Source organism: Emys orbicularis, chromosome 12 (genome assembly GCF_028017835.1).
Source record: "Emys orbicularis isolate rEmyOrb1 chromosome 12, rEmyOrb1.hap1, whole genome shotgun sequence".
Taxonomy (NCBI): Eukaryota; Metazoa; Chordata; order Testudines; family Emydidae; genus Emys; species Emys orbicularis.
Window position 1 is genome coordinate 3,544,684 of NC_088694.1, and position 71,873 is coordinate 3,616,556.

The window sequence follows — 71,873 nt, forward strand, 5'->3', positions numbered from 1 at the left end:
AGAACCCAGGAGTCCCTATCCCCAGCCTCCTACTCAAACCACTAAGTCACTCTCCCTCCTTGTTAACCTCTCGTGATGTGTCATTAGAAACAGGACTATGAGATACCCTGTTACTTTATTAGCCTCTCTGCTAGTCATGCAAATAGAACTGGTCAGAGAAAACTCAGCTAATGCCAATATCGGTGCAAAACTGTAATACAGGGGTCGGCAACCTTTCAGAAGTGCTGTGCCGAGTCTTCATTTATTCACTCTAATGTAAGGTTTCGCGTGCCAGTCATACATTTTAACATTTTTAGAAGGTCTCTTTCTAGAAGTCTATAATATAGAACTAAACTATTGTTGTATGTAAAGTAAATAAGGTTTTCAAAATGTTTAAGGAGCTTCATTTAGAATTAAATTAAAATGCAGAGCCCCCCGGACCGGTGGCCAGGACCCGGGCAATGTGAGTGCCACTGAAAATCAGCTCGCGTGCTGCCTTTGGCATGCGTGCCATAGGTTGTCTACCCCTGCTGTAATACAACAGGAAGAGAAAGCTCAATACAGCATGAAAACAAAACCGATTTTTAACTTAAAGTGCTCTCGGTCTGGAAGACTGAAATGCTGAAGGTCTCGGCGCTGCATGGAAAGCAAAGAAGGAAAAGGGAAGGGAAGCACCAAAGAGGAGGGGCTGGTATGGAAACGGTTAAAAGGAAGGATGGAGAAAAGACAAATATGCCACTTGTCAATAACCGCAACATGTTCAGCTCCTCACCCCAGGCCCGTTAATAACACCAGGCTTCCCAGTGCCCCACTTCTATCCAGGTGCCCAGTGGGACCGGACGCTTGGCATCACGCAAAAGCCTGAGGAAGGTTTCCAGCAGCACATGGGAAGAAGACAGCAACGTGCCCTATTTTCTAGCCATGAAAATCCCCATGCCCAAGGCAAGGCCTGGGGACGAGGGGAGGGAGACACATACTTGGGGGCTTGTGAAAGTGGTGCTTGGCAGAGCGGGGCCTGAAGCAGGATGACTGGCTTTTTTCTTGCCTAGAAGCCCAGCATTCTGCAAGCAGTGTTGGGCCTTCCATCAGGTTTGCATTCGACGGGGCTGTGGCACAGCCTCTCACTGGGGCATGAGGTCGAGCCTCTGATCTGAACACCCCCCGGTCTCAGACTGGCCCCACACATACAGCCATTCCAGTGAGGAGTTGCCCTGCTTTATCCAAATCTCGATTTAGTCAAACCAGCCCGACGTCCTTCATTCTGCTTGGATTAATGGGGCTGAACCCTGCCTCCTCCCTTTACCAGGTTAAGTCAAGTCAGAAGGGCCAAATTCACAGCTGGTGTTTCCAGATACCTCTTGACTTCACTGGCGCTTCACCTGCTTAAACCAGGTGTAGATATAGCCTGGAGACTCGTCTTTTCCCTGTTCACTATCGATCCAGAGTTTTCCGCATTAATAGCTTTTCTCTGTCTGATCCAGCACTGAAAACATCATTGATCTCTAAACCGAAACAAATGTCTGGCACCAGGGAACTGGCACTGATTTGTTCCTACCTTAGCTACGGCATTCCGTGGCATCAGCTCCTATATATTGATCTCTGCCAAGATGATTTAAAATGCCTTGTAAAATGCAAGAGCGGTGAATTAAAGCCCTGGCTATCTGGTATTGGATTTCAGAGAGGAGATCAGAAAAGGAGCCCTCTGTGCCATCTGGAGAAGCCGGGCACCACCTTACACATCTGATAATATTTATCACACAGGCATTTCAAACCTGATGTGACAAATTCCAGAAGCAATTAACAGACTATGAAATCAGAGCATTTGCCTGATAGTTAAGCTATTGGATCTGGCACAATGCGCCGAGCATAATCCTCACACCCTCCACAGCCAGAGGACAGGGGATTTCATGACATCCCATACAGCTGTAACTCCTCTGGGCAAACTGCAGGCTACAGTCACCAGTCATCAGGCAGCCAAAGACCTCCCCCATGAACATAACTCACCCAGCACTGTAAGAAGTACTCCACACAGAGCTTAGCTGCGCTCTGCTCAGAAACGGAGAAGTGACCGATAAAAATAGAACAGAAGAAAAGGAGGGAGAGAAACAATGAAGGATAAAAGCAAAGGAGGAAACACAAGGAAGGGAAGAGGTAAAGAAAGGAGGAGGAAAAGCAGAGTTATAGATATATACCATATTTTATATACGTACTATAATGTGTGTGTATATACTCACACACACACCAATACACACCATGTTACACACACATCCTGGAGAGATAGATCCTTGCATTAATGGAATTTTAATAATAGATGTAATACAATTTAACATCCTGCTTGCAGCCACCTATAATTAAGTTAAATATGCACCTTTGGGGCTGAATTCTTCCCTGCTTGGTCTCTGATCAAAAGTGGATTTTTTTTTCAAGTTCATGCAAAATCCCTTCAGCCATTTCTGAGGACATCGTGTGCCAGATTATAAATAAAGCAACAAATGTACAGAGTATTTAACTAACGAACAGAATGAAAAATGGGAAGTGAAGACTGTTCCTGTAAGTGGTCATTTCAGAATCAGATTTTCTATATATTCACCTACTGGATTGATAAGCGGTGTGATGCAACATAATTAGTGTTTAAGAAGGGCTGCAAGGTCCTCAGATGAAAGGTGTGCAAGATACGAAGATAATTATTTTTATTAATAATTATTATTGGCAATATAATGTTAACATACCTGGCACTTTATACAACACAGACAGAGTACACTTACCTCAGCCCGGTTACACCAGTTTTCCCTCTCTAAAAGATCTATCATTCTGGATGCTTTTTAGGACCTTATAAACATTTCTAACATCATTTCCCCTCCCCTCTCATTTGCATCCATTTTGTCTTTAAAAAAAGACCTGAAAAATGTCTTTTGTGCATGTTTTGTTTTACCAAATAAAACAAAAACAAAACACCAACCCTTAAAACAAAAATGCTGCAAAATTCTACAGCAATGGTCCATTACTTTGCAACTTCCACTACTGCTACTTCAGCGTTTGGTGCTACTGCTGTAGAATACTAGTCTTATTTTAAGGGAATTTATAAAAAAGGGAAATAGGTGTTGTCCTTAACCTCCATGCGCACTTTCTAGTTTATTTTGAAATTTGATTTGTTTCAGCATAAGTAATTCTGTCCCTTCTTGAAAGATAGAAAGATGTGCTATCTGAACTGAAATGAAGTATGGGAAAGACATTTACACAGATAGACTGGGTAGGCGACAGACAGCTATAGGGATGAAAAAAATATCTGGGTACAAAGAGCCTCATCTGCATGTCGTTAAATAATTTAGCAATTGATAAGAGGTACTTGGCACTAGAAACCAACCAGCGGCTTTAAACAAATCAAGTCCCTTTTTAATGCCAGAATCGCTATCCAAGCTGCAGCCTGTGCATCATTATTAGAAGTTGAAATGCAAGGAAAGGAAAAGCAAACCTGAAAGCAAAGAATTAAACTCCAAAAAGTGTTGGATTCAGGGAAGTGCATCACACACACACACCCGTACAGACCGACGGACACACAGACACACACACACACACAGCTGGTGTCTTACCTGTGTGTTCCTCCCAGTCCCTGGAGAGCTCCCCGCCCCGGGCAGAGTTTGGGTGGAAAGTTGATTCTGGGAGCTGCAGGCTCCCTTGGAAAGTTGAGAGTCTCAGCAGATTCTGTCCACCTCCTTTCCTCAGCTTTAGGATAATCTGGTCATCAGTGAAGGGCGGGGAGGGGGGAGGAAACTGCTCCCTTTTTGCAGCTGTAGCTTTTGGCTTTGTAGCCCCCAGACGGCACCGAGGACGGCCGAGCTCTGCTTGTTCCCCTTTGGAATTACAGCCCTACTCTTTCGATCCCCTCTTTTTATTGACACGGAGCCTCCTCCTGTCACTGAGCCCCAGCTCAGCATAGGCTTTCCAGAGCCAATAGGGGGAGACGGAAGCTGTGAATAATCAGTCACAGACTCCTCTCCACCGCCCTGAGACGGGCCCCGAATGGTCCCCAGGCCCTTTAAACAGTAACTCCTGGGAACATGCACGAGGCATCTTATCAAAGCAAGAGTGGTGCAAAAGAGAGTATGAAGGAGGAGGGTAAACACACATACACACGCGCACACACACAGGCTACTGAATGTCGTTTACATTTGCAAATCTCCAAGTCTAACCCACTCCAGCCTGCTGAGCGCCTGCCCTGCCAAGTGGCTCTCCTAGCGACATTGCTGGGCTGTGGGACTGCTGGCCGTGTCGCGATAAGCCAGAGGATGCGCCAGACCCAGAGACAAGCCCTTCCCAAGCGGCCTGGAACTTAGGGTGAATGTCTCCAGCTGCAACACAAACAGACAGACTACGCTCGTAGGCTGGCAATGGAGCGAGGCGCTTCTCACCTCTGGTAGCTGATTCAAATGCAGCCCAGACTGGTAGTCACCTTAAAGTCACCCACCTGCTGGCCAACTGGCAGCCTGTGTGAGATGAGATTGGTGGGTCTCAGTCCAGCTCCCAGGGAATAGATGAAACTCACTATGAACACATAGTAGCTGGCAAAGAGGCCCAGGACTGAATACACCCTGGGAACTAAACTGCCATCCCTACCCACCCCCGGACATGGCCCCTTGGGAGCAGAGGGGAGGCCACCCCGGCAGGAGGCAGCACACGGAGATGGCACTGCCCTGCTTGGTCCTGTTCTGTGGCTCGATAAAGGAATTCAGCCTCCAGGCCTGTTGATCTCCCACCAGCACTAAAGTCAAACATCACCCGGAAAGAGTCAAAACCAGTGCAGCTGCCACCTGCCCTCACCTGTTTTCCAACTGTCAAAAAGCCTTCGTCGGCTCGGTAACGTCTTTGAGATGGAGTCAAGCTCCCAGAGCTATGGACAAGACAAAGAGAGAATGCACAGTCACATGGACACCGGGGAAAGGCCTGGCCCAACTAACTGGATGTGGATGTGTATTTCCAAATATTAAACCCTGGGCCTTTAGCATTCAGATGCCTGCCCACCCCCCTGTCCCCACCCTCACTCCCCCCTCTACCACCACCCAGGCACCCTCATGCTGCTGAGACATCTGTCACAAGGCCAGGAGGCCTCACAGGCCCTCCCCAGAATTTACCTCTACTGGCGACTATGCCGAGACACCAATGTTCTCCAGCTGCTTCTTCTCAAAAAAGAGCCAGCCGGAGAGGAGCCAGCCAGGGACTAGTGTGTCTGAAGGCAAAGGGATTCAGCAGCCACAGGGGCTCTCCTCGGTTGCTTCAGTTCTCTCCTCCCTCCCTGTTTTGTATATGCAGTGGTCCCTTACCTTGACCTTCCGACGCTGTATACGGAACAATCCTCTTCACTTGTTCTAAAGCTTCCACCTGCGCTTGCTATTGAAATGCAGGTTTTTATTCACAGCCAGGGGTTAGTTGTACTTTCCCCCTGCCACACACTCCACCTCCTCTTTCCCTGCACATCGAGCTATTGATAATTACCTTGGGAAAGAGACAAAGAGATGGGAATACTATTAACATAGAGGAGGGGAGTGGGAGGCAGCCGGACAAGGGAGAGACAGAAATGTGTCCAGATTCTATCCCCCGCCCTGATTCTGATTCACTAGGGCCCAGACTGGCATCAGGGCATTTTTAAACATCTGCCAACCCTCGATGCAGGTGCACAAGCTAAGATTTGAGTGTACAAGCCTTGAATTGCACACGTGCATCGGAGGTTAAGCTTGAGAAAACTGGGCCTGGACTAAAGTACATTGTGGAAAATCTGGGCCTGCAGGCAAGTCACCCAAACCCTCTGTGCCTCAGTTTTCCCATCTGTAAAATGGGGGTTCAATTTATCTGAGAGGGGTCATTCATCATGTAAGAGCATTAGGTGAAAGAAGCTACACAAGGGGCATTTCTTATCGGTAGATCTCCTTATTGCCATGTTTCATCCCAAGCAGCAAATGTAGCCACAAAAACAGACTGAGCAGAGGTTATAGCGCTTATCAATGTGCCTGGGGGTCGCCCTTTACCTCATCCTCTTTCAGACAAGTGTGAAAAAACTCCCAGAAATTTACTCACCAACTTTCCCTCTCTTTCTTCCCAGTAAGTCTCAAATGAAAGAAACCAGCAGGGACCAGAGAGCAGGAGACGCCTGACTGGGGTGATGCTCAAGAGGTTATGATTCTGCATCTTCTTTGTAACAGCATGGACGCCTGGGCACAAACAGAAAAAGCTCTCCCCCCCCCCCCCGTAACGTTTATGCCTTAAAAACGAGAGAGGCTCTGACATGGTTACTGCACATGATGCCTTTCAAATATTAGTGATAATCCGGGATCTGAAGAACGTACTATTTTTACCCTCTCTCTCTCCAGAGGGATGTTTCCCAGCAACCCTCCCTTCCCCTTAGCTTGTAAATTGGCTTGCTGGATACTTGAAGTTCCTTCCTGTGAATAAAGAGCTGGATTGAATTAGCAGGTAAATCTTAGTTCTCTACAAAAGCCTCAGGAGGCCACTTGGTAGGGATGGAAAGGTGCCCATGAGATACGAGAAACATTCAGCTTTTAATAAAAGGACTTTAAATCCCAATCCTTTCAGAGAGCTTCTTACTGGGACGTGCACAAAACTAAGGTGTTTTTGCACCTAACTGGCCAAGCCTATTGCATATGCAAACTCCACATTTGCACATAAAGACGGGAATTTGTGCACAGATGTCAGCTTGTTAGGTGCACAATAACCCAACTGTTGTTTACATGTGACCTTTGCTCATGCTAATTGTGCAGATGCATAGCTTGCAGGCCCTCTGAAAATCCAGCCCCAATTCAGGGCAGGTTACATGGAGCTCCTGGGTAATCACACGGGGTGAAAATCACTCCTGTCCAGAGGATCGACACAAAGCCCACGTACCACCTAAGTTCTGCTGGAGTTGGAGCATGGGATCTTCTGCTGACCCTTTGCACAGGGGTAAATTTCACCTATGTTACTAGCGTGTGACTATTGTTATTCCAAAGGTGGCATGAGGAAGGGGAAGGCCATGGGACACTGCACTTTGAGACAGGACTTGTGTGTTCAGGACCTTTGCTCACCAGACCAAGAGTGGAAATGGAGGGGCAGCAGCAATTTCTACCTTTCCATAAGATGCTTCCAGTCACAGAAGGCTGGTGCCCTCACATCAATACTCTGTAAAGAGTTCTTACGAAGCATTGTGCATTTCCAAAAACGGTCCTCAGGGACAGATGACGGGGTTTCATTTATCCACTGGAAAGACAACCACCACTCTCCCTTTGACAGCTCTGGCCATGGAGTTTGAAAGAGAAGTTCCCCAACCTACCCGAAGTCACATCTGACTGACTAACGTGTGCCGGCGTTAATAGAGAAGAGACTTGTCATGGGAGGGCATGCTACCAAGGGGCTGGAGTCACCATCTTAACTCAGCCCATTCTTCTGCTTGGCTTTGCACACATGGACTCAGGCACCGGTGTAGTAAAAAGCAGCTGCAAACCACAAACACCCCTGGTCTAGCTGGTTAAGATCATAGTTATCCTCAGAGAGGTTTAACCCTTTCCGGTATGATTCAAAGGCCACTGAGGGCAAGCCAAAGTCTCCCATTAACTTCAGTGGGTTTTGGATAAGGCTCTATGTGGGCATAATGCTTAATACTGGAAAACATTCTCCATATACAGAAAACTGTCATTTCTAGCAACTTATTCTCCCAAGTTAAGACCCTAGATGTTTAAAACCTGGCTTCCCTTTTTTTAACCTGTAATTATATGGACCCATTAGATGTCATGTTAGTGTCTGATCACCTGTAAATGCCATCAGCTGCGATCCCATAACAGTGCCGCTGCAGCCGGGGACGTGAAATGCAGAGCTGTAAAGCCTGATTGGAAACGGAACCTACCTCAGCCTTCCACGCTCCAACTATTGTGAGAGCTGAAATGGCTGTCAGAGACATCGTTACCTGACTGTAACGCACCACTTAATCAAACAGTGATCTGACATCTGTTGTGCCCACACAACCGCAAGTGCAAAGCTAGAAGCCAGGGTTGTTTTTTAAAAAAAAAATCTGTCCCCGAACGTATGACATATTGAATGTACGCATGCTGTGTGGAATTCACAAACAAGGACGAGAGGGAGAAAAGAGCTGCCTGCTCCCCATTAACCCCGCTTATCTTCAGAGACTCCAGTGCCATGACTGATGGTGTAGACACAGAGAATCCTGGACGTCAGATGGAATTCAGACCCCAAAGGGCACCTGAAAGTCCATGCAGCTGCTTTGCTTTAATCCAGTTCAGTTGCACCATAGAAAAACCTGCTTTGGGAGACCAAGCACCAGGCTTGGGTTATTCACCCAAAGATTAAAGTACTTGGTAATAAGATTTCTTAATAAGAGTATGTTTCCTTTGGCTAGAGGGGAAAGTTAAATTGCTTCTGTTCCTACAGCAGATGGAGTTTATTATTACTCTCAATTTATGTTGCAGATTCTCTCTCTCTCTCATCTTCAGCCTCTGCTGTAGCTAGTGTTGAGTCTCCTCTCGTCTCGCACTGCTGGGTTCCCTTCCATCTCCCACAAACACTGTCCGTTCACTGACCATCTGGTGCCAGCTCAGCTGCTCAGGCCAGGGAACATGTAGCTACAGGGTCCTCAGCGGTGTCAGGGAAATGACAAAAAAGAAAACCCACTCACCAGTAAGTGTAATTAATATTCATCTGTCTCTTCCTAATGGGAGACTGTCTCTGACTCATGCTGACATTTCGCTGGGACAATGGTAATTAAGCACCTGGGTAAAGGAGACAAATGTGCAGTAATAGAAAAGTTAAGTTTTCTTAACTAGAGCAGTTAAAAGCTGATTAGGAGGGAGGGGGGATTAGCATGAGTCGCAGGCTAGTGGAAAAACAAGTGGGAGTTAATTTCAGCTAATGTCACACAGCTCCTCTCTTTACAATTCTAGCCCCTCTTCACCAGGGCCAACCGGCAGCTGCTTGAAAACCCCTGCATTTTTGTAGCAGCTTGCAGAGTTCCCTGGAACTTTCCAAATTTCCTTGAATGAAATCAGCTTCTTCCTGAGTCCCCCCTTTTGAGGGCCAGGATGATCCTTCTGGAATAGGAAGCATCACCTTTGGTAAATCTCCAGGGAATACCACGTAACCATTCAGACAACATGCTCCAACCAGCACCAACTCCGCCATACAAGCCAGAGGAGGTGGACACCGAGGACTACAAAATACTAGGCGCAGCAGAACATTATATTGGAAGAAGCGTGTTGTATCTGTGGCAGCACCAGTCTAGCAGAGGAGTGAGCAGATGCAATACCTACTGGGAAACAGTAAAGGGAGCAAGTCTGGGAAGAACAGGGTGGAGCTGTTACATTGTAATGAGTTCATTTAAAATCCAGCAAAGTCTGACTACCTGCTTCTCAGGTCTACCAAGCTAGATCACAGAGCATTGGTATTTATGGGGCTGTCCCTAAATAAAGGATGAATGGCATCTAGATAGAAAACTATTACATTCAGCAAGGTGCTTCTAGCCCCCTCTGGCCCTCTCCCACTACTGCATCTTATGGGTTCATTGTGTGCATGACTACAGGCTGTTGGGAATGGACATTTCCCCAGGCAGATGAAAACCCCAGAACCAGCACTGACTCCCAGACAGGAGCAGGTAACTCACTGCCCAGGGGCCACTCCTAGCTGCAAGTCCCCATGCAATAGCCACCACCATGCCCAACTGGGAAGCAATTCTTGGAAGTGTGGCCATCAAAATGGCGGTACTGCTGCAATTTGCAGGCAAGCAAAGCAGCGCTGCTGCTCGCTAGATCTGATTATAGAATGTGGTGTCTTGGAGAGACCAGCTATTTCCCAAAGGTTGTTGAACAGTCCTGATGGAACCACAATAGGTACATAAAACTGCAGCCCTTGGAGACTGGATGGCTCAAAGGCTTGGTCATGGGGATATGGCATCCCTGGAGTGCCAGTTTTCTTCCAGTCCACCCTGAACGTGACCGAGAGTTACCGCCATCTGACCACACGTGGGTGCTGAATGGGAAATGAGTTTTACTGGTCTCGGTCTTGTTCCTAAATCCTAAAAATGACAACTGGCCCTAAATTGCTGCTTTATTGGCAGTCTCAGCAGATAGATGGAAGGGGAAAGTTGGTTATGACCAGTGAGCTCCTCTCAACATGCATGAGACCCAGGGGTCATGGAAATAAACAGCCCTTCAGAAGATCTTTAAATATCAGCTCAGGAAGGCTATGCACCAAGCTCCTTCCTCTTTCACTTCACCAAAGCCCTTGGCCTTTGTACCCAGCTTCCCAACTTAGACCTGCAGTGCGGCAGGTCAAGGATTCACTCCCTACTTCCGCTCAATCTTTAAGCACCATGGACAGCAAAATGATCCTGACGAGGGCAGAGAGCCTGGAGCTGGGAAGGAACAGAACAGGGCAGAAAGGAGGGAAGGGGAGGTTAAAGGAATCACCCAGGAGTCAGTAGGAGAAGCCCACATCCAGGTTTGGAAGGAGGCTGAGGATTTTCTCCAGGGGACAGGCAGAGACCAGGCACACTGTGGAGAGGTGTAGGAAAGGAAAGTGACAGCCACCCAGCATGTGGGTACCCGTTGACTGGCATCAGTCTCATGCCCGGCTACCTCCCATCCTACACCAGCGGTGGCCAATCATACGACAGAGGAGAAATACGGCCTGTACCATGGGGAACACATGAAGACCACCTCTGGGTCAATATTCAAGTGGGGGCAATGCCATTCTCACATACCAGAGAAGAGCCAGAGCTTCTTGCAGTGGGGATCGGATGGGGATAATGTCCTGGGTCAGACAATGGCAGAGAGGCCTGCTAGCAACCAAGTGGCTCAGTCCCAAACGTGAGAAAAGAATTCATACAGCTCCTACAATGCTGCCTGCCATTGGAGAGCAGAGCAGCCACGCCTCGGCCTGCTGGGAAGGGGCTCGAGCAACGGAGAACTCTCAGGACCAAGGCGTATCCCGCCCTCCAGGTACGATCAGCCAATGAGAGTTCACGCCGGTGAGTGATGTTTGGAGAGCTCTGGTGGTGGCAGAGTTTTGGTGGGATGGCAACTGGGATTTCTTTTTTAAGCAAAGCTACTCCGGCGAGTCAGAACAAAACATTGGCCAGAGTTTGGTGTCCATCATTCCTGCTGTTCACCTCCCACCAGCCAGCCCCAGATTCCAGCAGCTACTGTCCAAATAGCTCATTTCTCAGCAGGCCGGCTGCCCTGATTCTTGAGGCTCCTTTCAGGAGAAACTAGGCACCACTCTTCTATTGGAAGAAGGAAACTCCTCCGTCTGGCAGTAAGGCGGTGGGTACGGGGGAGCAGTGAGGGTCTGGAGCTATTGGGCTGTTTTGTCACCCGAGATCCCATCAGCCAAAGATGCCTTTTTACAATTAAATCCAGTGACTAACTGGACTAGAACAGCAGCAGGAAAAATGAAACACGCTAGCACAGTGAGAGGCTCTTGCTTTATACACCACTGAAGGGTTAAAATCCATGTGCATTTTATATAACAACCTGGTATATGGATTGTGCCAGCTCTTTCTCAGACCCAAAGTCCAAAGTTTCGTCTGGAGACCAGAGGCCTAGCTAATAGTGATCAGCTAAGAGAAAGCTGGGGTAAACAAGATAGCATTGCCTTTGCTAAGATATGCTTGGTCAGTAGAAATGCCAGATGTTGAAGCAATAACTGAATAATTATGTTTCATCCAATGTTTCAAATTGAACAAAGGTTCCCTGTTCCTATTGTGTTTCTCCTGAAGGGAAAACAGTCTTCCCACAGATCCAACCTTGAGTTTATGAAAATTGGCACGTCAGTATAATGATATGGCATCCTTCCACCTCCCTTCCCAGGGACCAATGCCCTGCCTTAAGGCATAAAGGAGACAATCTGTATTACCATATCCTTTCACTGTTTCTTTGCTTTATCCCCTAGACATGTACCTGTCGGACAATCAAAGGAGTTGCTCCGTTCCTATGGACCCCAAATCAGAATTCAACATATATATTTTATACTAATAACATTTTATCAAAGTATTAATTAAATGTTAACTTGCTAATTTGAGACCATGGGCGGAGACATTATGTAACCTTTTAACCATTGGCTAATGTGCTATCTTGTCTTGCTGCAAAACCTATCCTGGGGTGTGGAACTGCCTACCCCGTCACTTTCCCCCGCCCAAGGAAAATCTATATATTTCATTGTAATCAATTGATTGACAGTGTCTCCGAGCCTAATAAGCCAGGTGACACTCCGCCAGCGCTGTGTGTAATAAACCCCTATGCTTTGACCTCTACACGGTGTGGATTTATGTCCTTCAACCACCTCAAAGCCTCCACTCCAGCACTAGTCGTAGCTTTTTGGACTCTGCTGGTTCAGAATATTCCAGGCCTATAAATGTGCAGTAACTACACGGTCAGGGCAGTTCTTAGTATTCTGTGAACCCCTCGGCCAACCCGGGTGCAAGGGTTAATTGGCCCACAGTAAAAACTAAATACAGATTCAAAAGAAAAAATCATTGCATTGTAGAATGGGGATGGAGCCAGCAGGGGGAGCTGCACGCTGAGGTTTTTCTAATGTCCCTGGGAGAATGGAGACATCACGCAGCTGGCTCTTTAGTGGTACCTCCACCTTCCCCACTGCAGTGACCATCAGCGTCCCTTGGGTCATGCTGAGCTTGGGCTGTGAGCCTCCCAGCCATAATGTTCCCGAAGTCACAAAAAGTTACCCAACTTGAACAGACGCTTTAGACAAAGAAATCACTGGTTACTCACTACTGCTCCCACTGTTAATTAAAGTCTGCTTAACTGATCATTGTAGGAGCCACAAGTTAACAGCAGGCAACCACAACTCTTCAGAAGTCCTATTGGCCTGGGCTTATGGGATTGGATAGAAAAGGAGAACTTTCCTACTGAGGTTTGAGGTCACTCGATAGCAGGGATATACATTCTCTATTGATCGCTATATGGCTGCAATAAAATCCTATTGCATTGTTGAGCAGAAAGGAGATAGCGCCCTGGTTTTAAAAGCAATTTCTAAAGAACTCTGTTGGTTTCGATCTTATTACATTCTACAATTTTCCCAGAAAAGGCCTGTGCTAAGTAGCCTGTTCACCCCTCATTCTCCCATAGCAGATGCAACCTGCTGCCCTATTAGGACTACACCAGGTGTGAAGCAGGATTTCGTCAGTGAGTGGAAGAAGGGGGACAGAGGTAAAGGATAGGATAGGGTACAAAGGGAAGTCTCTGGCAGTCTTCTTAGCACAGGGACCTGGACCAAATAGCCATTTGCAGCAGCATCCCTTGTTGCTATGAACGGAAGGTTTCAGGGTTCCACCCAGCCCAACCCAGCAGCCTCACTGCACTGGCCATTTGGAAATGATTGTTTGTTGTTTACAAACCAGAATAAAATCCAATGGTGTGAAACATCTGGGTGTGAGGCCAACTCACTTCACAGAGAATCTTACTCCCTGGGATTCAGCTGCCAGCGATTCCCAATGCTCTACAGGTAGGCACCCCTTAATTCACCACATCAGCGATGGCAGTGAGTCAGGGGTGCACAAATCTTACCTTCACGACCACCAGTTTGGGGCAGTGGGTGGGAAAGGACCAAACTACTACCTCACAGGCCTGGTGTCGGCTGCACTGACCTTTGCAAAGTGCTTTGAGATCCTCAGATGAATTACTGTCCCACCTGTTTTTATTGCGGTCGTATCTAATGGCCACTACCAGGGTTCAGCACTCATTGTACCAGGCAGAATAAAGACAGTCCCTGCCCCCAAAGAGCTTGCAATTTCAGCATGTGACGAGAGGCAACAGGTGGAGAAAACCCACGAGAGGGAATGGAGGGCAAGGTCACAGTGAAATGAATGCATTTGGTACCAGGGCCAGCTCCAGCTTTTTTGCCGCCCCAAGCGGTGAAGCAAAAAAAAAAAAAAGAAATGAAAAAAAAATAAAGCAGATCGGCAGCACTTCGGCGGCAGCTCAATGGTGCCGCTTCATTCTTCTGCAGTAATTTGGCGGCGGGTCCTTTGCTCCCCCTCTTCCTCTTCGGCGGCACTTCGGTGGCAGCTCAAAGAGGAAGAGAGGGACTGAGGGACCCGCCGCCGAATTGCTGCCGAAGACCCGGACGTGCCGCCCCTTCCCATTGGGCGCCCCAAGCACCTGCTTCCTTAGCTGGTGCCTGGAGCCGGCCCTGTTTGGTACTACCGAACACCGACTGCCTACCCACTGGCATTTGTGGGCATTGCAGCCCAGGTGTGACGTAAGGCTATGCACACAGAGTATTATTTTCCCAAGAGGGTGAGGAGATGGAGCTCGATTATTAGAGGGCTGCAATGACCATGTGTTGGGGTCCCTTCTCAACATACTGCCCAAGGCCATTGCTCATCTCTGGACAGGGCTCATCCGGTGACAAGATAGATAACTCCCACCTGGCGAGTACCGAGCTAAGCATCAGCAGAACACACGTTTAGTTCCTGGGAGAACAGGTAGCTCAGGGGATTGATAGAAGGACATGGAGCCTTTCTAGATCATTGGCAGTGACTGGAATTTGTCATCATTTGACAGCTGTTTGGTGGCCCACATGCAGTGAGATTGGGGGTCTCAATCCAGTGCTGATGGACAGGCACCTGCCTCACAAAGACAGCTAAAAACTGGCACCAGCATCACCATGTCCTGCAGAGAGGCCCGAGACTGAATAAACCAATGGAGACAACCAGCATCCCTCCTCTCCAGGTCATGGCTAACGTATGTTTATGGGTTGGTATCCACTTGCCTTCTTGCTGCCCACGTGGTTGTTGTCCTGTAGCCAAATCAATCCAGCCCCCAGGCCCAGATCCTCAAAGGTATTTAGGTACATATTTCTCATTGAAATCAATGGGAGCTAGGCACCTAAATATGTTTGAGGATCCGGGCCCAAGGTCTTTCTGACATATACAGCCATCTCTTCTTTTGGTAGCTAACCCACTGAAGGAATGGGCTGCATCTCTCTTGCCCCCGAGAACCTAATCCAGAGCCCACTGAAGTCAGCAGAAAGACTCCCGTTTACTTTGATGGGAATTGGTTCAGACCCGAGTGAGGAATCCAGCCAGAAAACTGGGCAGCTTTCATAGGTGGAGCTGTAAGATTTAGAAGCAACTGCTAAAATAGCCTGTCTCCGATTACGTGGTTTATTCCTCTCCATGCGCAAGACGAAGGATTCCTAAAGAAACAATGGCACAAACAAAGGGGTTAGACCCCTGGGATGAGTCAAGCTGTCAGCCTTCTGCCCTGACAACACCATGAAGCTATTATATATGCTGCTGTATCTGCATCTATCTATGAATATATTCTGATTCATTTCAGCCTTGGGAATTGAGGCTCTTCGTGACACCTTGCTTGGTGCCGTCATTAAGAACACCATTCAGTGGAACTCGGATGCCGCTGACTGAGATGAAGTGACGTGGGAGCGAATGAGCGGCTGTCGCTAATGAAGGAAGTGAATGCCTCACAAGAGGCTCAAAAGTGACCAGTTCCTTAGTTACCATAACTGCACGGAACTGCAAGGATGCACCCAGCTAAAAGAAGCCACTGTGCTTTTAATGTTCTTGGTGAGAATAGCAGCCTTGATCTCCTTTCCACTTGAAGTCAGCGCTGGGGAAAGGTGCCAGACTGATGGCCCTAGAGAAGGGCCAAATTAAACCCTGGTGCAAGTCCACCGTCTTCATGGAACAGGATGAATTTGGCACATAGCCCTCTGCTTATCCACAGAGCACATGCAGTGGAAGGCAAGCTTCCCCACACCACCCCATCCGCACGCCTTTACCCTGATTTGCAGAGACCACTGGGATAGTTTGCCCTCCAGGCCAAACCACTTTCAGCCCCACACAGGCACAGCCAGCAAAGTCACCCATTACTGCCAGTTGCAACGCTATCCATAGAATCATAGAACTGTAGGGCTGGAAGGGTCCTCAAGAGGTCATCTAGGCCAGCGCCCTGCGTGGAGATGGGACCAAGTAAACCTAGAGCAGCCCTGACAAGTGTTTGCTCAAAATGTCTTGAATAATTTATTGGCAAACCAAAGCAAATGCTGGAAGAGCCATGAAAGGCTGGCAGAAATGTGTTAAATTTCTCCTAAGTTCTCCTTGTCACAGGCACCTGATCCTTACTTCTTCTTAATGGGTACTTCCCCAAGAGAAACACCCTTTATGTTTCAAGGGCCACGGGGAGATGTGACGTGTGTATCTCCAGTACTACCAGCTCATCATTGTGTAAGAGTATCATCTCCTTTTACAGATACTGAATAAGGGCCTAATCTTGCAATATATCAAATGCCCTCCACACAGCATAGACAATAAGAGCTGAGGGTGTTCAGCATCTCAGCAGTAGTAGAGGCAATTCCCTGCTTTGTAGTCCCATAGGCTATCCACAGAGCCTCACAGAGGTAGGGAAATGGCAGTGTTCCTTAAGGAGAGGGAAGAGGGGATGGTGCAGGGTGGTGACACTGTGAACATCACAAGAAAACAGGCCAGTCAGCTGTCAATTCAAAGTGCATCTTCAACTGGTTCCCGCGTCTGGGTTAAAAAAAACAAAAAAACAAAAACAAAAAAACCCACAACCCAGTTCTTCAGAAAACCCACCATAAATGTTCAAAGACAATGAGCGTGTCTATTTGTACTAATTAGTCATTTGCATCCATATTCTTGTGTACACAAAAGTGCATAATTTGCATGTGCAATCAAACATTAGCAGCTACGTGAGGCCGTTATGAAACGATGAGCCCAAATAAACAAAAGAATCACACAACTTCCATTATGCCTGACATGTCACTGAGAATATTGTGAGCCTGTTAAACGCAAACATGCTGGCCTCTGCTGCCCTGAACTCAGAACTCTACCCTTGCTAACAAGGCATTACCGCAAGAGCTGGGCTGTTAGTTGTGTTAATGGCCCCTCTCATTCAGAAGCAGGAGACGAAGTGACTCGTTAGAAATGAATTGAGTTTAAAAAAGATGATCTCGGCAGCCACCTACTCTCACTTTGTAACTTCAGCCGAATCTGCGCTTAATCAGATCTTCCATCACAGCATGTGCCAAGTGATCTGACACCAAACTGCAATCTCCATCCATCAGCCCACTCCTTCATACAAAATTAACTAGTGAAAAAGCTGCCGACTGCACCAACAAGCCCTTCCAACCTTGTAATGAGCATCCCCTGCCCTGATAAACTGCCCTCCCGTTGGCAGGAGGGGTAGGCATCCGTGTCATTTGTTACAAGGCTGCACTGGCGCCAACACACACAACTAGCTCTGCAAAGCCCCATCCTCGCCAACAGCCAAGGCAGGCAAGTATCAAGAGATTTACGGTAGCATGTTTCCCCTATTAACACCTCCACTTAAAAAGGAATTAAAGGTCTCTTTGTTTCACCTCCACCTTCCCATATCTGGAGATTTGAGTGAAGTGGGTTATAATGAAACACAAAAAGCTTTAAGTGTGGCCCACAGGTTCTCTGCAGGCCCATCAGCTCCCCTTTGCGGTTCCTTCCCAAGCCCCTCTAGAAAAGCTACCGTAGTCTGCCAGAATGGTCACAGCCACTGAACCATACTCTAGTGTCACGGCAGCATTTGGAGCCTGTCCTGGTATTTTCTGGAGGGGGGGCTGGGGAACGAGCATGCGGGCCTTCAAAACAGAACATCCTTTCTGCTCAGCCACACTGAGTGACAAGCAAGATGTTTGACAGTGCAGAATTCAACCCCCAGCATCTCAGCCATGTGAAAGATACAGCAACTCCTTGTGTGGCTGGCCGTTGGAAGGAAGGCAAGGTGACAGTGACATTGTAACAGAGGATCTCCTAGCATGGTAAACTTCTCTAACATAGACCAGGCGTCACTGAAGCCAGCAGGAGTTTTGCAGACACAAGGATTCACCATGAGGCATGATTAGGCCCATAATATGATAATGGAATATTTTTTGCTTTTAAGGCTTCACTGCTTAGAGGTGGGATTTCTTAGTGAGTTAGGTACCAGATTCCCTGAACCCTCAGGTTCAAATCTTGGCTGGATCTACACACATCTTTGTCCTTCCAAGGTGTAGTAGCTAAATTGAGAATGATACAGTTTACGGCGTAGGTGTCTTCGGGATGACACTGTAAAAACAGAGCTCCTACCTGCTCTGTATGGACATTACTGGCTAGATCGTATAAAGAAAAAAAGAGCTAGGCATGCAAAATATGCATGGAAACGTATGCTTAATTTAAACTGACTGTGCACACAAGTGAAATAACTGTGCATGCAAGTGGCTAATGAGATGCAGTTGTATGAATTGTGCAGGCAAATTAAACTCAGTCCAGCAGCAAGAGAAGGACTGAAGATTCTAAGGCAGCGACTTTTCAACCTGGAGCAGCGTATGAAGATCAAATGCATCTTCCCACTTCTTCCCAAGTTCACGTCAGAAAGGCTAAGAAACAAATCTCCCATCCTGGCCCCCGCTATCACCGGCCATTCTGTACTTCGCCTGCACAAACTGAAATCCATCGGTTAACACAACACTCACAAAGGTACCGTCTTCCAAGGGGACCTGGTTTTCCCAATGTATTGATCACCAGTGTTGTTTTGCACCAGGCGGCGAGGTCCTCACACCATTTGTAGGGGAGCTCTCTAATGCTGCTGCAGACAGAGCATCCTTGTCCCAGATCCTATTCAGGAGGGGATCATTTCAACAACTAAAAAAAGAGGAGTGCCAACATAATAATAATGCTAAAACTCGCTTTTAAGGTCATCGCCTCCAGCTTTATGTGCCCACTTTTAAAGGCCTTCAGTGTCACCAGGGGAGAAAAAAGAAAGAGGAATGAAAAAAGCAGGGAAAGAAGCTTTTCTCTTTCCTTATTTAATAAGAAACGTTTTTGTGGTAGGATCTGCAAACTTGCAGGAAGGAATCTAAGGGACAATGTGCTAGCAGGCTTCATGGAAAGCAAGGCAAGGACAGAAAATAAGAGAGGACAATGTACCAGCGATAATTATGAGCAGTTATTACCAAAGTATCCTAGGTTAAGTGGCTGACTGAGGGAGGGCTTGGCATAAAAGCACTGGCCTGCCAGTTGCACACATCAGAAAGGGAGCTCTGACAAAACAAGCACAAGAAAACGCCTCCCTTTTTGGCAATCTGCCGAGCCTATAAATGTATATTTCTATGGTCCACGTGTGTACCTGGAGGGAGGAGGATTGTGTTCCATGCTGCCTGAATCAGCTGCATACGGAGCACGGGTATAAATCCCTCTGGGTCACCTAGGACATGCTGCTGACGTGCAAAAGGAAATGCCACTCTTCGGAGACTTCCTCCACTAGGAGTTTGGTCTGCAGCCTCTCACTTCTGCCTTTCCCCTTGCCAAACATCACTACTTCTCCTCGACCCCCATGACTGGAACCCTCGGGCTCTGCTCCACTTTTGTTTCTCTCTTGAAATGTGCTGCCATCTCTGCCCTTCTTTAAAGGCTAAACTGACACCTACTGGAAGAACTGCTCCACTTGGAATGGCCCCTGCCCCAGCGCCCATCTACACTGTCCTCTTTCAGCCTCTCCCTCCCCGTCAGAGCAGTCGTGCATTTTTAGCCATCTTTACGCCAACAAATGGACATCTATAAAAGCAGCTGGAAACTAGGGGAGGCAGCACCATGGGACCCTGTAGGACCTCCCATGCCTCCACCAACCACCTACGGCCCATAGAGCAGCTTGGGAATGAACCAAGGGTTAATTTTATTCACCCATCTGAACACAAAACCACCTCTTCCCAACAGCTGGTTGGCATGCTGGCTGCCCTGAGTGATGTGCTCTGGGTTTGGCAGGGCCGCCGGCATCCCAGAAACTGAATGGGTGGAGTGGACCTTGCACTGACTTTTGATATTAAGTGCTTTGCTTAAGAGAGGGGAGGTGTGCCATGAGCCGCAAATCTCCCACCTTCCCCAGAGGGGAATTGGCATAAGCTTTTCTGGAAGACATGGCCTGGATCTCCCAGGGAGAGACTGCACAGCAGGTGACAGCTTTCAGTCCGCTAGAGATACACTTCACAGTGATAGCTACTGTGGGTGCTGGGATACTCACAATGGACTTTGGACTCTTAGAAATGGGCTTGGCCCACTGAAGTCCATTGAAGTCAGTGGAAAGACACACTGACTTTGACTGATGAGCTTTGGATCAGTCCCAATATATTTCACATTTTTTCCAGCCTCACAGTGTCGATCCAGTTTTGCAAAAGCTGTCTATGGAATATGTTTTCCCACTCAATTATGATCACTTAGGAGCTAAAAATCAGCCTAGTCGTCACTTTAAATGCTTTGAATTTGGGGGGCAAACCCCACAATTTTTAAATTAATAAATTTCAGTCCCAAAGAATCATATCAAAAGTTATGCCAGGCTGTATGTTTTGGTTGCAAAACTGCCAATCTTGCACATATAAAAAGTCCTGGAAAGGGTTATATTTGAGGTTATGTAATGGTCCAAAAAGAAATTGCAAATATCTGCTTGCAACACTTTATGAAAAAATAATTGTTTGATTTCCCCCCCAACGACCTCGTTATACTTAGGTTGGTCTGGAGTGAGGAAGCAACACTGAGAGCAACAAAGAGAGCCAAGTTAGAGCCTCATCCTGCTAACTGCCTTTCACCTCCTGCAATGGAAACAGAGGGCCCGCAGCACCTCGAATGGGCCCTGAGGGGGGCATTCTGCACACCTACAAATAAGTCTTGCCCTTCATTTTTCTAGTTACCCAAATCCTGAAGCCCTTATTCACATGAGCAGCTGTACTGACTCCAATGAGATTATTCATAGTAGGAAGTACTATGCGAAGTGAAGTGGTTACAGGATTGGGCCCTTGATACTTACCCGCACCCCTGTGATGTAGACAAGTTGTATGGCTGCTTGTCAAGCACTTGGAGACCCTCACAAAAGAGGCATTAAGGAAATGCAGTTTATTGATTACTTCAGTCCCAGTTAAGTTCAGTCCCACTAGTAACAACGGTGCCAGGACAGATTCCAGGTTTGTCACCACCGCCCCAAGCTAAAAGTGACTCGGAGGGATTGAAATTAGGGAAGTTTGCCATAATCACATGGCCAGTAACTGGGAGCAGAGGGTTAACAAGTACAGCAGACCCAACCCCTCATGCACTGAGTCACCCTGAGAGCCTCAATTTTCTTTATATCAAGGAGAGCTTTGCAAGGCAGAATACAGACTTGGAAGTAATTACAGATGGAGACTCACAGATGTTTCTTTGACTCTTTAGTAATTATCTTTGGGTTTGTTTTTTTAATATAACCCAAATAGCTGTCAGAGCTCTTGAGCCTCCGCTGTGCCTCCAAGTGTATTAAATACTGGATTTATTTACTGCCAAGCTATCACCCAACAGAGGTGTCAAACCAATTAACTCTTGGGTTTCACTGCTTAATCTTAATATTATGAACTCGACTGATTCAGGCAGATCACTGACCCCATGCCATGCCCTGTGATGCAAGGTGTAATAGGGATGGGTGCTGCTTTAAATCCTGTATTGCTGGCAAGGAGCAGCCATCTCAAACAGTTTATTTTGCTTTAAGAAGCCCTAGCAACGAATCTCTCTTTATCGCAAGCCTGGAAACCCAAAGCACCAGAATGAGCTGTTCCAAAGTTGAGCGAAATAACACTGGACAGAATTAAAGCTTCAGGTTCACGATCAGTGACGTTGGCAAGGAATTTTCTGTTTGAAAAAAAAGGGTTATTAAATCCCGACAAGCTGGCCACGGGGAGCAGACATTCGTTTAACTTTGTCAGATGAAACTATGGCATTTGAACCTAGCAAATGGTTGGATAAAGTTAGTTATGGGACAGACTTTGCAGCAGCACACATTCAAATGGCTGATCAGGTGTCACTAAACTACAATCAGGATTCACTAGGACAATGCAGGCCTTTGCAAACTGCATTTGTTGGGTGTTGGGAACTGCTGTAGCAATGCATCGCGTAGCAAACATATTCAGAAGTTTATCTGATGGCCCAGAAATTTTCTCTCTCAGCCTCTAGAAACAGACTACAGTATATAGTAGTAAAAATTAGTGGTTCCAATGAGTCAGTCTAGTGCTACAATATCTATGCTCCAGAATACATCTAAGAGCCAAAACTGCTGCAGATTTTAAAGTTCCCCATATATTTCAGTGAAGCTACAGCAGGATTTGGCCCAATGTCTGTAGGCTTTATGAAATGTTTGATGATACCAGTCTCAGAGGCTAATTCCTGGTGTGGATGAAAAACACTTGTCAAGAAACGAACCACCATGTAAACCTTAAAATCCACACATCACTCATCTGCACTGCTATCATCCTTGTCTTCCCCAGCTTCTGGGTCTGTCCTCTCCTCCTGTTCTTACCTTTAAACCACAAGCATTTCAAGGCATGGACCCAAGCTGAGATTTTCAAAGCCATCTAGGGGTTTAGACACAGTTCCCATTGGAATGAGTGCGAGTTATGCCTCCAAATCCTATGTGTCCTTAAAGAGTTCAGCCTCAGTCTTTCACTGTTTGATAAAGAACCACATGCATTTACGGCATTGCATAAATACAAATAATAGAGATGGACTAAAACTGATTTTTTTCAGCCAGACTCTACCATCCTCTTTAAAAAAAACTGTGATGATTTAGATAAAATTGGACTTGATCTGAATCACCTCTGGCTTTGGGGATTACAAAATCAAAACCAAAACGTGACCTCCACAGTTCATAATTTAACCAACAGCTTCCCCTCAGTGTAGACTGAGACGCTCTCAGTGGGATATCCCTGGAAGTGGTGTTGTGTCCACAACTATTTACTAATGGCTTCGAGAAAGCAGTAACTAGCAAGCTGTTGATGAGACAAAGCTATGTACACTAGTGCACACTAAGGAGGATTTTGAGAAGGTGCAGCTAAACAAATTCAAATATTGCGTATTTTATACTATACATAACAACAATGGGACTCCCTCCCTTTCCGTACTGTTTGGTTTTTGTCATTTCACCCTAAGGAAGTCCCAGCAGAGATTAAAAGCCACAGAAAACTCCCCATGGTATCTGTAAATATGGATACGGCCTCCCAATTAATATAAATCAAGCTCTTTCCTCTCCTCTCTCAAAGAGCCTGGCGCGGTGTGTGTGTTTCTTCTTGTACCATACTGTACCAGACACATGGAGCTCTTCAACACTGAGCTATTCAGGGCAGAGAAACTATCTTTTGCTACACTTCACCTAACAACACAGAGCTTACAGCCGGGCATACAGCCCTGTCCCAACTAACCCTTCCCCCATGCTACCGTACAAAGCCCCCAAGATCCTATCCCCACACTGCTTCATCACAGCACCTGCCTACTTCAAATCCTGCAGCCTGATGCACAGCCCCCACCCTTTGGTTTATTACCCCCACCATTCAGCTGCAGCCTAACCACCCCCAAGACAAAACACTCCTTCCTGCTGCAGCTCCCTGCTTCCCCATGCTGCCACTGCACACTCCTCCCCCATTCACTGCCCAGCCTCAATTTCCCCCTTCACATCCCCATCACGCTGCTGCCCACCCCTCCCCCATTTACCACCCCCACTACCCAGCCCTCCCTTAAACACCCCTCCCCCCATCCCAGCACTGCCCACCTGTACCCCATTCACACCCCCATGCTGCCACTGCACACCCCTCCCCCATTCACTGCCCAGCCTCAATTTCCCCTTCACATCCCCATCACGCTGCTGCCCACCCCTCCCCCATTTACCACCCCCACTACCCAGCCCTCCCTTTAACACCCCTCCCCTTCACCCCCATCCCAGCACTGCCCACCTGTACCCCATTCACACCCCCATCCCGACACTGCACACTCCTCCCCATTCACCCCATCCCTCCATTGCACACCCCTCCCACCACTACCCAGCCCTCCCCATTCACCCCATCCCTCCCCATTCACCCCATCCCTCCACTGCACACCCCTCCCCCATTTACAGCCCCCACTACCCAGCTCTCCCTTTAACACCCCTCCCCTTCACCCCCATCCCAACACTGCCCACCCGTACTCCATTCACACACCCATCCCTCCACTGCACACCCCTCCCCCATTCACACCCCCATCCTGGCGCCGCACCCCCCACTACCCATCCCTCCCCAGAACACCCCTCCCACCACTACCCACCCCTCCCCTTCATCCCCATCCCGGCACTGCCCCCATGCACCCCCCCCATCCCGGCACTGCCCCCCCTCCCCCATGCACCCCCCATCCCGACACTGCCCACCCCTCCCCCATGCACCCCCCATGCAGCCACTGCCAGCCGCGCCCCCGCGCGCCGGAGGGAGGATTAAGGGCTCCCCTCCCCCAGCCCGGAGCCGGCCGCTGTTACATAAGGGTTACGTAAGGGGCTGTCGCGAGCCGGCTCTTATCCCAGCCGCCGCCGCCGCTCAGCCACATTGTCCGCGCGCAGCGCCCAGACCCCAGCACCGCGGCCGGGAGGGGGGGAGCGCGGCAGCAGCCGCCGCCTCTCAGCGCCCCCGCCCCGCCCGGTGTGACCCCCGCAGCAGCAGCTCCGCCCCGTGCCCGGCAGCGGCTCCAGGCCCAGCCGCGTGGGCTTTACACGGGCAGGGAAGGAGGAAGACAGGTAAATGAGCGATTCCTCTCTCCCCCTCCCCTTGGTGCATAATGGACTCTCCCAACTCCCGGCAGCCAGCTATGGAGTGTTTACACTTCGGGGGACAAACCATTCTAAACGGGGGGGGAACCCAGGCAATGGATTGGGAGCTGAGCCAATGGTAACGCTTGGCAAGGCTAGTAATGCCCCACTAGGATTTTTAATTGGCGTTTGTCGAGCTGCCCTTGGAACCAACGGCTCCTGTTTGTCTTGGAGGCGTTTGGGGTGGGCGACCCCTTTCTTTCCTCCCTTTCCCCCCAGAATGGTTCGGCCTCACCCGCCTCGGCAGCCGCTATTGGCTCAACCCTTAAAGGGGCAGGCAGGGCGCGCTTTTCTGTCCTCCGACTTAAGTCCCACGCCCCCTGTCTCAATCCCTGCCTGTCGGGCTTGTGTCGTTCGCAGGCTCCGGTTCCCGGAGGCGGCCTATGCTCCCCGCGCCCCGGGCGGAGGGATGAGGAGGGGGGGTCCCGGGCGGCAGCAGCCAGGGCCCCACGCGGCGGAGCAGCCATGGAAACGGCCGCGGCGGACGGCGGCCGCAGAGGGACACAAAGGCCCGCGGCCGAGCGGAGGCGGCGGCCGGAGCGGGAGCGGGGCCCGGCGCTGAGGGGCCCCATGGAGCCGGCGGCGGGCGGCGGGGCCGGGGCGCCGCGCTACAGCCTGGTGGCGGAGATCGGGCGCGGCTCCTACGGGGTGGTGTACGAGGCCGTGTCGGGCCGCAGCGGCGCCCGCCTGGCCGTCAAGCGGATCCGCTGCGACGCGCCCGAGAACGTGGAGCTGGCGCTGGCCGAGTTCTGGGCCCTGACCAGCCTGCGGCGCCGCCACCCCAACGTGGTGCGCTTCGAGGAGTGCGTGCTGCAGCGCGACGGGCTGGGCCAGCGCATGAGCCACGGCAACAAGCAGAGCCAGCTGTACCTGCGCCTGGTGGAGACCTCCCTGAAAGGTACCGACCCCCCCCCCAGCCCTGGGACCCCCCCCTCAGGGACCCCCTCTGTATAACCCCCCCCAGCTGTACCTGCGCCTGGTGGAGACCTCCCTGAAAGGTACCGACCCCCCGGGACCCCCAAACCCCCCTCAGTGACCCCCCTGTATAACCCCCCGCCCCCAGCTGTACCTGCGCCTGGTGGAGACCTCCCTGAAAGGTACCGGACCCCCCCCCAGCCCTGGGACACCCCCTCAGGGACCCCCCCGTATCCCCCCCCAGCTGTACCTGCGCCTGGTGGAGACCTCCCTGAAAGGTACCGCCCCCCCGGGACCCCCAAACCCCCCTCAGCGACCCCCCGTATAACCCCCCCCCCCAGCTGTACCTGCGCCTGGTGGAGACCTCCCTGAAAGGTACCGCCCCCCGAACCCCAAAACCCCCCTCAGTGACCCCCCTGTATAACCCCCCGCCCCCAGCTGTACCTGCGCCTGGTGGAGACCTCCCTGAAAGGTACCGCCCCCCGAACCCCCAAACCCCCCTCAGTGACCCCCCTGTATAACCCCCCGCCCCCAGCTGTACCTGCGCCTGGTGGAGACCTCCCTGAAAGGTACCGCCCCCCCGGACCCCCAAATCCCCCTCAGTGACCCCCCTGTATAACCCCCCGCCCCCAGCTGTACCTGCGCCTGGTGGAGACCTCCCTGAAAGGTACCGGACCCCCCCCCCCAGCCCTGGGACACCCCCTCAGGGACCCCCCCGTATCCCCCCCCCAGCTGTACCTGCGCCTGGTGGAGACCTCCCTGAAAGGTACCGCCCCCCCGGGACCCCCAAACCCCCCTCAGCGACCCCCCGTATAACCCCCCCCCAGCTGTACCTGCGCCTGGTGGAGACCTCCCTGAAAGGTACCGCCCCCCGAACCCCAAAACCCCCCTCAGTGACCCCCCTGTATAACCCCCCGCCCCCAGCTGTACCTGCGCCTGGTGGAGACCTCCCTGAAAGGTACCGCCCCCCGAACCCCCAAACCCCCCTCAGTGACCCCCCTGTATAACCCCCCGCCCCCAGCTGTACCTGCGCCTGGTGGAGACCTCCCTGAAAGGTACCGGACCCCCCCGGACCCCCAAACCCCCCTCAGCGACCCCCCTGTATAACCCCCCGCCCCCAGCTGTACCTGCGCCTGGTGGAGACCTCCCTGAAAGGTACCGCCCCCCGAACCCCCAAACCCCCCTCAGTGACCCCCCTGTATAACCCCCCGCCCCCAGCTGTACCTGCGCCTGGTGGAGACCTCCCTGAAAGGTACCGCCCCCCGAACCCCCAAACCCCCCTCAGTGACCCCCCTGTATAACCCCCCGCCCCCAGCTGTACCTGCGCCTGGTGGAGACCTCCCTGAAAGGTACCGGACCCCCCGGACCCCCAAACCCCCCTCAGCGACCCCCCTGTATAACCCTCCGCCCCCAGCTGTACCTGCGCCTGGTGGAGACCTCCCTGAAAGGTACCGCCCCCCCGGACCCCCAAACCCCCCTCAGCGACCCCCCTGTATAAACCCCCCCAGCTGTACCTGTGACTGGTGGAGACCTCCCTGAAGGTACCGCCCCCCCCTCAGCGACCCCCCCCATATAACCCCTCCCAGCTGTACCTGCGCCTGGTGGAGACCTCCCTGAAAGGTACCACCCCCCTGGGACCCCCAAACCCCCCCTCAGCGACCCCCCTGTATAACCCTCCCCAGCTGTACCTGCACCTGGTGGAGACCTCCCTGAAAGGTACCGCCCCCTGGACCCCCAAACCCCCCTCAGTGACCCCCCTGTATAACCCCCTGTCCCCAGCTGTACCTGCGCCTGGTGGAGACCTCCCTGAAAGGTACCGCCCTCCGGGACCCCCAAGCCCCCCTCAGCGACCCCCCGTATAACCCCTCCCAGCTGTACCTGCACCTGGTGGAGACCTCCCTGAAAGGTAGCGCCCCCCGGGACCCCCAAACCCCCCTCAGCGACCCCCCGTATAACCCCCCCAGCTGTACCTGCGCCTGGTGGAGACCTCCCTGAAAGGTACCGGACCCCCCCTCAGGGACCCCCTCTGTATAACCCCCCCCCCCCCAGCTCTACCTGTGCCTGTTGGAGACCTCCTTGAAAGGTACCGCCCCCCGGGACCCCCAAACCCCCCTCAGCGACCCCCGTATAACCCCCCCAGCTGTACCTGCGCCTGGTGGAGACCTCCCTGAAAGGTACCGCCCCCCCGGACCCCCAAACCCCCCACAGTGACCCCCCTGTATAACCCCCCGCCCCCAGCTGTACCTGCGCCTGGTGGAGACCTCCCTGAAAGGTACCGCCCCCCCCGGGACCCCCAAGCCTCCCTCAGCGACCCCCCGTATAACCCCCCCCAGCTGTACCTGCGCCTGGCGGAGACCTCCCTGAAAGGTACCGACCCCCCCGGACCCCCAAACCCCCCTCAGTGACCCCCCGTATAACCCCCCCGCCCCCAGCTGTACCTGCGCCTGGTGGAGACCTCCCTGAAAGGTACCGGACCCCCCAGACCCCCAAACCCCCCTCAGCGACCCCCCGTATAACCCTCCCCAGCTGTACTTGCGCCTGGTGGAGACCTCCCTGAAGGTACTGCCCCCCCGGGACCTCCAAACCCCCCCTCAGCGACCCCCCCATATAACCCCTCCCAGCTGTACCTGCGCCTGGTGGAGACCTCCCTGAAAGGTACCAAACCCCCCCCCTCCCCCCCAGATCCCCCAGCTCTGCCCCCCCCCCCCCCCCAGCTGTATCTGCGCCTGGTGGAGACCTCCCTGAAAGGTACCGACCCTCGGGACCCCCAAACCCCCCTCAGCGACCCCCCCGTATAACCACTCCCAGCTGTACCTGCGCCTGGTGGAGACCTCCCTCAAAGGTACCGCCCCCCCGGGACCCCCAAACCCCCCTCAGTGACCCCCCTGTATAACCCCCCCCCCCCCAGCCGTACCTGCGCCTGGTGGAGACCTCCCTGAAAGGTACCGACCCCCCCCGGACCCCCAAACCCCCCTCAGCGACCCCCCGTATAACCCCCCCAGCTGTACCTGTGCCTGGTGGAGACCTCCCTGAAAGGTACCGACCCCCCGGAACCCCCAAACCCCCCTCAGCGAACCCCCGTATAACCCCTCCCAGCTGTACCTGCGCCTGGTGGAGACCTCCCTGAAAGGTACCACCCCCCCCCGGGACCGCCCTCAGTGACCCCCCTGTATAAACCCCCCCAGCTGTACCTGCGCCTGGTGGAGACCTCCCTGAAAGGTACCGCCCCCCCCCCCCGTGACTCCAAACCCCCCTCAGCGACCCCCCCCGTATAACCTCCCCCTAGCTGTACCTGCGCCTGGTGGAGACCTCCCTGAAAAGTACTGACCCCCCCCAGACCCCCCAGCCCTGGGACCCCCAAACCCCCCTCACTGACCCCCTGTATAACCCCCCAGCTGTACCTGCACCTGGTGGAGACCTCCCTGAAAGGTACCGGACCCCCCCTGTATACCCCTCCCAGCTCTACCTGTGCCTGGTGGAGACCTCCCTGAAAGGTACCGACCCCCCCCCCGGACACCCCAGCCCTGGGACCCCCAAACTCCCCTCAGTGACCCCCTGTATAACCCCCCAGTTGTACCTGTGCCTGGTGGAGACCTCCCTGAAAGGTACTGGGACCCCCCCTCAGTGACTCCCCTGTATAACCCCCCAGCTGTACCTGTGCCTGGTGGAGACCTCCCTGAAAGGTACCGGCCCCCTGGGCCCTCCCCAGCCCTGGTACCCCCAAGTTCCCCTCAGCGACCCTTCTGTATAACCCTCTCAGCCACAGCCCGCTTTACCTGCGCCTGGTGGGGACCTCCTTGACAGATACCAGGGCCCACACGGTGACCCTATAGCCCTGAAACTCCATATGCCCCCACAGCCCTATCAGATCCCCATACACCCCCACAGCAACCTCTGCACCTCCTAAAGTCCTGGGAGCTCCTATACACCCCACACAGTGACCCCCAATCACCCCCTCTGCAACATGCAGCGCTAGCTCTACTTGAGCCTGGTGGAGACCTCCCTGAAAGTTACTGGGACCCACCCACAGGACCTGTACACAGCCCTGGCAGCCTTGTACACCCCCAGACCCTTCATAATACCCACCCATGCAGCAACAAGCTGTCAGCTGTACCTGCACCTGGTGGAGATATCCCTGAGAAGTATTGCTCCCCCCCGCCCCCCCCACCTGCTACCTCCTATATATCCTCAGGGGGATCCTCCATAACCCCCCCCCCCACACAGCAGCAAGCAGAGACCGCTCTACCTGTATCTGGTATAGGGTCCCCCTCCTCCTGCCACACAACTCCTCCCCCAACCTCTTTCCCCCCCATACAACTTCAGCCAGGGGCCTTCCATAACCCGTATATTCCCACTCAACTATAAGGAAGACCTGTTCTACTTGTGCCACACCTCTGGGTCCCACTATATGCCCCCACCCCCAAGGAAGGAGGGAGGCTCCCATAGCTCTCACAGGGATTTCTTCTCATACACCCAGCAACAGGTAGTCAACTATGCATGTTCCTCAGGGAGAACTTTCTGAAAGATAATTAGAATCCTACACATGGGTACCACCCTTGAGGGCCCTGCCCCTCCTCCAGTGGGACCCACCTCAGTTGTAATAAGCAGAGCCAGCCTTATCTGAGTCTGGAGACCTGGCAGAAAGGTAGTGGGGGCTCCCCTCGGGGCCCTCGTTGTACAGTCCCTGTAGTGGAGTCCTTCCCTAGAAATTGGGGGAAAGAGGTTCACCGGGACAATATTCTTCCCTGTATGTTCTCCCTTGCCCTAGAAACTCCCTCAGGCAGAGAGGTCCAGAAGCCACCCCCTCTTCCTCAGACCTTCCCTCATGGCAACAAGTGGAGCCAATTGTATATGAAAGTAAAAGATTCTGCTGAAGGAAGCTGTAAATTGGGGAGACCACCCTGGGACCCCCATCCCCTTCCTATCCTGAAGGGGAGACATGCACTGCATTGCAACAATCAAAGCCAGCTTGAACCTGCATTTGGTGAATTTCTCCCTCAAAGCTACTGCACCCCCTCATCCTCCCCATACCTATCCTGTCATCACAGACCTATCCGTAAGCTTGAGGTCTGTTATTTGCTAGGTGAAGAACCCTGTATGCTCCAAAATGCATCAGTTCACCCCCAAAAAAACTTCAATAGCTTTCAGCTCAATTACCTCCAAAGCTATGTAACTTATACTGATAGGTGCTTGAAGTAGGTAAACAGGTGGGGGAGACCTCACCAAAAGCTACCGTACCTCAGTTCCCCCTTCCCCAGTCACCCAAGGCACTGGTGCTTGATCATGCCCCTCTTGTTCTCTGCCACCAACAGTGTTCTGGCCCATGTGCCCAGCGCTTAGAATCCCTGCCGTGCCATTCTGCATGACCTCAGCCGGGCTATTTACAGACATGCACAGATGTTGTGCCAACGTGCCGAGGTTCAGGATGTGGGGATTAACTCATGCTCCTCGTTTTGGATGAGTCTCAAGTAACAGACCACTAGACTGTAGGGTTCAAATTCCTTCGCAGAGTGAATGTCGTTTATAATCTGAAATTCATTATTCGGCATCTCTGGTTAAAGCAAATTACAGCTGAAGCCGAGCACCTGGCTTGGAATTCCATTAGTCTCAATTGAGGGACCGTTGAGAGGGAAGTACCCATCGGCAATGTGCAAAGCCACAGCCTTCATACATACACATGGTCAGGGCTCACGTTTGACCACGTGCCCTATGGGCTGTTCTAGCCAATGGTGTCAATGGACAGAACTAGCTTGTTAGAGAGAAACTGAACATAGATAGGGCAGTGCTTACTAGCACGTCCGCTAACCTGCTACAGCCTGGACTCTGTGCTGTAGCTCTCAAAATACTTCTGCAGTGTCCATGACTATACAGCCTGCACACTGGTTACAACACAGCAGTGCATAGCCTGCTAGTTTCAAACGCCACCGGCTTCTACCAGTGTCTGTGGCCATCTCTTTTCAGTGCAATGTGCTGGCCATATCTGTTTGCCATATGAATCTTAACAGCAGGTATCTTGAGCTAACCAGTGTATTTTAAGATTACATCTAATTGCAACAATGGAGAAAAGGACACCAGTTCGATAGCTGTTAAATTTGCTCAGTGATTTGTCTGAATTAAGTCACTTTGAAATGTTGAGGTTCCAATACGTGTTTCAGGGGAATGTCACTGCAGCAATGAAGGGGTTAGGGCACATTATCCATCCTACACCACCTAGACTGGTGTGCAATGTCCTTGAATTCAGTGGGACTTTATGTAAACCTCTTACATCATGGATCAGTCTCAGAACTCGTCCATCAGTTGTCTTTTCTCTTAGTCTCCCTTTGCTGCCTGCTCTGTGTGTAAAAACCCAGAGGCAGAAGGTTACTGTTCCCAGTAATTTTCTCTATGCTAAGTTCAAAAACTGCTGAGGCAAACTAACTAGAACTCAGTCCTGGTATGCACCCTTCAGAGACAAAAACCAGGGAAGGACCCCAACAATGGGGGGCGGGGGGAGAGGAGCGTGGCCAACAAATCACCCAAAAAGCCATAGAGTGCAAATAAAGAACGGGCAAAGATCAAGGGGAGGATGAAGGCAAGTGCAGGAATAGAAGGGGGCTGGTGTCCCGTGTTGCTTTTCCCACTAAACCTACTGCAAGGTGCCTGCTCTTGCTGCTGTTGGTGTGTAGCATTCCCGCATAAGTCAAAATAGGAGACTGGATCATTAGCAGTATTTAAAATGCTAAATTCCTACCCAAGGGCAATGTCCTATCCTGTATGTATAGGATTCCTATGAATAGTCTCAGTGTAGTTTATGGTCCCAATTGTGTAGGCTGCCACACAAATCCTAACCTGGTCCTCACCACACGAGTGCTCCTCTTCCCCCCCCCCCCCCCCCCCCCCAGTGTAATAACCAGCACCCTCTTCAAAACTCAGCTAAGTGCAGTCTTCAGACCTACCACCATGGTGCTGTGAATGTGCACATGCAACCTGAGTGTAACATTAGTTGTAACTTATTGTGTCTATTGGGCCAGTTTCTCTGCTTTGGTTCCAGCTGACTTGCACTGTCTCAATAGCACAGACCCGCTTGAAAGCCCCCCTGAAGGATCAGTAGAGATTGGCCCCGATATAGGGGAGGTAGTTGCCATTGCCGGTTCTATACCACTCACTGCCTGGGGACATGCCAGAGGGGAGGACTGAGGAGAGCCTATGGGATCACTGCAACCAGCATAACCCAAAGCATCCTAAGGACTTTCCTAAATTACGCTGAAGGTCATTTTGGTCCCCATCTGGCCCAGGCTCAGGGGTGCAGAAAGGTGGTTTGGAGCTGCTTTTTCCCAGCTCTCATCACGCCTATTGTCTAAACTTTTCATTGTTCTTGGTCCCTTAATTTCACTTTCAGAAATTCCATTTTAGCTACTCCTTTGTCAGCTCTTTAAATGGAGGCTCTTTATTCTGACAGCAGAAAGGTGATTTAACAAATTAAAATACTTTCTATAACCCAGAAAATAATGAAGTGAATAAATAGTGCTCCTGGCATAGACCTGGTAGGTCAGTGTCCCACCCCCAGTTACTAGCACTGCACTTGGCCTATTACTGTTGGTGCAGCTGTCTTGACACGAGAGCGCTTGGCTTGTGGGAGTCCAGTGGCAGAGGATGTGCTTCAAAACTCAACACTCCTCGCTTTGCTCTTAAAAACTGAAGGCTTTTTCTTCCTTGCTAAGCCAATAGTTCAGCTTGTTGGAAACTAACTGGCTTTGTTACTGAGCTTGGCCATCACCACCTAGGTCACACTTGTAGAAAGGTGCCCATCACCACCACGAGAATCTGAATGCTTTTGCATTCCCACATGTGCCCTATACCCTGGTACTGCCTGCACTCCTACTTTTGTATGACATGCGCACAAGGGGTGTGACATTGCTGTTACAAACAGAGTCCATATGTCCTCATGCATAGAATACACAACTCCTAGAACAGCTGTTCAGCGTTATTACCAGAACAGTGTAATTCCTTGCCAGGAATAGCCATCCCACCCAAAATCTTCCTGCCGGGGGCTGGAGCAGCACTGACTGAAGGGGATACACAAACTCTTGTGTCTTAAGGAGGTGTTGTCAGGGTTTTAATTAAGCTGAGTTAATAAAATTATAAACTGTGAGTGCACGTAACTGTTTTGACTGTGCAAACGTTTTTGTTCCCAAGACCAGTAGCTCTGTCTTTGGTTTTCCATTCTGTCATGTCCTTTTCCCGCCCTCTCACCAAGGGCGGCTCAGACAGTGGATGCTGTTTTCCTGTTCGGAGTTTTCATCTCCAGAAACAAAGAACCCTTCCTTCCCCAAATAGACTGTTTGCCACAGAGCCTCGAACTTGGATGGATTCCCTCTTTACAGTACTCTTAGTGGGGAGCCTGGATTTGGCCTGTCCAGCAAATGCCACGAGAACCCCACTTTCTGATGGCTTGTTTAAAGCTGGGGTTCTCAACCTTTTTCTTTCTGAGCCCCCCCTCCCCCCCCCCAACATGCTATTAAAAACTACAGCCCACCTGTGCCATAACAACTGTTTCTCTGCATATAAAAGCCAGGGCCAGCATTGGGGGGGGAGGGAGAGGGGGGGAGGGAGCAGGGCAATTGCTTGGGGCCCCATACCACAGGCTTCAGGTTCAGCCCCGGGTGACAGGGCTTCAGCTTTCTGCCCTGAGCTCCAGTGAGTCTGATGGTGGCCCTGTTTGGTGGACCCCCTGAAACCTGCTTGAGGGGGCCTTGGACCCCTGGTTGAGAATTGCTGGTTTAAAGGGTCTCCCTCCCACTCCTCCTTATGATCTAACTTTCATCATTCACATAGGACAGGGAGGTGCAGCCAGATTCTTCTTTTCTAATTTCCATGGCAGTAGTCATGGTTACAGACTGTTTATGCAAATAACCAATATTTCTCTCTCCCTACCCATACCAATCACTGACCATTAAAGAGCTGATGACTTGGCTTGTTTGGTGTTCTTTGGCTTTATCCGCCATTGGAAATCCTGGTTTCTTTCCCATGTGTTCTCTGGAGTCTGTTTGCTGGAGGGTGGAGTCGTTTAACACATTTTAACTTTTCAGCTCTGCCCATGTCATTTGATAGAAAAAGTAGAGGCAATCAAGTTGCGTATTCTGGGTTTATGGTGAAATGTAATTCTCAACGTTTTATGAGGAAATACTCCAGTTGCACTAACAGGTTCTGTCTGTATAACCAAGGTCAACTTCCATCTTCTCTCCTGCATCATGTTAGTTCACTGTATTCAGGAAGTGCTATTTGCTAGAAGGCAAACCGTTCAAGATCCCTCCCCTCCCCTCCCTGCTGGGAATATGGCTGTAGGCACAGATATCATCCCAAATAATCTCGAATGGTAATCAGTAGGCTTTGTACTGGTATAACTATATAGACACGAGGCTTTTACCAATATACACCTCTGTTAGCAAAAAATCGTACCCCTTACCAATAGAAACCACGAGGAGTCCAGTGGCACCTTAAAGACTAACAGATTTATTTGGGCATAAGCTTTCATGGGTAAAATCTGCATCTGAAGAAGTGGTTTTTTACCCACAAAAGCTCATGCCCAAATAAATCTGTTAGCCTTTAAGGTGCCACCAGACTCCTCGTTAGTCTGTATCCACAAAAACAACGCAGCTACCCCTCTGAAACTTACCTATGGAGTTATGCCAGTAAACTTAAGAGTAGGACAGCCCTTAGTGGCTCCAGTCACCACAGCGGAGGAAACACTATAGGAGAGCAAGCTCGATTCTCTTCTGATTCGTACATCATCAGCAAGGCCGAGAATTCTAACTGCAGAATCTTATTGGTGGTAAATGCAGAAGCTGACGAACATAGCTTGGTTTTCAGATTCCAGGTGGAGCCTGCAGGACGGACAGTAAAACTGTTCACTTGCAATCTGAGCTCTGTAGAAACTACGGAGGATGGGTCCATGTTTACCTCCTCTCAGTGCCACTTGTAGAACAATTTTTAAAGCAAACCGTCCTTTAAGCTGGTGTCTAGGGTACGGCTGTGACTGTGATAGGAAGTGAAAAATATTCTATAGCCCCCTCATTCCACAGGACACCAAAGCAGTTAAACTATAGAGATGAGGGCGTCAGTCAGCCAGTCTGCAGCCTTCTGCATAACTTACAAATGACACACTTAGCAGTAGTGATCACCAGCATGTCCTTGGGAGGGCGGCTCTGGCTAGACTCCTCAGGACTTTCCACTGCAGTTAAAACATAACTGTCCTTACCGTTGCTAACCTCTTGCTGTGTCTGCCATTACCATACCTCTTTCTTTCTTTTTTGTAAGGTGAGAGAATCTTGGGCTATGCTGAGGAGCCCTGTTATCTCTGGTTCGTCATGGAGTTCTGCGAAGGGGGAGATCTGAATCAGTACGTGCTCTCGCGGCGACCGGACCCAGCCACTAACAAGAGTTTCATGCTACAGCTAACCAGCGCAATCGCCTTCCTGCACAAGAACCATATTGTGCACAGGGACCTGAAGCCAGACAACATTTTGATCACTGAGAAGTCTGGCACCCCGGTTCTCAAGGTGGCAGACTTCGGACTCAGCAAGGTCTGTGCTGGCCTGACGGCTCGGGGCAAGGAAGGTGGGAATGATAACAAAAATGTGAATGTGAACAAGTACTGGCTGTCTTCAGCCTGCGGCTCTGACTTCTACATGGCCCCTGAGGTCTGGGAGGGACACTACACAGCCAAGGCAGACATCTTTGCCCTGGGCATCATCATCTGGGCCATGATTGAGAGGATAACTTTCATTGATGCAGAGACCAAGAAGGAGCTACTGGGGACCTACATCAAGCAGGGCACAGAGATTGTGCCCGTTGGGGAAGCACTGCTAGAAAACCCAAAGATGGAGTTGCATATCCCCCAGAAACGCAGGACTTCCATGTCTGAGGGAATCAAGCAACTCTTGAAAGACATGTTAGCTGCTAACCCACAGGATCGACCTGATGCCTTTGAGCTTGAAACCAGAATGGACCAGGTTACATGTGCTGCTTAAATTCAGGGCAAAGCATTAGTGCATTTTGCAATTGGGTAAGTGTTCTGCAGTTTTTCTGCAACTCTTTTCTTCACCTATTGCACCATCCCACTTATTGGCTGTACTGTGTAATGGCACAGTGGAGCCTTTTATAGTCTTAGAGCTATTTATCCACTGACTCATGTAAGAACTACTTCCTGAGGCTTTCATCCACCTTTATTTAAACCAAAAAAATCATAAAAAGGAGATGGAAAACCGAACTAGCAGCAGCCCTGTCTAGTGTTCTCCAAACCCTGTGTTGGAAACATGTCTAACACCAGTCTCCGTTGCCTGAGAGGACCCCTACCTCCCTCACTCACTGACCGAGCTGGCTAGTGTGTGGTGAGGCAAGGGACCACTCAAACAACTGGGACAGAAGCTTTCCTGCGGGCTCATTCTCTGCACACTGACCAACAAGAGGGAGGGATCCTATGCTCTCATGATCCTTGTATCACGTGTACACAGGAAGGGACAGAAGGCTTCACTGGCAGCCTTGTCGATAACTAGAGTGCTTCCCTTTGCAGCCTTAATGTTCTCTTAATTGTGGTTTTTGCATGTAATATAGCAATTTTCTTCTGTTTATACACAAATGAAGCTCATCACTGTGCTCAGAGGCCACTTGAGGTGACCTACAGAGGCCTTCCCATGATAAGGTGCCATATTCCACTCACTAGCTACCTTCTGGATGCAATACAGTTTTGCTCAGCTACTTCATCCTCCTTTCCACATCAAAGGACCTCCTCTACTTAATGGTGGCAATCAGGCAGAGCCTAGTTTAGGCAAAGCTGGAACAGTGGACATCAGATTTCCTGGGCTCTGCATACCCATTCCCATCCCAATATAATGTACTGGACTGATAACACCCCGGTTGAATTTGAAGAGGTAAAACAGCTGTACAAACTGCTTAGGGATACACTGGGCAAAGTGACTGACAGGTGAGTTTTCAACATGCTCAATCCTGCTTCACCTAGAAGGAATGTAATTGGTCTTGTTTCATTTTTACTTCCTAGTACTAAATAAGGGAGTTCCTTCGAGTGTGAAATATACTTGTGCAGTGCCAGGCACGTGTTCCTGTATTTGGCACAGTTGGGTTTACAGAATTGTTGTATTTTAACAGATTGCTCCCAGCTCAGTTTAAATGGAACCGCTTTCCTTCTAGGCTCAGTTCCCTAAACCACATCTAGGAACTCCAAAATTCAAGCAGGAAGCGAAGCTCTGATCATTTGCTTTTGCCACTGCTGTATTCAGAACCTAAAGGACTCCAGTAGCCAAAAGTCTAGTCTGTCAGAGCTGTAGAACTAGGGAATGGGATTACATTGAGCTGGTGTCCTCAGTAACTAGGAAGTATTTATTTGTGGCAAAGCCACTGAGAAACAAAAGCAGTTATTAGGGACTCCCCCAGCCAAAGAACCAGGATGAAACTGGAAAATTGCAGATCGGGGAGATGAAAGTAAAACTTGCTTTGGAGAACCTTGGTCTTTCAAAAGCTCCTGCTGTGCTCTCTGTATAATGCTGATCAGGAGAGATCTGTGACACTTCATTAGTGGGAAAATGACTAAACTGGAACTTAGCCCACCTGTTCTGCTTGCTGTGGTCAGGAGACTGAGGAGTTCATACTCAAATTAAATATTAAAGGAAATTACAAATTGGAGCTGCCTTGGCACATGTCACTATTGTGCAACATGTGGTAAGATCAACCCGTAGACTAGAGACAGGCCTCTGCAGTAATATGCATGTACAACAGGATGAGTTAAGGACACTTTGGCAGCCTTGGCTCCTAATTTCCTCGCTGCTGTTGCTTTGCCTTGACCTGAAGTGAGCATTCCAGAGATTATATAATAAAGATGTGCTCTCCCTCCCCGTTCTCTAGACACCAGTTTGGAATGTGCCCAGACAAGTAGGTTACTTGGGCCATTTCTTACCAGTGTCAATCAATTGGCAGCTTGTTTTCTCAGCTGAGGAGCTACTGTGATAAACTTTTTTTTTGTAAGAATCTGACTTTACCCAGGAAAGCAGACACCCTTAGTTGAGACTTTACTCTAGATACTTGCCCTCTAGTACCATGTATGTGATTAAAAAGTACATCACAGTGAGAGACTGAATGGTGGGGCTGCTTTAGTGCCCAGGATGGTGGATCATTGGCTATGTATAATGCAGGTTCCTGATGGGGTTAAGAATGAATGAGCAGAATTGTGAACCCTTGAAATGGACTTCAGTGATAACTGATCCTTCCCTGTTCTGGTATGACTAGATGCTACTAGAATAGCATACTTCACCGCTTGGTTTTAAGGGAAGAGGTGGATGTTTTCCTCCCGTGGGGGTTGGGGATATGCTATTTTTAAAGCACCTGGCATCATGCATCTCCCGAGTGGTCCATGTTTTGCCTCTGCTGTTGCCATCTGTGATCACTCATGCTCTGCTAACATAATGCTGCTGAGTTATGTAACAACCCAGTGCCCTCTGGGGAAAATCCATTCTGCACATATCTGCAGAATAGTAAATGCAGGGATAATAAACACAGAGAGGACAGTCCTACCCTGCAGCTGTTTACGTAAAACCCTAGCTGCCTGTTCAGATTCCCCCCTTCCCTATCCATGGATGGAGCCAGCAATTCGTCTTCACCAACTGTTTCCTTTAGTGGAGGTGGTTACCACTCATGTAACTACATTGCATGTGGCATAGTGGCCATGCTTTGCTTGTCCTCAGTAGCGGAGCTGAGTGCCGGCGATATGTTCGTTGTACTTGGCGCATCATGTTGCAGGAGGGGGAAGAATTTCTCTGGTTCCTTCACTGTGCAGCAGTGCTCTTACATGCATGGCTTTTTAAACAGCATTCACACCTTCAAATCCACAACAGGTCCCTTTCATTGTTGCTGAGCTTTAGTGTAACATTCCCAACGCTTAAGTCTGAAACTGCCTGAGAAGCTTAGAATGAACAAATCAGTGCCTGAGGTCGGCATTAATGCCCCAGGAGTTGAGCATTTAACCACAAGTCAGTTTCCAAAGCAAGTGTAACTTTGAACCTTGTATCTTGAATTGCGGTATGTGCCATTCCGAACAAGGCCTCTCATTTCTGTTTGAGGAGTTAAATGGCAAGAGACTTCAGACTTTAACTAAAGTTCATGTCCTAGCTTAGACAGCACGCAATGCTGCCAGTCAGAACTTGCCCATTCTTGGTATTGCACTGGCCACGTCTGGCTTCTCAAGGTCCAAGGGGGCTCATGTCTCTACACTTATGCTACAGATATTGCAGATCTGCCACGCAGCAAATTTTATATTTAACCAATATTTCTGGTTGTTCTGCTGAAGCCAGCCAGAACCAATGGGCTGGAGACAGTGAAGGTGATCTTCCTACTGGTTTTACCAGCCTGGCTGAGAATCCCAGAGCTGTCTGTCCCATGTGGTTACTCAGACTGTCCTAGTTGTTGCTCCTGACTCCACACAGCCTGAGACTTACTCTGTAAGAGTAGAAGGCATTCCCTGCAATGTTTGTGTGCATATTGCACTGAAATAAAAGGAATATTTTTTCTCCTCCTCATTTGAGTAGACACAAGGGGTAAGACTTTCACAGGACCCCAGCTTCTGGAGGGTGCTGTCACTGTTACCCAAGATCTTATGCACAATTTATACAACCTTTCCCTTTCTAGGTATGTGATACAGAAGTCATTCTAGTACAACCAGAAACTGAGCTGTTTGATCGTGGTGGGTGACCTCGGGTTAATCCCTTGATTCCTGTAGGTGTTGAGCATTGTTACTGCACCTGCATTACACATTAGCAAGTACTTAACCTCTCCATGCCTCAAGCGGGAGGCTGACTGTAAGCATGAAAGTGGTTGGATAATATTACTTGTAAGTAACCATCAGCATTAATGTGGATTCCATCTTGTGGGTCTGATTCTGCCCTTGTAATTTTGCCATGTTCCTTGGTGCAGAGCAACCCTAAAGGGGCAGAAGCAGCCCAGCTAGTTCCTTTGTGGCTAGAGCCACACAGGATTTCCTTCCTTGTTCACTCTGCAGTTATCATCCTGTTGTGTATTCCGGTGAAAGCACGCACTGCTTGATCACAGACAGTGGCATCAGTTCCCCCTTTTCCCAGCTGTGCTCTGTGTTCCAAGGTTGTGGCCACTGTGGCATATGTACGTGGTGGGCTTCCCTCTCCTGGTGTTCACTGGGGCAGCAAACCACCCCTTATGGTTACAGGTTAGGCAAGTTATTTATATTTGGACATCAATTTAGTATTGGACATAGTTAAATATTTATATAGCCGGAACCTAGGGCACGCTGGCGGGGATGAGTTGTCTAGAGACCTTACTCTGCTCAAGTGAGTGATGGTGTGGGGACGAGCACACAAAAGTAAGATCTCATAGATTTTGGTTTGTTTCTCATCACAGTGGTTCCACTAACCTTAACTATAGAAATAAACAGATAATAAGATGAGTAAAGGCAAGATCTCCCCTGTGCTGTTGTGAGAGCTGAGACTTTGGTCCTCCTAGAGTGATCTTGCATAACTACCTTCCAGAAGCTATAAACATCCTGATTAATGCTCTCCTAAAACTTCTTCAAGAGCTGCTCTTCTTTGAGAATGGAAAGTGTTATTTTAGAACAGTTGAAGTGTGGTCGGAGGGCTGTACAGAGCTGCCAGCACTGGGTATTACACAACTCCCACATGTCCAGAAAGTTTAAGGTTGCCAGGTAGGGCCGTGAGCCCTTCCAGAAGGGGGAAGAGAGGCTAAACTTAAACCTCTGGAAACAGGACATATAGAGCTAAAAAACACCCCCCTACAATCTTACCCTTGCCCTCTGAGTGATGCCGTAATATTCCCGTAACACACCTGCTGGTGCCCTGCTGTTGCAGCTAGTGTAGGACACGACACGTGAACACTACAGGACTAAGTCTAACACCTTCCCTGTGCTATAGCAAAACTAGCGTTTAGCTGAGATGTACTGAACAAGAGCTGCCTACACCACACTCACTGTGCCTGCTCCACAGAACCCACCCCATTTTACAAGCCCTTCGCCCTCACGGACAGCGTTCCATCCAGCGTTATGCTTTCACTTACCAATCGTTAAACCCCCAGTTCACTCCTATCCCACCTCACTGCTGACAATCCCCATGGCAAGAAGACCCTGTGCAGCACTGAAATGAGACATCTTGCATCCCTAAAGCTACTCCGACACCTCTGTCCTTGGATCACACATGTGGTGAGGAGGGAGTGGGTCTCAGACTCCCTAGATCACCCATCACAATCACAGCTCTGTCAGGCTGCCACCATTCAGGAGAGCTATATCTAGCACAGCGAATGCAGCAGAAGTGCATACAGGTAACTCCCAGTGGCTGTTGCCAGCTCCAGAGGGGCAGAGTTAAGGTTGCAGTGCGGTTTATCTTAACTGTATATCCTGGTTTTCAGAGGTCTCCGTATAGCCCCTCTGCACGTTAGGGAAGGGCATGAGGCACCATGGGGTAACCTGAACCCTGGGTTAAACTCTTAGTCATTTCATTGTTCTTTTTAAAAAAGTTTCTCAGCACCCAGCTCTTCCCCCTGCACTGCCTCAGGCACCTCAGCTATTATTAGCTTGGCCACAGAATGCACTGGCTGGGTGTTGGTACCTTCACTGCCTCTGTATCATCTGCAATGTCTGCCTGTCCAGCACAGCCTGCTTTGTCCTCCTCAACTGTCCTCCCCCTGGAGAGCAGGCATCAGCATGGGACCCCCAGGTCGAGGCGCTGGGGAGAGCATGGAGTTAAGGGGGACATCTTTTGAAGGCAAGGACAGAAATTGGAGGAGGGCCATAAAGAAGGCTTGGTCTAGTGGTTAGCAGCTGGGACATGGGAGACCTGGATTCAATTCCCTGCTCTGCAACAGACTTCCTGTATGACCATAGACCACATCTAGTCTCTGGCTTTCAATTCTCCATCTGTAAAGCTGAAAACACACCAGCCCAAGGAGTACTGAGGAGAAATATATTAATGACTGTGAGGTGCTACAGTGATGGGGGCCATGTAAGTACCTATAATTGGAGGTTTTGGGGGGTGTCAGCTGGAGCCCCCCCCCCCCCCCCCACATCTTCCCCCACATAGTTCTGACCCTTCCTCCTTTCCATCCCACTCTTGCTTGCACTGTTCCAGCAGCCAGGATGACTGGGCCCAGGCCCTCCCACCTCCCAAGTGGGCATCCTAACTACTGGACTGCAGTTATTCCCTCTCTCTGGCCCAGTGACTATCATAGTCCAGAGACAGCCATTCCCATTTTCTCTTTGTAGTCCAGGGGTTAGGGCACCCATATGGGAGGTGGGAAACTCTGGGCCCAGTCCCCTTGCTCTAACCACTCTCTCATTATCTACCCAGAGTGCAATAGCTTCTACAGGAGAGACTGGGGGAGCCCCACATCAGAATACCCCGTAGCTCAAGGGCTAGAGAACTCTCCTGAGAGGTGGGAGACTCTTGTTCTTTCTGAAGTGAGCCTGACTCTCACCACCACCTCCTCATCCAGCCAGATTTCGAAGGGGACCTACTCTGGTAGATGGCCTCTGAGCATGTGACTTAGGCAGTCGAATGCCTTTTGTCTTGTAATTCATGCATCACTCTGGGCCTTAGGCAGGAAATAGGCATCCAGTCACCTAGGGGGAGGCATCCGTGCGTGTGCTCCGAGGCAGAAACATGGGCGTTCAGGGAACTTTTACTTGGAAAAAGTTAGGTGCTGAGTGAGTTTAGGCAACTATGGGATCATTGTTTCATCCTCCTTAATCAGTGCCGGCACTGGCCTTTAATAATGCTGCAGGTGGAAGAGTAGCCACAGATCCAGCAATCCTTCTCACAGCTGCATAGAACACATGTAATGAATCTTTCAGAAAGTAGTTAGAGGCCCTTCTAAATTAGCTGAACTACTCAGGACGCATTGCACACAATATTAAACCCCCTTAACAGGTAGATAGCAGCACCATGCCCACTGATCATTCACAGACTTCTGCCAGGGCAAGGTTCACACTTACAGCACGCATGGATGTCTCAGGTTCATTGTCCACAGCATGTCCCCTTGAGCCACACAGTCACTGTAACAGCAAGCTGCCTGGAAACCCTCTTGCCCTAGTCTCTTTGGCTTGTCGTTTTTGGCATATGTCATTGTGGAGATCTCTGATCAGTAACTTTTCCAGTAGCACTTCCTGAAAGGGGCAGGGGGTGCCATGCGCTAGATGAGCAACTGAGCGCAGTAAAATGCAAGGGGGGTTGAGTATCGTAGGGACCCCCTTCGTTCAAATGACCCCCAAATTCGGACCACTACGCCTATCTGCAGCCTTCCGAGGCACAGCAAATTTCAAGGCAAGCCGCATAAATGTGTAGATTTTACAGCTCTGAGAGTCTGCTTTTAAACCAGTGTTGTTCAGCCATAGCAGTAGCAGAGACAGCATTCCACTCTCTTATATTGGAGCTCAGGTGTAGCTCCAAGCCTTTGCCTAGCACAGCAGTGAGAGGGGCTAGGTGAGGGGAGGAGCTGCTATGGCTTTTGTTAACGTGATGATAAACGAATGTGAAGAGTGGTCTGACTGTAGAGAACACTTCTCAGGCTGGAGCAGTGGGCAGGTAATGATTTGATGGGATTTCAGTGCCCAGCAGAGGTTCTGTCTCTGAAACTGACTTATTCCAGCAGACTAGACCACTCCCCAAGAGGGGGACACGCATCAGGACCCTAATTGGTCGCTTCTTCCCACCACCCAACACAGATGTAATGAGGTTGAGTAGTGCCCGTATAAGAAAAATTAAAACTATTGATTATTCCTCAAAAGGTTTTTAATGACTTTCGACTATAAAGGCAACACAGACAAAATAAGAAAAGCAAGAATAAAAGACCAACACTAAAAAAAGGATTAATATAAATGGCAAGTTATACTGAAGACAAGCATAAGTACATGTAAAGTTATTATTCATCACCTACTTACTACTATTCTTAACACTATAGTATCGATACAACTCGAGATCAATTCCGCTCGAGCAACCAGACTTCTTTACTCCATAAACGTACCCTGCATTCGTCGAAAAATATGTTACCCTTCAGTCGGCCGTTTTCCGCACTGGCCAGGTACAGACAGTTGACCAGTGCACGTCCCTTCAGTTCAGGGGGTGTGGGTCAGGTTTCCCTTATGGCCAAAACACACACACAGTCCCGTGCCTTCGTACTTTTTATCTGATCTGTCGGCCGTGTCTTAAAACAGGCCAACCAATTAGGATCAGCCAAATCTTTAATGCGGTTAGTGTTGTCGCTTTGACCGTATAATTTATGCTTACTTATCTCCTTGTGTCGCTTTGACTGTATAATTTATGCTTACTTATCTCCTTGTAGCCAATTGTTTTAAATGTAGGTTAGACAAGCTGTGTCCGGGAGTTAGCATAATGTGTTATCTGGTTGCAGCGCGTTTTGACCACAAGTCTTAGCTTACCTCTGCAAAGCTTGCCCTTTTCACCTCTGCAAAGCTTGCCCTTTTCACCTCTGCAAAGCTTGCCCTTTTCACCTCTGCAAAGAGGAAGTTTGAGGCCTAACCTTAACAATACCTTTGAACAAAAGTATTGCCAAGCTTAAAATGAACAAAGATTAATCACAACTACCATCTTAATTCTGAGAAATGAGTGGAGAGGTTCACTTCTCCCCTGGAGTTTGTCCATTGAGTGTCTTTACCATTTTCTGGTGACTAGCTGCCTGTTCACCAATCACATTATGATTAAGTGAGGTGGCAGTTTTTCTCCTGCTTCACAGCATGCCATCCATTGATACCCATTTATCATTTCTATGCAAAGTTGCTAAGAGACACCTTCAATCTCCTTTCTGATTTGCTGCTTCTCAGTCCCTCTGTCTTGTGCCAAGTATGGACGGGGATACCATTTCCGTGTGTCTATCCATGGAGAACTCCTGCAACACTTCTCTTGTGTCTTTCTTCATACGCTTTTTTTTTGCTCTCAATTTGCAACTCTTGACATAGTAATCTGGTGTCTATACACTGACCAGCATCTCTCACCCACAAATTCACCCACTCTCCCGACCTTACTATAGCCCCTCTCTGGTCTCTGATCTTCTAATTATAGCAGTCACAGCTGAACCCCATTCTCTTTAGAGGCTAATTGTAGTTGCATGGATCTAGTTTCAGAGGCACTCTCAGAGAGTTGGTAAAGAAATTAAGGCCTAAGAGGTAGTTGCTAATTACCACGTACTCTAACAGCTGTGTTCTGCTCCGGGTTTCCTTCAGCTAATTGAGAGTTCCAATAGGCCTCTGTCCTAATGAGCACAGTTTACTGAACTAGGTGCTGAAACGGACTAACCCAAACACACACCCCCCGTTGGGGAAACACCTCTTGAGGCCAGATGCATGAAAAGGGATCTCACAAACAAGCCTAGCAATCTTCTTGCTTTAAAACAAAAATGTCTGTTCGCCTCTATCATCCCCTCATGTTCAAAAATACATTGCTTAGGTCTTGATGCCTCTGCAGTGACAAGCACAATCTTCAGGTCTCTGTGGTACCCTTGCATACTCTGCAGCTCTCCAGCTGCAACAGAAATGAGGACACTTAGCAGTGACTGGCATTCTAGTAGCTGAGATCTCTAGACACTTCCAGTCTCTTCATAAAGGTGGCTTGCTAGTCATCAACCACAAACTGAGTTGGAGAGGAAGAAAGAGGAGTAGAGGCAAGGACTGTATCCCCACTGTCCCTTTAGGAAAGAAGCAGTTTAATGACTGTCTTTGAGGACAGGAGACTGGTACAGTACGTCTACACTACAGTGACACAGCTGCAGCGTCACCACTGTAGTGTGCACACTTACTACAGCAACAGAAGGGGTTTTTCTCTCACCATAGTATTTCCACCCCCTTGAGAAGCAGTTGCTAGGTAGATGGAAGAATTCCTCTGTTGACCTACAGATGTCTATGTTGGTGCTTAAGCTGGCTTAACTATGCATCTCAGGGTGAATTTTTCACACCCCTCAGCAACGTAGCTAAACCTGTAGACCAGGCTTCTGAAAGCAAACAAGCTAGTACTAACTCCAGAGCTGAAGGTCCAGCCACAATGCAAGGTAAAATGGAATTGGTTTCCCCCACAACGCTGTCTCACGAGCTTCTTGACCTTCAGGGAGCACCCTTTCAGAGGGATCACGGGTTGTGGCCAGACAACGGGAGACTGCTGGTTTTTCCTTACTTCTCCCATCTACCTTCCATTCCCTCAGGAGAGATCTTTAGGATTTTTACAGTTGGGGGAGAGGTTATAATAGGCCAGTCAAAGCAGGATTAGCAAACAACACCTTGTATATCAGGATTACAAACACCTAGGCAAGGAAGCAAGCAACCAACCCAAAACACTTATCCCTTTAAGGGCCAAATAAAAAATTCCTCCTCAGCTCACTTCAAGGTTCCAGAAAAAAGGTGACCTACCTTAGATCAAAGCAAAATGGTCCCATGTGTCTTGGTTCAGTATGGCCCCAGGAACACACAGCCCCTGCTTTGCCTTCAGCTCTCTGCTAGAGCTTCTTGTTCCCTTACTTTTTGCTCTCTTCCTCTTTCCTAAGGAATTCAATAATTCTCCGCAGCTGGTCCCACTGCCCTTCTGTCCTCAGGGTGGGAGCCTATACAAGCTATCTCAGTGGTGAATTCATTGTTGAGCTGTTGGCTATGGTCCAGTCCTATCTGGTATTAAAATATAACAACAAAGGAAGGCCATTAATTTAAAATTATTAACTTAAACAGCCCTAATACATTTGAACGAAGTCCCACAAATAACTTGCAGGCCGGTGAAGAGCAGTCTTCTGTTTTGTCTTTCATTTGTGAGTTCAGTTTTAAAGTGCTAGACCAACAGTCTTGGAGAGAAAAAAATTCCCTATCCTCAGAATGGACCAAACTCCAGATTGCTAAACAAAAAGATCTCAACCCTGATCTGGAGGGGCCTTTTGAGGGGTGAAAGGAAGGCTCATCCCATCTCTTCCCTGATCAACGTGACTACAATTAATGCCACATGTTGCTTTTGTGATTGGATGCTTGTCTCCTGGAAACTGGTCTGAAAAAAACACACTCATTTCACACAGGTCCCAGACATCCACTATCCAATAATGACTCTTGCTCACTATCAACCTGAGCTGGATTCATTAGTCTTTAGCCATTGTTAAACTTCACCAATCCCCTTCATGTGCTTGGGCCCGGGGATGGTTTTGGGGAAATTCCATAAAGGATCACAGAAATGTAGGGCTGGAAGGGAACTCATGAGGTCATCAAGGCCAGCCTTCTGTGAGGGATGCAGGATGAAGTAAACCTGGACCAGCTGTGACAGGTGTTTATCCAGCCAGTTCTTAAAAACCTCCAATGACGGGGATTCCACAACCTCCCCTGGAAACCTATTCCAGAGCTTAACTGCCCTAATAGTTCTAACGACCCATAGTAGTTGAAGACTTATCAGGTCCCCCTTCAGTCTTCTTTTCTCAAGACTAAGTGTGCCCAGTTTTTTTAACCCTTCCTTATACATCAGGTTTTCTAAATCTTTTATCATTATTGTAACTCTCCTCTGGGCTCCCTCCAGTTTATCTTTCCTAAAATGTGGTGCCCAACTGAGGCCCCACCACTGCTGAGTAGAGCAGGACACCTTCAGTCTTACTTACGACACTCCTGTTAATATATCCCAGCATGATATTAGCCTTTTTCACAACTTCACATTGTAGACTCATAATTTGTGATCCATTGTAACCCCTAGATCCTTTTCAGCAATACTACCATCTAGCCAGTTATTCCCCATTTTGTAGTTGTGCATTTGATTTTTCCTTCCTAAGTGGAGGTTTTTGCACTTATCTTTACTGAATTTCATCTTGTTGATTTCAGACCAATTCTTTAATGTGTCATGGTTATTTTGATTGTAATCCTGTCCTCCAAAGTGCTTGCAGCGCCTCCCATCTTGGTGTCATCTGCAGATTTTATAAGCATCCTCTCCACTCTGTTATTCAAGTCAGTAATGAAAATACTGAATAGTACCAGACTCAGGCCAGACCTTTCAAGGACCCATTAGATACACCTTCCCAGTTTGACAGCAAGCCCTTGATAACTACTCTTTGAGTACGGCCTTTCAACCAGTTGTGCACCCACCTTATAGTAATTTCCTTTAGACCATATTTCCCTAGGTTGCTTCTGAGAACGCCATGTGGGACTGTGTCAGAAGCCTTACTAAAATCATGCTATATTACAGCTACTGCTTCCGCCCTCTTCCCTAGTCCAGTAACCCTGTCAGAGAAGGAAATTAGGTTGCTTTGTTTCTGTATACACTTAAGCAGCATGATGTAGAATCTAGCAAATGAAGGTAGTGATTAACTCCCTCCCCCACCTCTTCCATGCCCTTTCGTCCCATGCAGGGGAGATAATGTGATTAATGTGAGAATCTGCAGGTTAATCTCTGCCTCCCCCACATTAGTAAGAACACTCTGCTACCAAAAATAACTGACTGATACCCTTTGCAGGACTGCCCCCATGCCATCTCCGGCTCTCTTCAGTGTGACCTGGGCCATGGGTGCCCTCCTGTGCTGTGGACAAGAACTCCCAACTGCATGCACCAGGTCTCGGTGTAGTAATTGATAAGCTGTTGATGCCCATGTGAACTTCTTTTTTGCTAATTAAGACTATAAGTGTCATCAGTGGAGGGATTAAAAACTCTTGCACACACACCCCGAAACAGCGTGCATCATTTCATCTCTCCTTTTGTCAAAAGTTATTTTGGGAAGCTTTGAACTTGGGGAAATCTCTGGAATGCTTCAAATGCGGGATCTCTTCTGGAGATGCTCTGGCTCCAGTGAAACTGGAGCAGAAGAGCCACACTACCCTGTTTATGAGAGAAACATTCTAGAAATTTTCCTGTGTAATTTCCTTTAAGAAACATGCTCCTAATGTTCCAGGTGCCTTTGCCCCTGGCAGAATGCTTTGTCTTTGTAGTGAAAGTTTATCTGGTCAATGTACTAGCACACTATTCTGACTAGCATTTCTCATCTATACCCTCCTAGAAAGCATAGTTAATAAATACATTCCCTTTTCACTGCTTCAAGCTAAGGTGGATAAAAATAGATTAAACTGATTTATTTAAATAAATACATTTATTTAAAAAAAAATCAACCTATTAAAATTAGACAACCTACATTAAGGCCTAAATTTACTCTAATCTATTAAAATAAAAAAATTCAAGCTGTACATGTTTTCTGCCAAAATTTTTAAAAAGGCAGCACTGAACTGCTGGAAGGTCACTGGCTAAGCAGCTGGAACCAGAGTTTGTTGAAGTGCTAAACCGCTTTTTGTCAGTAGTAACCTCTTCGATAGCGACAGACAATATTTTCTTCATTTCAGTTTACTCAACTAAGTTAGTTCAATGACTAGTTCTTTCAAAGTTAAGAAACCAATGGGGAATTGAAAAAGCAGGAAGGCTTTTTTCCTCTTCCAATCAATGACTAAAAACTAGGTGTGAGAGCATAAGATCTACTAGTTCTAAGATCCTGAAAGACTTGATGACCAGAAACAATCACTTCAGTTCACAAACTACATATAATACTTCCTTTGTTTAATAAATTAGTTGGTTTTAAATGCAAAATATGTTTTGATAACCCCCCTCTCCTCCCCCCCCCCCCCCTTAGCACATTTGAGGTAGTTTTATTTAATTTTAAAAAACCAGTTTCTGCACATTTATTAAATTCGAATTTCCATCCAAATAGAGCTTGACACTAATCACAAGTTAAAAAATATCTAGTAAATAAGTATTCAGAATTTTAACATAATAAAAAAGTGAAAATTAAGAATCTGAATAAATGTATGTTAAGCTATATGACTGCTTAAATAAATGTGTGTAGATACAATGTATTGTCCTGGTAAGCAAAAAGAAATACCAAATTTAGTGTAAAGACTATATTTAGTTGCAAGTCAACATGTTTTAATGGTTACCAATCAGTGAGAATCAACTTTTCTTTAGGAAGATAATCTTGTTTTGCCTTTGTATTTTTTAGTTCAAATTCATTTAAATCGAGACTTCCTGCTTGCTGATTTAAACCATGATTATAATTGAGTGATTTAAATTGGTCTGATTTTTAAATCAATCCACTCTGCTTCAAGCACCAGGAGAGGAGGTTTCTTCCTTTAAGAAGTTTATTCTTTAACAAGATTTCTTAGTACATAAAGGGATTTCAGTGATTTTCTGGGGCATAACCATCTTTCCTCAACAGGTTAATTCTGTCACTGTTAAGTCAGCAGCACTGTTTTAGTGGGAAACTGATTTCACTCATTGGAGGGGGGAGGACTTGTTGGCTCTCCTGGGATACCAAGGTTCTAGGATGGTGACACTTCTGATGGGGCACATTCTGTCCCCATTGAGGTTGATAGTGAAACTCCCATTTACTTCACTGCCACCATACCCTGGCTCGGAGTTTGTCTTGGAGAAATGTAGCTTGATGGGATTGGCCAAACAAAAGCAAGGCAGTATACTACACATGACATTTCTCCGCTTGTCCGTATAACTTTTGAACACTGCATCGGATCAATTCCAAGATTTCAGAGAGTGGTGCGGAATGAAGGATGCAAGGAGCTCCCGCTACATGCAGTGAGCTTGATCTACAATTAGGGTTGCTAGTTTTGGTTGGATGGATTTCTGGAGATATCACATGACAATCTTTAATTAAAGATTAATCTTTAATTTCTGGATACCCCAGGACAATCCTGGAGGGCTGGGAACCCTACCTACACCAGCAGTAAAGAGGGCCAGCCTCTAGTATTACTGGCTGAGCAAAGTGAGATCCTACATTCAACATGATGGCATTTCTCTGTTGGGATGGAACATGATCACTTTTGAACACCACCTCCAATCAATTTCAGAATGTCAGGGAATGCACTTGGATCTGGTTAGTGCAGACATCAGCTTGTGGGAGGACTAGACAGGTGTGTGCAATGAACTTGGCCTGCAGAAGCAACAAAGCGTGTGACCTCTAGCGATTAGTTACAAGTCAAACATGGAACGAAGGCATATGAACTTTCTCATGGTGCCAGTCTAGCCCCTTCAAACCCTGACTCCCCCTTCTGTTGGGTAAGTCGCATGAATGAGCTAACTAGCAGACCATAGCAATTAGCACGCAGAGATGGAATCTAGCATCCCTGAGGGTTAACATTCACAGCCAGTAAGAAACAGTCTCTGCTCCTCTTGAGTTTCTCACTGTGTGTACAGCAAAGGGGTTTTTTTTAATTGCCTCCAGCACCACAACTTGAGACGCCTAAGATGCTTTCTCAGTGTTAGTGAACTGAAGATGGTCATACCTGAGTGGGACATCCACACTGTTCCTCCTTTAGTTGGACGTGTATGTACAGTTGAAAGTGTTTTTAAATGGGCATGCTCATGAGCACGTCATATGGAGCCTCTGGAAAATGTGCTTTCATGTCTTAATAGATACTCATCCAGCACACCATGGCAGACCCCTTTTAGGATGTAGCTACATTACTTAAATAGAATGTGGTGTTATGCATGGTTAAGTGACTGAGCTCAGTGCTCGAACACAGTTTGGGCCATGTATAAATAGCATGTTGCGAAGATTAATACATTGATTACCTGTGAATATGTTTTGGAGAAGAAAAACAACATTCTGAGGTCCAGACCTGCTCTAGCCAGTCCTGGATCAGTGACAAGAACATTGCTAGGCTGAGGGATGTGTGAGTTTCAAAGACCAATATTTCAGACTAATCAGGACTGGAAACAAGTACTTATATACTTAAATCTCTCTGCAGTGGCATCTACAGTCAGTTCCACCCATGGCCAGTTACCAAGTGTCTGATCTCAGAATCCATTCACTCTATTACCACTTTACTTTTCCCTTCCCAGTTGAATTTGTCTGATTTTTTTTTTAAAGCAACTACTGTTTTATGCCACTAGAAGCCATTGCTTTATAGTAGATGAAAGCAAATTGGAATAGCTGATTCCAATCGGTGTGAAGCCTTAATCTCCAATTCTTACAATCTATCAGCAACTGGCAGGTAAAAATGGTGCAAGTGAAATGCAGGGAGGTGGGAAAGCACGGTGAGCAGAAAGAGAGGATTTGAAAGGTCCGATATCTCTCACTGTCAGGGCTAGCCATTTTGGCCAGCCAGTGGAGAGGCTTTCAGGACATTACATTTTTCCAGGTACAGCCCCTAGCCTGGTGAGTGAAACAATGGCAATATCTGATCTGTTTTTTATTTTTTTCTAGGTTTATTTACCAGGGACCTACAATCTCCATTACTTACATGCACAGAGGGAAGAAGATGGTATTGAAGATCACCTGACAACAGGATCTCTGGCAGTGGGAAGTTTTCCGTTTGTTTTGGGTTTTTTGGTCACGTGAGATTTCAGAAGAACAGAATCTTTGCAGCCCAGTTGGTTACAAGACTATTGAATGAGGTCAAGAAGAACAGGTTTCTCTTCCCCCACATCCCCACCCCTTTCCCCCACCGTTTCAGCCTTGTTATTCAACTAGAATGCTACAGGTTCTTCTGGGAAAGACTTGTGTCTTTTTACCAACACTGATTGGAATTAGAATCTCTGCAAAGCATTCCCTCAGCTGCTGACAAGTACCAAGGCTCAAAGTCCGGATGTGCCCAAGTTTTTTTTAAAGTTAATATTCTTTATCTAGGGGAGAGAAGCTCCCTGGGCTTGCTCTGTAGTTGGGAGATTGTAGAAAAAGTAAAGTCTTTGAAGCCCCATGTTGGAAACAAACAGTCATGTGGCTCAGAACCTGATGGCTCCTTAACAGGCAGGTGCTGCCCAGGCTATAAAGCAAGTGACATTAGAGTAGGGTAGCAAAAATAACGAGATGGAAGAGAAATTGATTAGGCAAGATCGATGCTGTAGTGGAAAGAGCCTTGTCGTCCCCACACCCAAATAAAAAAAGTCAGCTGTGGAATTTGGCAACTGAGAGCCTAATTCTGTAATGGGCCTGTGGAGTGGATGAGACTGATTTTTCAGGTGACCAACTGAACTGTAGGGTGGATGTATATGACAAAAGCAGAAAGTAGCTGAAAAAAAAGATCTGAAGTCACTTGTGCCAAACTTCAGCTGTGAAGGACTTGGCAGTATTGGAGGTAGGGGGGCCGGACCGCTAGTCACTCACTGTATGGTTTCAAGGCTCCTGCAGAAGCCTGTTTGCCCTTTGTGTGATAACTGTGGTCTACAAAGGGCAAAGAGAATGCTGGTCAGGCTTGGGCACTTAAAGTTATGCATCAGTGGGATGTAGGGGTAAGGAGGTGGGAATCTCAAGCTGACCAGTTAATACTTAGTTTCCTGGCCTGCATTTGGAGCCGCACTGACATTCTGGGACTGACTCTGTGTGATGGTTTTAGTAGCGCTTTAGACCTTGCTCAGTGTAAAGCACAGCATCCTTTTTACCCTGTGATTTCTTAAACACGCTAGAAATGTCTTCCCAAACCGTTACAAACCCCTGCTGAGAGACGGGTCGAGGAGACACGAGTTGTGCTTCCAGACTAAATCTCTCACCCGGTTACCGAAGTATTCCACTGTCGCTCTGGTAGGATGTGACTGGCTTCACAATTAGAGAAGGGCCCTGCTGACCTAATCAGACAGGATCGTCACAGTACTAACAGGCCTGCTGTCTGTGCACACACTTCAGTCTTATTTCTCTTCGTTGACATTTTTGTGCACCCACTTGCTACTTGTCTGTCTACTCGGTATGCTGTACCATCCCATAAAAGTGAATGAGGATGCAATAACTCCATTAGGGCTAGATTAAGGATGGTGTCTAGTTTTGTTTTTTTAAACCTGTAAGCCTTGACACCTCTGCTGAGCTTGAATGCAGTGACCAGAGAAGATTTGGGTGGCACCTTACCAGGAAGGTTGTGCTGTGCATTAGGGGAATAGCAGAGCAGTAGCATATAGTTGTAGTTATGTGCTCCCCCCACCTGATTAAACACCTTGTGTTTTGAAGGTTTCACACAGAGACAGTAACCAGCATAGCACAAGCCCAGGAATGGGACCCAGTCGCTCTTTCCTGCAAACCCCCCACGAGATGCTTCTCTGTGCTGTGGATAGCCACAGCCAGACCTGGAATACCCTCACTTCTTCCCAAGATGGTTATTTGGGGTTAGGACGTTTGGGTTTGGTTATCAACCACAGAGGACTGTCTGGCTTTGTAACTCGTCTGTTCAGTTTGGTTAGTCTACGTTTGATTCCCAGCTTAGCAGGGGGCTGTTGTAGCAGCATCTAAGATACCCCACCCCCTCTGGAGTAACGAAGGGGTGGATTTTCTCACTACTGGAAGCCCCTCATCCGTCACATGGAGCACTGAAACATAACACAGGCTTACGTGCTGTTCTGCCCATTGTTTGTCCATCCCCCTTGCTGTTTTCCTGACCCATGTTCTTTAGAAGCACCCCAATACTCCTGCACTCTTGTTCACAAGAAAACTGGTCTTCCATGTGACTGTCTACATCAGGCGGCCAGCTGCTTCCTGCAGGCAGAGGCTCTTTCCCCCAAGTCCAAGACTGTATTAACTACACCTGGCTTAGGACGAGCGTCTCAAGCTTGTATTTCAACGCTCGCTTTGGGCACTTAACCCATGCTAGCTGTGCATGGATGGGACAACTGACAGCAGACGGCAGGCTCTAAGAGCAGGGCTCCTCAGTACAGCCTTTGCAACTGTTGGCTGCTATAGCTACATCCATGGCTAGAACTGACCTGCTCACACATGCCTTCCCTGCCAGGAGGAAGCCCAAGGGAGATGTTATGGCACCGAAGGCAACTTCCAGGCAGACTCCTAGGAGAGCTGCTTTGACTTAGATGGTGCTTGTCTCAGAACTTTCCATTTAACCTGCTTACCACCTCCAGTGAGATTTAAGCCATCACCCACCAGAGGCTTCCAGTTCTGCTACTCCCTCCGAGGCTGTGCGCTCTCTCCAGCACCGCTGTATGGGTGGGGAGGCAGGTTTCAAACAGAGGGAGTGCCACTTGCTTCAAGTCCTCACCTGCAGAGGAGGTACTAAGGAATCCTTTTTGTTAGATACCCACGAGTGCCCCCTTCCCCTCTCTGGAAACTTCAGTGAAGACCTGACTACGCCCCGACTTAAATGCACTGCTGGCAGAGCGGGTGGCTAGCCACCTGGTTAGTGTAAAGTCACCCTCTCAGCCCTGCCCTGACTTCCACCCACCTTCAGATCTCACATTTCCACTTCAGCTTTTGCATTGCAGATGTGGTTTAAAACCAGCTTGATGTTAGCTAGATAGACCGTAGTGCCTTATAGGCTTTAGAAAACACTTCCTAGGAAGAGTTCTAGGGCTGCTAGCCTTTGGCCAGTTGGGTCATTTCTCCTTTAGTTTCTGTCAGTCTAAATACGCTTCTCTCCTTTGCTTTCCTGCCGATGGCGGCTTTGCTGCAGAGTGCTCCAAGTTCACTAGAATAGTGAGGAAGTCATACAGTTTACAGGTAGTGGTGTCTCACCACACCTCACCTCTGAATCCTCTGGGCCCTGCCCAAACTCATCCTAGGGCAACAGCATCGAAAGAGGGATTGGCTCTAACCTGCAGCTTTTGCAAGGACATAAAGCTTTCTGGGGAGGGGCATCTCTTTCCTCTTGCTTGACATCATCTGTCTGCCCAGCTCCTCCACCTTGCTGCTGCTGGCTGAAACGTCTCCCCCATCGTATACATTTTTGGCATTAGGCTTTGCAGCTGGGGAAATTCCAGCTTCTGGGAAAAGGGGAGCTAAACCAGAGGCTCAGGACTGCCTGGTCGCTGCAGCTCATATTCATACAAGAGTGGCTCCTGATTTCTGACTGACCACGCTTGATACTGAACTTAAAAACTGACACTGGAGGGACAACTCTAGCTGTTATGAGGTCTAACCCTAACCAGAGTGGGGAAAGTTGAGGGCTCCTACCAAGGAAGTTCCACTGATTTTGAGGCTCGCTCTCACGAGCCAGGTTTTTGCTAGAACAGATGACATGGCCCTGTCCAGGTTATAGGATTGTATTAAAAATTGTTTACTTCTAAATATCCTGTTTACAGTGGGGGTGAGGGGAACTAGCCACGTTCCTGGAGAACTTTGAAATGCATTAGCTACACCAACGTGCAATGGAGGTCTGCACCTCCAGCATCACACCAACACGGGGTTGGCTGTAATACCACAGCTGTATTCCGTAAGATGGGTTCAATAGGCTGGTTAGAGAAGGAGTCAGACTAGCTTCCCCGGTGTTCTCCTGCTGCTGTGTTTAAGGTTCAGAGGGGCTGGTGACAGCTAGACAGTGGTCCCCCTTTAGTCTTCCTTTACTCCTCAGGATCCAGCTCCGTAACATATCAGGAGGCTCCCAGAGCCTGTGTGGAGCAATAAGAGACTTTAACAAAAGTTACCATCTTTGTGGAATTCCTCATTTGTGTAAATCTTCTCCATATGCAGGATCTACTCTGGGTTTAAGCCTGCCCAGGGACATGGTGCAGCTGCAAAGAGAACAGCCAGCTGCAATGGAGGCAAAAAAATCCAAATATACTAAGTTTAATGTACAAAGGCCATGATAGTGGGGAACACATTGCTGCTTTGTGTGGTTTCCTCCTCTAAACACACTGCCAAAGCATGTTAGGCAAAACCCTTCCCAGGGGCTACTGGTGTTACTGTTGCTTTAAAGCCAATCTCCCTTTCCCTCTGGAGTTGGGGTGGTGCCCTTCAGAGACTTTTCTCTAGAAGACCAATCAAGCACTTACCCCATTCTTCAGCATCCACCCCTACATCATCATCTGTAGCTGGATCGAGACCATGCTGCTCAAATTCCCCTCAAGCGGTGTACTGCATATTGCATTGTAGCCAACCAACTTTTTTGGAGACACTGGTCTTTTTATTGAAGCACTTCAGATTTGCGGCTTGGCTGCAGTCCCCTGGAGCTGGACCTTGTGTTTCTTCTGATGCTTGGCAACACTAGTTTGTGTGGCTGAACAAAGCGAATTACTTGGCATTCAGATTTATCCATTCCTTCCATGTTGCAAGCAATACATCAGCGGCTGGCTCCTCTGGCCACAGTTCCTGGAAATCATTGCATAGGCTATTCTGTTCTCTACACTACAGTGCTAGCTATTGCCTATGTAAACTGGGGCCTGCTTACCTTGTGCTGCCCATTTCCACTGTAAACATTTGACTGCAGTGTGAAATGACGGCCTGCCACTTTCCTGAAACAACCAGTGACAAAGCAGTTACACCATTCTGGTCTAAAAGCATTTTCACACTTTTTGGAGTCAGAGGGGGAGGGGAGGCAGGGTGAACAGCACAGTAGGAAGTGGCCTCTTCTAACTGCAATGTGACAAATTCCATCTTCCTGCAGTTTGCCGTCTCAATGCTTTTAACTCTAAGGTGTGGCTCCCAGAGGGATTGGTGGTTGGATATTTAATGCATCTTCTCTCCTGAACTAGGTAGCGTGGGAAGGCTTAAACCCAGACTCCAAACTAAAGTTACTTCATGATACTAGTTAATAAATCTGTATTTTTCTTTTTTGCACAGAAGCTGGTAATCTAAGACCTATGTGTGAACTTTATATAAATATTTTTTGTACTTGGTTTACTTGGGTTGGTATGAGACGTATTTAAGTTCCTTGAACACTGTGGATACCCTGATGTGTATGAATGGCAGAGGCGTTGTAAATTAAGAGACGTTTGTGTGAATAAAGCTATTTGATGGGGTTGAAAAGCCATACTCCATTTGAAACGTGAGTTTTGTTTCTTTGTTTTCAGCCTTCCAGCTGCACTATATTGTTAAGAGAAGGGAGTCCTTGGAACAGCAGCACACACCATGGTCTCAAAGAACAGCAGAGGCCGGGTCAGGATTGTTCTTGGACTTCCCCTTAGGGAGTCTTCCAGCATCAAGCTCCAGCAGAGAAATGGGCAAGGAGTGCTTAAGACATGAAAGTAGCATCTCCCAGAGCTGTGACGTGAAAGAACCCACAGCTCCTCTCTCCAGAGAAGGGGGGGGGGGGGGGGTTGAGCTATCGGTCCTCATGGCATTTAGAAAGAGAGGGAAAGACAGGAGCCTCTGTCCTGTTACAGCCACCTGTACCATGGCGATTTCCAAGGTCTCACAGCCGGGAGGGACAAGAGCGTACAATATAGTGCGGATGTGAAAGCAAGCCAGGAAAAGGGTTTTCCATTGTAAGAATCAAAAGGTGCCACCTGCAAATCAAAGAAACCCTAACCAAGGGGATGAGCACAGCCCATGCTCCTGCGGGCTGCAGCTAGAGCTCTGGCTGCAACAGAAGCCTTGATCTTGGCAGTTTATTTCTGTTTCACTTCTTCCAAGAGAGGGTCTCCTGCTCTGGGCCTTGAGAAGGAGGCTGAAAGGCAGGGCCTTAAATTCTATTGCATCATTGGAAACGTTGGCAGACGGGGGTCAAGCTGCAGAGGGCAGGCAGAGCGTGAATGGGGCTGCAGCTAATGGTGCCGTGTTAACAACTAAAGAAACTCAGAGGCTAAAATGGCTTGAGGTTGCGCTTGTTTAAAAGTTCACCTACTCCCCCATTGCAGAGGGCATTGGGTTAAGCTAGCCACGACTTCTCACCCTGAGAGAGGCTTCAGGGCTTGTCTAACCTTCCTTTGGGAAAGGACTCCTCAGGCTGGGGCCATAAAGGTAACACCGCTTCTGCTGAGCACACTCTTGACCCCCAAGAGCAGCTCTGGGAGCGCTGACCTAAGCTGGTTTTATGTCAGGGATGCCCCTTACAGTAGAGGTGAAGAGCTGGACTCACACCTGCTTAAGGACATTCTGAAATAGGCTCTGCTGCTCCAGAGAGGTCCCGTCTCTTACACAGACGGGCAGCAAAGGAGAACACGAACACAGGAGAGGGCACGTTCCTCTCCTCAGAGCTACTTCGGGAAGCCAGTTTGCAGAGAAGCCCTTCCCGCTCCAAGTGCGGCTAGACATCCTGGGCCAGCAGCATGGCGTCCCTACCGCAATGGAGAGATCACAGGCGGAGGATGCTCTCAAAGGTTACACCAAAAACAGAAGCTGAAGAAAATTCTCTTCACAGCTTAGTATCAGTCTGACGAGGTTGGAGGGGAAGTGGCCTGCCCCTGCGGTGGAATGACTTGATCTAATCACTGGGGGGGGGGGGGGGGGGGAAGAGAGAGACTATCATTTGTAACCTAACCCAGAGGATTCACAGCAGGGAGGAGTTTGATGCATCTTTTTGCGGTACTTGTTCTCTACCTGTTCTGAAGCCACCCTCCCCCTACGCTGTGTCCGGGAGGAATCAAAGTTCTGCTTCAGCTGCAGGGAAGTCAACATAAGTGGCTTCTTCTCCTCCTGCCCACCCCTGTCCATGGGTGAATGGGACTAGCTACAATGTAAATAGGACATCTTGGAACTGGGCCCAAGTCATCAGCCTGCACCTTGCATCATTGTTTACAACACACTACATGATGATCCAGGAGCGGTTCCCATCTCTGTGCTGGTGCAAGCACATACACAAGGTTCAGGGAAATTAGGGAGTAAGTACCATGGGCCCCCTGAGCTAGAGACCCTTCAGCAAATTCTGTAGCATGACCCTAGGCAGACAGGCCGAGGAGGGGGGGGGGTCCATTTCGGTAACAGAAGTGCAGACCGCTACCTGCCAAAGGCAGAGGAGGCAAGTTGGCCTATGTCACAGAACTCCGCCTTCGACAGAGGGAGCTTAAAAGGCCGGTATCCTAGGAAATGCTGAACGCCCTCAACTCCCACTGAGCCTGCTCCTGCTGCTGCAGAGAAGAGAGCTCATTTCTTTCATTCCTGGAGCAGTGAACTCATGCAAGAGGCCCAGCGGCTCCTCTGCTAGCCTTTTAAAATGGATGCCACCAAGGCTGGTTAGCCCCAGCTGTGAGTGTTCTGAGGGTATGTCTACACTACCCCCTGGGATTGGTGGGCAGCCATCGATCCATTGCGTCTAGTCTAGACGAGATAATCGACCCCCGAGCGCTCTTCCGTCGACTCCTGTACTCCACCGCCGCGAGAGGCGCAGGCGGAGTCGACGGGGGAGCGGCAGCAGTCGACTCAGCGCAGTGAAGACACCGCGGTGAGTAGGTCTAAGTACGTCGACTTCAGCTACGTTATTCATGTGGCTGAAGTTGTATAACTTAGATTGATCCCCCCCATGCGGTAGACCAGGCCTGATAGCGTGTGGAGAAAGACAGTGTAATGGTTCAGAGCGTTTGGTTTCCTCTGCTGCTCCCAGATCAAGGTCAGCACAAAACCAGACCCTTTTACACTTATTCTAAAATAAAAGCACAGCGATAGATGTGAGTAGCACCAAAGTGACTGGGGGGGTGATTCACATTTAAATTCTGAAAGCGGTCTTGACTGTTCTATTAATAATCTCAAGTTTACTGATCACCTTTAAACCTGAATGAGCCCCAAGCACTTCACAAACCATATGGCAATGGCTTAAAAAAAAAAAAAAAAAAACCCGCAGTCACTTCCAGGGTGGATGTTTAACACACAGCAACGGTTCAGGACAGGAAGAGAGGATTACTGCAGCCACTCGAAACTGGAGGGGGGAGGGGGGGGAAAGGAGAAGTGTTAGGTGGGCAGATATTTGGACAAAGCACAGCTTGATATGCCTAGTCTCAGATCCTTCAACTATTGCTGTGATTTAACTTGAGCTCAGATTTGGGAAAAGAAACATGGCAGGTTGGGAAAACTTTTTCTAGAAGACCTGTGCTACCCAAGAGGCCAAGTCTTCTGAAGTATTATTAGACTCCCAGATAAAGGCACAGTTGTCTAGTTGATGCTTTTTCCCCACCCCTGCTTACTCAGACGTTGAAGCTCAGGGCAATACAGACAGTCGGGATTCCAGCTCCCCACCCTGTCTTGGAGGGATCTGGTCTCCCATCCTGACAGAGAGAAATCACAGCCCTAGCATAAGTCCATTTCTTTCCCTGTGTTGTGTAACCTGGATGGAGTTTTAGAGCTGTCACGCCCAGCCTGTTACCAGAGTTTGGCAAGATCCTGCCCTTTTGGGGATAGGAGGTTAAATCATCAATTGAAATATGCTAGACTGAGTGCACATGCGTGCCCACACCCACAGTCAGGACCTTATATAATATGTCAGACCTGGTACTCTACCATTTAGCATACTTTTAGAGAGCTGTTTCTTTAACAGCTCAGTTTTTTCAGCACTTGTCATCCTGAAAGCTCACAAAGCACAAACTGCGCATAGTACATACAGCACCACAGTTATGCGGCCAGCTCTGGGGTGGAAGACCACAATCTGTATGCAGCATAGTAGCCGATCAGTCAAAACATCTGCTGGCTGCTCCCTACAGCCCCAGGGCATTCTGGCCTTAGCTCAGCTTGTTTTTGTGCTTCACATTTCACCTGTTATTGAAATACGCTCAGTCTTGTGTTTTCTGGCCCCCATAAATCACTTTTACCCCTAAGCCAGAGCCAGCATCATGCTTTCATTTTTTAATTAAAGTTTTAGATAACAGCTCTTGCTTTGGCCATGTGGCTCTTTAAGGACAGAAGGATAATGGACTGAATCAAGTAAATATTGGGGAAGGGGAAGGATTCTAATTAAAGAGGACAAATCTGGTAACCACTGCTCACATGAGCCATCCCAGCCCAGGTTCATGCGAGAATCAGACCCTGAGATTTCAATACAGTGATTTGAATACCGTGACCAGGTCAGCTTCTCTATCTTCAGACCCCCTCAGAAATCTACCACCTTGCTGATCCCTCATCGTAGCATCGAGCTAACATTACTGGGTGTTCCACTTAGAGAAATGCCCAGGCTAGACCAGCCACCACATGCAGCAGGCCATGGCTGTTCGAGTCTTACCCCGCAGCCCCCAGTAGTCAGTGCAGTTGCCAGGGAAGGATGAAAGGCTGTGTCAGCTCAGCTGGGAACTCTGCAGTCCCAGAAAGTCCAGGTGGACTGAGGCTTACACACAAAGCCAACGCACTCAGGCCAGTGATTCCCTGTAATGCTTTTTCCTGGCACACTCCATCACCTATGGCATCAGGATAAAACTGCTGAGGTTATGAGCAGCTTTGTTCTCTCCACACCAGGTACAATACAGGCCAAGGCACGGAGCATCCCAGCCATTCAACAAGGAGCTCAGGGTACATTGCCCTGGAGCCGGGGGGCCTGTGGAGGTGAGGGGGAGATCATGCAGTGGTGTGATGCTCTCCAAGAGGTGCCTCTGCTTTCCCTCCCCTTCCAACAATCTACTGTTCATTAATAAGAGGGGGGTGAGTGGTTTTCTGGGCAGCCCCAGGAAAGCACTAGGCTCAAAGCCACAACAATGCACCCACCCAAACAGTTACGGCTTCAATCGCTACAAAACAGATTGTTTACTCTGCAGAATCCCTCTGCTCCCTCCCCTGCAGTCAGACACATGGGCCAGGAGAACTTAAGCCTGGAATGGAAGCAAGCGAAAGACAACCAGACACCCCACTCCCATGCATGGTGGGCACAGCCAAACCTGGGCATTGATCATATTGCCAGTGCCAGCACTTGCACTATCACAGTTTCCTCTGGGAAGTGCTGGCTCCCGACAGCTTCACAAGTTCTAGCACAAGACCACAGTTCAATCCAGAAGCACCCCTCCTTCCATGCAGCCAGATTGGCCCTGCATTCATGGCAGGCCCAGAGCCGCAATGCTTCTCCCTGCACTAGGGGAGGGACTGGTCCAACGTTACAACCCTCCACCCACAGAAAGACTAGGCTTGCAACTCTATAGGAGCTTTCCTGTGGGGCTCTTAAAGAATCATAGCACCATCCGTGAGTTTAGTACCACCCCCTCCCTCCCCTCCAGCAGTGTTTTTATGCCTAGGTTAGCAGTGATGGGGCCACAATTTTAAGCATGTGTGCAGCCAGGTGCATGCACCTCCAGTGCAGCAGGCAGGGATACACCATGCAGCACATGCAACTCTGACCTGTGCCCTCAGAGACAAGCATGTTGCGTGTGAGAAGTGTAAGTGCACTTTTAAATGACGGTCACAAAGCAAGTCTGTGGTAAAGCTCGAAAGAACACCCAGGAGTCCGGATTCTTGGACCCATTCTCAGCACTAGAGCGCCCAACCATTCTTTCCGAGTGATGCAGCACTCGGGAATAGGATCGAGACAGTGCAGCTACCCCTCTGCTAAGAGCTAGAGCATCACAATACCTACGGGGCTATGCAGGGAGGGACTGGGCTTGAACCAGCACCTCCATCTCGGTCTAGATTGCTGGAGATCGAGTCACTCTAGTCAGTGGCTAGTCGGAGGTTTGCTGTTGTATGAACCGTTCTGGAATTGCTGCCACAGACCGGCACAGGACAACTCCAACAGCCGGGAAAGAGGGGAGAAGCCGGTGAATGCCGTTTTCAACTGGCAGCGCAGCAACGTTCAGGACTGAAAGTAACACCCAAGTTCATAGGATTTTAGGGCCAGAAGGGACCGTTCCGATCCTCTAACCCGACTTCCTGTAGAACACGGGGCAGAGAATTTCACCCAGGGGCGTCTGCTCTGCAATCAGACGTGCAATTGCGGCATGTGGAGATGCTCCCCAGCTCGGTGAATCTGGCTAGCTATGGCAGCCCAGACTGCAGCACCAGCTAGCTTCCCAAGGGCCCAGGGCAGGTTCTACTGCCTGCATTGCCATGGCTTCACGGCTATTGGGAGCCACGCTAGCTAGATTAGAGCGATCGAGGGTCTGCCGACCTGCTGCAGTCACACACCGCGACTGCAGTGTAGACAGACCCTAAGTGAAGTGAAAGGGGTGAAACCCTCCATGTAATGAAGACACCAGAGGGAGTCATGTTTTGGGTGGACGGCGGCAGGGACGGTCACCCAGCAGGCCCGTGGCAGAGATGAAAACAAAGCTCTCCCCAGTCCCAATCTGATGGTCTGCCATTGGAAAGGCCCAGACACAGTCAGCTGCCTCCCACAGCAAGTGCCAAATAACCCCCGCACAGAAGAGCTCTCAGATATCACAGGGACGCTCAGTAGGTGGCTTTTCAGGGGCCAGTAGGTTCAGACCATTGTAGTTAGTGAGGACAATGCTCTGCGCCCCACTCCCCCCCCCCCCCCGAGATCCTAATGTCAGCTACAGGCAAACCCAGGTTCCTCTGCAGATACCAGGCAGCATTCTTGGCTGTCCAGGTTAGCAGGGGCATGGCTCAGAGCCCCAGAGAGAGAAGGAGCCACATGACGCAGCTCAAGCACTTGCATAACAGCTGACAGCAGCTAGCAATACAGCCACCTTATGTAATCGGGCACCAGCCCGCTCCCAGAGACCTCCACGGTTTTGTTTTGAACGCGCTTCCTACCCACTCCCCCACCCTGCCCTGGGGAACTGAAACGGCCCAGAGAACGCAAACCGTCACAGTCACTGGCTCCCCCGAACAGACCCCATCACCATTGTCCTCCCTAATCGCGCCCGACACTGATCTAAAATGGATTCATTCCGCCCGACTAGGCCTGAATGGGCCTTGTCAGCCCCAGTGAGGCGCAAAGAGAGACAAGGCTCAGGCACTGAGCTGAGCGAGCTTAATAGAGCATCGCTCGCACCGGGCCTGCACATGCAGTCGCACGACTCCGAGGAGAGCTGCACTGCTCACCTGGGGAATGGGGTGGGGGTAAAACCTGCCCAATGGATCTCCATGGAACTCCTTGGGCTGGAAGAAGATGCCACCTACCAGTCCATTCCACCCTGCTGACCTACGACAGCCTGGGCCATCCCAGTGCTGAACGCCACCAGGTTAGCAGCCTGCACACCCAGCACCACCGCTTGGCAGGGCTGGATCATAGAGCCCTTCCTAGGGTGACCAGATGTCCCGATTTTATAGGGACAGTCCCGATTTTGGGGTCTTTTCCTTCTATAGACTCCTATTACCCCCCACCCCCTCTCCCAATTGTTCACACTTGCTATCTGGTCACCCTAGCCCTTCCGGATCTACTTACACGGCTACAATCCATAGAAAAGGGCATGACACCCACCCCCTGGCCATGCAAGGTGTCAGCCATCACCAGGCTGTGGCCCATGGCTCTGTGGAACCTCACGCTAAAAGCGGAGGAAAAACAAATATAATCAAAGCCACAAGCCCTCCCCCTGCCCCCCAACACTAGAACAAAATGGAAAATCTCCAGTACTTCTTAGCAGTACAGGGCCCATGACACAGCTGAAGAGTTTTGCAATTACGGGCATCGGCGCACACCGCCAGCTCGTGGCCCTGTTGGCCATATGAATGATGTGAACGTGGTGTTTGGGAAGGGTGGATGGCCCCGACCGAGAGCCCAGGAGAGAGTGAAATCCACAGAGCAGTGCTAGCTCCTGCCATGCTGACCCCTCAGGGGTTGCTTCTAGGGAAGAGAGGGGGGAAACTCAGTCTCCATGGCCCGGCCAGTCCTTGGCCTCTCTGTAGGTGTTACTTGTCCACTAGGAACTGGAGTGAGCTTGTTTCACAACTGCTGCCCATCATCCAAGCACCTTCAGGGCCCCTCAGCAGCTTGGTTTGACTGATAGTTGACTTGTCTATGTGTCAGCAGCTCTGGAGATCCAGCTCTCCCCATGCCCTCCGATGGGTCCCTGAAAAGATTTTTTTAAAAGAGAAGCCCAAGGAGCCTGGCACAAGGCAGGGAAGGGAGACCCGGGCTTAGAGCAGACGTGGAAGCTTGTGAGATGGCCTCTGCATAGGCCTCCCTTGCCCCCATCACAACCACCCTGCAGCTCCATGTGTCTGGTTGTGCATTCGAGATCCAGGCCTGGAACGGCCAGCGTACTGCAGGCCACCGGGGAGGTGCGTTAGCAGAGCTGGGTGGGGTCCAGAGGAGAAGCAGCAAGGGATGCTGCGTGTCTGGATTGAGGTGCATGGCAGAGCTTAGGGAGGTTGTTTCCACAATGCCTGCCTGAAGTGTGGCTTAGCTAGTGCCTTTGGCCCCCTCTCTCCGATATGCTGACAAAGGAGATGTGGAGCCCTAGAATGTTATGGCTTTCTTGGGCTTGCTCCATGTAGGGTTCAGTCTCCCTTCTTCTCACCCACCTCCCCTCCCCCACAGCAGTCACTGCAGTCTCAGAGGCAGGTTCTCCTTAGAGGTTAACGATGGAACGACCCTCGGTACATAAGACGAGTCCTTGCCAATTGCTAAACAGGAGCAGCTGTTCAGTGAAGAGGTCACGTGATCAGTCCAGCAGCGTGGGCGATTCCTGTCAAGGGTCCGACGTCAGGAGGTTGGCGGTGACATTCACCTGTCATGTCATCTCATTAACCCATCATGGAGAGTCGAGCGTCGGCACATTCTGAAGTGCTGCTCTGCGTTCTCCTGTCTAAGGCGTCACTTCAGTCGGGGAAGTGAGATCTGTCACACCTCGTGAGTGGAATTTTCCATTTAGTGCTTAAAAATGGATCGTGTGTGCCGAGAGACCTTTGGGTGGGGGCACACAACAAGCACGTCACAGGCCAGCTGCTGCATCACACCCGATGTGGCCAACAGCCAGGGTTCGCGCTCTGACTTGCAGAGTCTCGCAGCCGTAGGGACAAGCGTCACCCCCGGCTCCTGCAGTGCTGCGGCATCTTGGAAGTCTCTTCTGCATCTCTTCCATCACCAGGGCATCACGGTACATCGACTGGGAGGGCAAGTGAAGAGGAGGGACTCTCACTCACCTCATTGTCGTAGTTACACCCCAGATGCCCCTGTGTCTCGAAGACAACATCAGGCAGGCAGAAAGGCTACTAGTGAGGGCGCATAGGGGGTTTTCTCCAAGGATAAACTCATTCCAAGCGCACCCACCCCTGGAACGTTGTCTTGCTTCGAGGAAGTTCTTGGCAGCCCCTGGCGCTCAAGTGCCAAAGGGTGTCCAGTGAAGGGACAGCTATTCACGTCTGGGCTGTGCATCCGAGCGCCACCCACCAAACCAGAACGTGCACTGCTGAGCATTGGGAAGGGCTTCTCTATCATCACCCCCCAGCTTGGTTCTCACCCACTCCAGTTCCTAACAACCAAGTGTCCACATCACCATGAAATACCCCAGGTTGGAGCCCTTGTCTGATGAGGCGGCCAACATGCCAAGAGCTGAACAGGGCATGGATCCACAACTGAGCCTCCTGATGTGGATAAGGGTCCAGGTCTGAGTGTCGCACGTCCACTGCCCCTATTGTACCTCTTCTGTGGATGGACGGTGTCAAGCACCATTGCGGTCAATCCAGCACCTACTTGGGGGAGCTCTTCCATTCCCAGCCATGCATCCACTCAGGCGCTGCTGCTGTGAGTTCAGAACCATTCCCATGTGCTGTACTCACACCGCACAAGGCCAGACTCTCCATCTAGAGCTGGGATCAGTCCCCAACTGCCACTTGCAAGCAGAACCTTTCCCAAATCCTCCCCTGTTGCCCTATTCCCCCCGGCTGTCTGACGGAGCAGAAGTACCAAGAAGAGACTCTCCTGAAACCTCTGTGCATTGTCCCCTGGGATAGGATGGTGCCAGCTGAGCTAATTGCATCTGATGCTTTTCCTGCATCACAGCTGGAGAAATGTCAGAAAAAAGTTAAAGCAAATGGTGCTAAAGGGAAACAAACAAACATTCTTTGCTTCCTGGGGAGGAGTATGGGAGCCCAGGCCTCCTGTGACGCACACCCCCCCCAGCACCCAGGTGCAGCCAAATATGTGGGAAAGGGGGAAATCAGAATAGAGAATTAAAACCTAGAACTGCTCTACAGACCAGGTGTTGGCCAATGGCATCTGAAGTAGTAGCCTTCCTTGGTCCATGTAGAACAGAGGACTAGAGAGAAGAGAATCCAGATACGGCCAGCGAGGATCAAGAAACAGGATGGAGAGAGAAATGCACATTGAGCGGCAAGCCATAGTGTCCACAGATTTACTACAGCCTGGCATAATCACTGGCAAAAGTGGGCAGTGGCTCTGCCTCAGTATCAAAGGCCAAGTCTGACTCACCAGGAGCTCGATTTCCCCAAAGGACGTTGGAGTGCGAGGACCTAGCAATGCAATGAACCAACCCAGCATTTGCAGAGGTAATAAACCCTCAGATGAGCATTTCACTTCCTCCCACCTCTCCCCCACGTGGGCTGAAGACATCAACGCATGGGTACGCCACACCACGTCCTGACACCAGTTCCTCTGAGACGGCTCCTCTCGATCATTTTCGATTGTGTGCAGGGAGGAAGCAGAAGCTTCATACCCTGAGCGGGACAACCAAGCAGATCACTGAGGAGCTCATGTGGACTGGCGGCTAGAGGTGGAACAGAGCTGAGTTCCTAGATTTTGAATACCAGCTGAGCCATGTGAATTCTCTCAGTTGGCACACTGGTAAAACTGGCCACGGAGCCGGGTCTGTCTGAGAGCCAGAGGTTGCATCCAAGCTGAGCTCTCTGGATACATAGATTCCACCCTCGCAGGGGTTGATGCCTCAGCATTGCAAAGCTCTAGCACAGCGGCTTGCAAGCTGTGGTCAACCGTGGTCCATGGAGCACCAGTTGGTGAACCACAGAGAGCTGGCCGGTCACATGGTGCTGGCTCCTCGTTTGCAGCTATGAAATGGCATTAGAAGAGCTAGAAATACATTAAATGCTGCCGCCACACTTTGCCCCAGGGCTGATATTCAATTTCCAGGGTGCAGAAGGGGTCTGCATGGTGAGGAATGGGAGCGATCCCATGAGACAATCTCTTTGCATGCCGGCCGCACCACGCAATAGCACGAGATCTCCTGCTGTCACGCCTGCAGCTCTAGCCCCAGCACCTAAGAACAAAGGCCCACAGCTTTGCCACTCGTAGGAACTGCTCATTAAACGCTTCTCATTAGTGTAAGAGCTGGTACATGCCACGGCCCTCTAGCGGATGGCCTGTCTTCTCCAGTGCACGCGCACACGGATGCATGGCCAGGGCTGGCTGGAAGTGTAGAGAGAACAAACCCCCACAGATTTGTCTGGAGCTGGAGTAGCAGAGGCAGGTATTTTTGGAGGAGTGAGAGCAGAGTTTTCTTCTCATTGTCAAATGGAAAGCCCGCCCCAGCACCGACTAGCTACTGGCTGGGAAGTCTGCAAGCCCATGGAATTGTCACACCCTCCAAGGAGGGGGAATATCCCACAAGCAAGGTCTCTTCATGCCACAGCGGAGGGCCTGGCTATTTGGGCCACTGGTTTTTGTAGCTGTATTTGATTGGATGCAGTGAACTCACAGCCCTGACAGTGCAGTGGCTTCCCCACCACACTGGTGGGACTAGGGACCAGACAGAGATAATGCAGTCTTCTTCTCCCTGAGGCTTGGCTGAGTGCCCTCCCCCAGTCCTCTTGCTTTCTTGTTCTCTCACGTATTGTTCCCTCTGTCCTCCTGGAGAAACAGACCAGGAGGCTGCACTCCCTCCATTGGTAAATGGATGGTGCTCTACACTGCCCGGATGCTCCCATCTGCTTGTCTTCAGACCGTAACATGAAAATCCCCAACCCCACCACTGCTCCAATGGCTGGGGCAAGCTTCTGGTTCCTCCTGAGCACGGGGATCACAACCCTCCAGCGTGCCTTCCCTGCAAGCCCTCGGGCTCCGAGGTGGGTTCCTTGGGTTCAGTTATTTCTTAAGAGAAGAAGAGAGCTGAGAAAAAGCTTCCCAAGAGCTTTATTTGCTGGCTAGTTTTGCTTTCCCTTGGTGGGAAGGTAACTGCTGGGAGCTATTGCAATCCCAGCTGTGGGAAGGGTGTTTAGAGGGAGGAGGAAATTCATGCACCAATACATCACATCCCTGACCAGGGAATATCACCCCTTCTAGGCTGCACTGGAAAGCTTCCCCAGCCCCCAGCCTAAGGGAACCCCCCCACCCAAGGTCACCATGGGATCTTGTGCCATTTCAGTTTACTTAGGTCCTGCCCGTCTCCAATTGGCCAGTCTACAGGACTCACCTCTACCCCCATAAGAAGCAAGTGCTGATTCTACATCACTTCCGCGGTCAGCCTCACCAGCTCCTGCACGTGTGGATCCCCAACCCCGACGTGGAGGAATCCTCGGCTGCAGGGAGGCACATGGAATTCACCCTCCCCGTCAGCTTGTTCTCAGCTGGTCTCAAACGGCTCGACCCAGGCCTCCCCTGAGAGGAATTCTCGTCCCCAGGGGCAAAAGGGCCCAACAATCTCCACCTTTGTCCGGCTCTTCACTTCTCTCTGCTCCACTTTAGACCAGCTGAGACTACACCGTCCCATGCTCTTTCATTACTGAGCTCCCCACACAGAGCCTCTCCAAGGGACCCCAGCCCTGACCTGGATGGACCATGCTTTCCAAGGGCAAAAGGGGGATTCATTCAGCACAGTTGGTCATTTAGCCCTGTACAACCCCTGCCCTGGTTGGCCGATGAGAGCGGGGCTCCCATGGTGAACGTTCTGCTGGGTGAAATCTCCTTCCCTTATTTCTCTCTTTCAATAGAGCATGCTCTGTTAGACTCAAGGGGGAGCAGGTTTCCTTTCAAGCCAAGCCTTTTGGAAGAGAGAATATAGTCTTCCTCTTCCTTCAGTCCTGAGCTTTGCTCAAAATTGCTCCATCAACAGACCAGGCCTCGAGATAAGATAAGGAAACTCCAGTTCAGCTGGCTTCCCCCTCCCCCCCCTTTCAATCAATGGCCTTTTTTCTAAATTGATTATTTTTGGGGAAAGAACCAAGCTTATCAATGAAATCAAATGGGAAAAAAAGTCACCGTTTTAAATTCCATCCCCTCCCTGTTACCAGTTTGCTGCTGAACACAATTGAGTGACTGGGGACCAGGATGCTTCTCATGTTTCCTTTTGCTGCTCTAACTTGTGGAGAATTCCTCAATCCTCAGCTTTTCAAGAGTCAGTCACAAAACCCCCAAACTTCCCAAAACAAGCCCCTGCCCGGCACACCCGGGAAGAGGAGGAGAGAATGAACAAGCCACACAGTGGCTGGGAATCACGTCGCTCCCCGCGCTAGTGAAAGGTGCCCAGCGCTACAGTGATGAGTGGTACAGGACCCTGCAGAGAAGAGAGCAGGAAAGGGAGAGAAGAGAATCCTCTGGCTATTTGTCCAGCTGCCGCGTTCACTGGCGAAATGGAAAAGGAAACAAAGGGGAGAGGAGGTAAAATTGGAAATAAGATTTTGTGGGGATTTTGTTAAGTGCAAATGGCTCCATGTGGAAACGACAGAAGAACCATCATTTCTAACTTTGCCTTCTAACCAACTTTCGGCCTCCATTCTTAGCAAGAACAGAGTCCTGCCATCTTCAGAGCCGTGCTCCTCCCAGGCAGCAGTTCCTGCTCGGAATCCTCCTCTGCCCCTCTCCAGCTCCCGCCATGATTTCTAGATGGATTTTTTGATGTT

General features: G+C 49.5%; 1 protein-coding gene across 2 annotated transcripts; it reads left to right on the plus strand.

Moving 5' to 3' along the window:
• Positions 1 to 25,121: 25,121 nt before the first annotated feature.
• On the plus strand, positions 25,122 to 53,187 carry STK35 (serine/threonine kinase 35). Of its 2 annotated transcripts, XM_065414673.1 has the most exons (3): positions 25,122 to 25,554; positions 35,868 to 36,615; positions 52,812 to 53,187. In XM_065414673.1, the coding sequence occupies exons 1-2, from the start codon at positions 25,122 to 25,124 to the stop codon at positions 36,578 to 36,580; spliced, it is 1,146 nt and encodes a 381-aa protein (XP_065270745.1). In that variant the 3' UTR covers positions 36,581 to 36,615; positions 52,812 to 53,187. The 2 variants fall into 2 exon arrangements, with proteins under 2 accessions (XP_065270745.1, XP_065270744.1); XM_065414672.1 differs by lacking the exon at positions 52,812 to 53,187 and having other exon boundaries at positions 35,868 to 36,753.
• The last annotated feature ends 18,686 nt before the right edge of the window (positions 53,188 to 71,873 follow it).

Excerpts from the sequence above, each read along its gene's own strand:
- STK35 (XM_065414673.1), top strand. The coding sequence starts at position 25,122 with ATGGAAACGGCCGCGGCGGACGGCGGCCGCAGAGGGACACAAAGGCCC. Across the intron at positions 25,555-35,867 it reads GGTGGAGACCTCCCTGAAAG|GTGAGAGAATCTTGGGCTAT; the intron begins GTACCGACCCCC and ends CTTTTTTGTAAG.